Source organism: Protopterus annectens, chromosome 5.part0 (assembly GCF_019279795.1).
Source record: "Protopterus annectens isolate FY-2018-M chromosome 5.part0, PAN1.0, whole genome shotgun sequence".
Classification (NCBI taxonomy): Eukaryota; Metazoa; Chordata; order Ceratodontiformes; family Protopteridae; genus Protopterus; species Protopterus annectens.
The window spans coordinates 1,290,737,119-1,290,798,265 of record NC_056735.1 but is presented as its reverse complement, the minus strand read 5'-3'; the positions used below and the strand labels follow the sequence as shown (position 1 = coordinate 1,290,798,265).

At 38.8% G+C, this 61,147-nt stretch overlaps 1 protein-coding gene and 1 long non-coding RNA gene across 3 annotated transcripts in view; one reads left to right on the top strand and one right to left on the bottom strand.

Moving 5' to 3' along the window:
* Positions 1-410: 410 nt before the first annotated feature.
* Positions 411-20,244, bottom strand: LOC122801625. 2 transcript variants are annotated; one of them, XR_006364768.1, is made up of 3 exons: positions 20,052-20,244; positions 4,651-4,917; positions 411-482 (listed from the first exon to the last, which is right to left on the bottom strand). It is a non-coding gene; the product is annotated as an uncharacterized LOC122801625 (long non-coding RNA). The 2 variants fall into 2 exon arrangements; XR_006364769.1 differs by lacking the exon at positions 411-482 and adding an exon at positions 543-567.
* Positions 20,245-52,036: 31,792 nt separating this feature from the next.
* Positions 52,037-61,147, top strand: part of LOC122802354 (ankyrin and armadillo repeat-containing protein-like) — a 1,115,117-nt gene continuing 1,106,006 nt past the window's right edge. Inside the window, exon 1 of the mRNA XM_044071991.1 lies at positions 52,037-52,167. The gene's annotated coding sequence lies outside the window, so the exon portion shown is untranslated. The remainder of the gene's footprint in view (positions 52,168-61,147) is intronic.

The window sequence follows — 61,147 nt, the reverse complement described above, 5'->3', positions numbered from 1 at the left end:
TCGATTCAATCAACATATTCTTTCTAATCACCTCTACTCATGAAATTATTTTAGAAATCATGAGCAAAACTTCAAATTCTAGTGGTAAACCCATAGCTGGGAGTATACATTATGGACATGAAATGATGCAAGACTGAATTTAATTTTCGAATCGGAGACAAAATTTTGTGCCACAGCAAGCATTGCCTAAAAATAGAAATGTAGTTATTTTACTATCCCATTAAACAAACAAAAAGTAAAAGGTAAGTTCAAAACCAACTAACAAAATCAGAAATGACTAAACCATTCTTTATTCAAATAAAGAATGAGCCATGAAAGGAACTGGAGAGGAAGCACTCCTGTGGTACCCTAGACCCCCATCTCCATGGCCCTTTGTGTTTTCCACTTTTTCCAGACACTGAATCATGCTGTGTGAGTAAATGTAAAATCTTACCTATCTGTGCACCATCAGGCACTCTGTCACAGGCTATGAGGTCTTCTTCCTGTAGTAGAAGGACTCTCAATCATTGATTTGCATTCATCATTATTATTCAGCCTTTCTATATCATACATAAAAAGCAACACAGCCTAGGGCAAAACATACCTGCAAAGTTCAGTATTAAACAGCACACCCAAACAGTTTTGTCAAAATGCAGACCAATAAAAATCATGACAAAAGCTGCACACTAAAATTAGGAATATATTTTTGAGTAGGGAGTACTGGGCTTGACATCTTTCATCATCCCTTATCCTTCTTTATATATCAACATGCATGCAGAGAGATACTAAAGAAGCAGGGAACCATTCAACTCATTGGCCAGTATTCATAGTTTGGGGCTTCATAAATGAGTTACGGTTATCTGTGAATAGCAGTGCTACATGGATATGCAAATAAGGTCAGCAAAAGGCATTTGCAATGAACATGGAAAAGCAAAGTATTTTTTTAAAACACCCAATTTTCTCAAAAGAGAAAGTTGTATAAAAGTTCAGCACCACGAACTTGCATACTTTTCAAAATTGTGAGGATTGGTGTTATTTTTGTTTCTGCATATTGTGGTTGAATGTAGTCACACTTAAAATGTTTAAGCTGCAGACTGCACAGCACTTAAAAAAGGAATAGTTTTAAGAAAAGAGGTTAACAATTTTTATATAGGAGTATCATTTTGTGGGCACCCAGATGGTTTTATTTAACAGAAAGGTGGTGATTAGGAAGGTTGAAAAAGAGGAGAGAAAACAAAGAGGGGAACACACAAGGGAAATAATCAAAATGATTTGTGCTGGAGGAGGTAGGAGAGGATGGGCACTATGTTTTTGTTGAGGGATAGACCCCTCCCTTTTTTTTTAATTAAAGGGGAAGAGGATAAAGTCAAAAGCTTAAGGGAATAAGGGCTGAAAAAGTGCCAGCTAGAATCCCAGTCCACAGAGCTTCAAACATGTCCATTGCCAGATGGTGTTCCAGTGGAGGACCCCAATGTTGAAGGGGTAGGGGATTCTGTTGGTTAAGTAGTCGGCACCAGCTGGGACAGTATGTCTTTATACACACTAAAGAGAGGTTTCAACAGGCTTGACATCTGTCCACTACCTCTACCAGTGCATCCTCAACCAAGCTCTGAAGCCCATTCTGTGAGGCTTTCTAGGCTGTCATGGGCAGAACTGCTGCAAGACCAGTGCCTCCATTTCAAACCTGCAAGAATGTGGCTGGACAGGCAGAGAGTGATATGTCCCTAGCCTTGGAGTTGTGCCTGGTCTGCTCCTGTGAGATATGAACCTGTAATAAAAGAAAAGAAATGGAAGAGAAACAAAACAAAAAGGAGTAAGAAACGCATAAAACAAATTAAGAAAACAGAGGAGACACAAAACAGGAAAAGCACAGTAAATCCATACAGCAATTTTTACACGCCTGCACTATTTGAAATGCTGCATTAAAATCTTTATTGAAGTAAAAACTGTATACGGGAAGTGCTTATGCATACAATGGGAGTAGTGAATTGGGATGTGTTTTTGTACTTGAGGAAGAATGAATTGAGTAGTACTTTTGCATGCTTGTAATGAATTCAAAGGGCAAGGACTTTTGACTTTTTGAAGGGATGTGTGCATCTCTCAAGTTATGTACTTACAATACACTGAATACAGTACTAACAATAACCTTTACTCAAAGGAATCAGGCTAAAAAACATCAGCTTGAACTGTAACATCTTCAGTTGCATTTCTTTTATCTGCAAAGCCATAACAATATTTTCCTTACAAGTAATACAAAAACTTTTGTAAAAAAGTGCTTCTCTCTTTTATTTCTACATTAGTACAAGGATTTCAGTCCTTTATTGTATGCTTCTTATATATATTATGAACTAGTAAGAGAAAAATATTCTCTTGGGACGCTTGGTTCATTTACCAAAAGATTCCACCAATCTTTCTATTTTTATCTGGTGCTGCTGGTGATTACAGCAGATTTCTCCCTTGGCATTGCTTATTTTCATTATAATGTGAAAGTTTTCGGTGGTAGTTATTGTTTTTTGCACTTCTTTGAAGTTTAAACTAGCATTTTCAAATTGCTGTAAGGTCTGCTGTTCTGTACTGGAATACATTGTATCTAGTGTTTCTTAATCAGTATTAGGCATCTGTTTGAGGTTCCTTAATATTTGGACTCTAAATCAGTCATTTTACATAAAGAAGGGTCAGAGTCTGTACTCTTGTGGCAAGACATAGCTGGTTTCACCTATCTATGATGGGAAATGCTGGTTGACAGCTCATTGTGTGCTTACCTGATTTGCCTTGGGGCATAGTTAATGTAAAACTTGCTTTTTTCTAATCATATATAAGCCTCGCGTTTGTGAGAAGCTGTTCTTCATGCAGCAATGATTACTGGTGCCTTGTATATATACACACACAAAAATCACCAAAAGATGAGATTTCCCTATAAAACCCACCTTGGAACTCTACATCAGTCCCGCATTACTCACTGGGCAACTAGTTTGCTTGTTGAGCAGTTTTTATGCATTTAGTTAGGACTATTTGATCTATCATGCCTTATTATAGTACCCAGGACTATTCCTGCTGATAGAACATCTGGTTTAGTGCTGGGCAGCATCCCTGGTTAGGTTAGCTGCAGATTACACCAAGTAAAGCTCCCTTTCCTCATCAAGTTACAAACACCCTCCACTCCTATCCTTTCAAGTTCACATTAGGACCTGCAACCATGAATGGGTACTTTCCTACTATCTCTGCATCCAGCTTGATAGGCATGGACATCCTGAGGCAACATACCAATTGACTTATGTATACTGGCAACAACTTAATTCTCCAACAGACAAATACAGTATGTGAGAAATGTAGTTACACATTGACACTGGAGGCTAGACTTTCACATACAGACACAAAAAACAGTCAACAGGTTGTCAGCAACTCACACACATTACACTGATCCTAAGAACCTATGATTAGAAAGCAATTCTTGTTTACCTGTATCTGCATTTCTTATACATGCAAATATAAATATGTCTTTACTCCATGCAAATATAAATATGTATTTACTCCTGTCTAAGCAATAACTCATTTTTGTTTTATTTTTTTATTTTCCCTAGCAAAGGCATAGCTGTATGAATTAGAATACTGTGCCAATGTTCTCCATCACTCAAGAGGGATAAAAGTATGAAAAGTGAGTGCAATGTTTTATGAATACACATAACAGTGTTCTGGTATAACTAATTTACAAATGCGGAAATGAAGCAATTCATGGAAGTTTGCCATTTCCTTTTCTGCACAAATATTAATGAATTAATAGATAATATTGAAGTAAAACAGCATTTTCTCATTAAAGTTTATGCTGATTTCTCCCCAGCATGCAGTTTCACTAATGTGTGGTATATGAGATTTCAACCATGTTGTATGTGCTATTAGAGACACTTTTTTAACACCTTTATTGAATCATCACTTGTGACAGTCAAATTTACATTTATACAAAAATAATCAAATTGTATTAAACTAACATTAACGAACATTATACTTCACATATATTGCTATGTATCATATAACCTAAGCAACATTACATAAAATATTCAATTCCTGCTCCTTTTTAAACCAGAAACATCTTTATTAAACCATCACTTACAACATAAGCAATTATACATTTATATAAATGAAAACAAACCACACCAACACAATCCCTTTTGAACAAACAACTATGTTATACCACACCAACACAATCCCTTTTGAACAAACAACTATGTTATGCAACTGTTTTCTATGGCCTACACAAAACCACCTTCATCTAATGTAACTATTACAACTCTTTTACTGCAATAGTAATAAATTATAAATGTGTAATTGCAATTTTTATTTCATAAATTCAGTTAGCACTACAAGTACCTGTAAACTACTACATGACTTGCAGGTACATATACAGATTTTAATACACGTATATGACATTTGTATATATTATTAAAATCTGTTACCACATTACTAATATTCCTCTTTATTCAAAAAATGCTTATATAATTACAAACGTTCAAGATTTTCTACGCATTTCATAACAGCACTGCAAGTAATACTTTCAGACACACAGATCTGTCTTTGCAAATACTTGTATTTATACAAACTTTTTTTTTAAAATATGAATCCGTTAAATGACTCAGTTAAGAAAACAAATATTTTAGTTAACTATAAAACTCTTACCTTTTCTCTGCAACCTGGTCTACCCACTCAGCCAGCTGATCAGTCCTAATCTTCTGGTACCTGTGATGGTACTGCTAGCTGTAGCAGGTTATAACAGTCAAGTTTGACAGGCTGTCACCCAACTCCCACCAGATATCGATTTTTTTCCAGGTACTATTTCTTGTGCATGCCTCAGTCTTCTCCAAGTAAGAATAATGCAAAAAGTATGATCGATGTCTCCTTAACGACCAACTAGGAGTGCATCCTTAACTTCACAGGATTTGCCATCTTTTAAAACAGCCAGAACAAAAATAAAATATAATCAGGGATGCATTAATCAGGGTTAGAACCACTACCTGTAGGTGTGACATTACCTTCACCAAACTCTTTTTGCTAGCATGGTCACTACAACAGCTAATAATACTATTGGTAAGTTTGGAGTAACCAAAACTGCTTCATCACATACTGATTTTTTTCTTAAAGGAAAACATCTACCTTTCCCTTCCATATGTCATAAAAATTGTGATATATGATTAATAAGTTGCATTGATAATGTTTACTGGTAAAAGTTACTTGCTTTCTACCCTTGCAGCAGTATGCATCATGTAGTGCATCAAACATTTTATTCATTTATTTTTCTCTTTTTTTGTTTTGGAGGGGAGAATGAATGTCAATTTTATGTATTTATGATTTGTTTGAGTTGGCTGTTGCAAACCTGCCATTCACATGACTTTTTTTCTTAACTACGTTTTTATTTTGGTTAGTTTAGGGCCATTCATGCATTTCCACAAAGCTTGGGATAGCTGCAGAATGCTGCAGACTTTGGAGCTACCTGCATATCCATGTCATTTTAAAATAAATTAATGTAACATTGAATGCATGTCCACAATTGTCAAAATGCCAAATTTTCCCAATATACCTAGGGACACATTTGTGTATTACTACAACTCACAGAGATGCATACAAATTAGACTAATTTACGTATAATGTGTAAATAGCCCTAAATTTTTACTAACAAGTTAAGCATCACCATGTTAATTCACAGTCAGTTGTATTAGGATACCACAAACCTACTAAAATAAAGAAATATTTTTTAAATTACTATTTTATAAGACATACTTAAATTATTTCAATACTGATTTAAGATTAATTTGCAATGAACTTAGATGTATGTTGTACATGTTATGATAACACTGACTGACTGGTAAATATCTGTCATTTTGAAGTTACATTTCATGACAGCAGCTCTGGAACTGATTAGTGATTACAGAAAATGGTAATTACAGAAGTTAAATTTATTGATTGTGCGTATATGGATATAAATGTAGTAACTTACCACAAAGCTTTTACTGTGCAAAGGACATGAAGAGGCACATGTGATGAATCTGATATGCTAGTGACAGTGAGGAATAAAAAAATGGCAGCACTGGCAATTCATGAAATGACAGAGCATAGGGCAAGGATGCCATTTTATGACAAGTGATTGAATAAACTGTAGCCAAGATATACTACATTTTGGCATACATATTGAGATTTTTATTAAACAGTCATACTGTGGCTGGCAGAAACAGCTATCCATTGTTTTGTACTTTAAAAGGCGATTACATCCAAACATTACTGTCACACTTTTCATTTTTTGTAGTACTAATGGAAAATAAGGGATCAAAGCACATAAAGGATAACTTCAGCCATGAGGAAAATCATGCCCTCATGGCAGCACTTAGGACAGATGGGATACTTCTTTTTGGTAAATGGGGGAGCAGACAAGCTGAGAGGAACAAGACCTAGAGTAAAGTAGTTGTTGAAATCAGTGCAGTTGAAGAAATAATCCAAGCACTGGCACAGTGTAAGAAAAGGAAAAAGGATATGGTAGCACATACTAGAAGCAAGGCCAGGCAGAATGAAATTTGTCGTACCACTATGGGGGGTGCTCTTGAATCTTTATTCAGTCAACACCAGATGATGAATACCTTCTGTGGGGGGTGACTATGACATAAGAGATGGTGCAACAGGAATAATTAGAGGTATTTTGGACACTGCTCCATCTAACAAATGTCTGCAGAAGCAGCAACACTTATCTGCTCTGTTATGGTAAGTTCAGCTTACACAACTCCACTATGTTCTTCATAGTACCCTTAGCTATGATAATCTACCCATATAGCTAACTATATTTAGGTGAAGGAAGGAGAAGGGTCCAGGAGCCACTGGAGAATTGTACTAGCAAAACCTGATCTAGAGAAGGAATCAAGCTTATAGTACTTTGTAAAAGTATGTACAGAGGACCATGTAGCAGCCTATACAATACTGCTAGAATCCAACCCTTTCCAAAAAGCCATAGATGAAGCCAAGGCCTGGTAAAGTGGCCCTTGACCCTGCCTGGAATAGATTTGTCATGGTGAGTATAACAAAGTAATAAGCTTAGACAGCAATTTGGAAATGGTCTGTTTTAACAGTCTGTCCCTTCTTTTTATCCTGACAAGATATTAACAATTGATCTGAGGATCTGAAAGATTTAACTTTGTCAAGGTAGTACCTGAGTGGTCTGTGTGCATCCAAGTTATGAACTATCCTTTCTCCCTCATTTTTAGATTAATGAAAGAAAACATGGATATGGACAGTTTGGCTTAAACTAAGCTTGTATACCACTTAGGTCTGGAGCATTTCTCCCCGGGCCTCTGCTGAAGACTGGCTTGCTCCAAGTCGGACTTTCCCGGTTAACAAATGTAAAATAAAATCATAGATAAAAAATAGTTCTCAAAGAAACTCCATCTCTATTGAAAGATGATATAGGGTTGACTAGCCATAACAGCTTTCAACTCCGGTACCTTTCTGTCTTGCAGAGTAATCAGTAAAACTATTATCCATGTTAAGGATGTCAAGTCAGCCAGATTAACTCATTCAAATGGAGAAAAATTTAGCTTCTCTAATACAAAATTAAGATCCTAAGGAGGGACCACCAGTTTACTTGGAGGCCTCTTATGCAAAGTCCTTTTCAAAGAACATTTTGACAAGAGACTGCCTTGAAAGAGGAGCCGCCATAAGCAGACATGCTGAAATGGCCAATAAATGAACCTTGATAAGAGAACAGCTAGCCCTAAATGGGTGTTGGTTATGTTGCTGGCACCAACTACAAAATGTTTTCCATTTGCTAATATAAGATTTTCTAGCAGTAGGTTTTCTTGCTTCCATTAGTACCTGCTGTATCTCCTTAGAAAACAGGTGTTTAAAAGGAATTAAAACCTTAATATCCAGGCAGTCAATTGAAGATGACTGATGTTGTTGTATGAGTAGATCCATTTTGTGAGGAAGCTTGTGTTAATTGCCCCTGGCCATTTCCAAATGAAGACAGAACCATGCTTGTCTGGGCCAGAAGGGTAGTCACCACAATGATCTTGGGAGAATCCTTATGAATCTTCAAAAGTACCCTGAATATTAGTGGAAAGCCATGCAGGAAAATTCCCATACAAAGAAAAGAAAAGGCATCTGTCTTCCAAGCCTTCTTGCATGAAGTCCTGGAATAGAATTTTTGCCAGATGATTTTTCAGAGAGGAGGCAAAGAGGAACTCCCCACAGATGGAGCAAATCTTGGAAGACCCCCCTGATCTAGCTTCTATTTGTGAGGGTCTGCCCCGGTCCTGCTAAGCTTGTCTGTGACAATTTTGCTTTGATGGAATGTGGGATGCCTGTAGAGTGAGACTATATTATGAAGCTATATCTCAGGCTAACAACGCTAGTCTGCAAACAAGGGACAAACTTGCACTTAAGGTATGTAAGGCTCTACCACTGCAGAGGTTGGCAGTCAAAATACAACCAATACCCCCACAGAAACTGACCAATCAAAATCAAGCTTGCTAATCCCTCACTGGAACCCAGGCTCAGTTAGCTGCCACATGAAAGCCTCTGCTTTCACCACAGGCTGGAATACTGCAGACCCAATCCAAAGTAGCTGATGAGGTCCTTGCAGTGCAATAAATCTTCATTGAATCAGCAGTAAGCCAGATGAAAAAATTTTTATAGTGTCCTTCTTAGTCGTTGTCTTGTCTTCAGAGTAGTCCACCACAAAACCTTCTTAGTCGTTGTCTTGTCTTCAGAGTAGTCCACCACAAGACAGCCTCAATGGTCACTAGCTCCTACGTATTTCAATTAAGTTTGCCAAGTCTATTTTAACCGAGGCATATCCATATTTTTCAGATTTGTTCTGTAAGCACCCAATATGTTGTCAATTCATATGTATGCATGAAATATCTTTCAATTAAAAGTCAACAATTAATTGTCAATGACTTCCTTCCCCTCTGGAGTACCCCAAGACTCAATTGATTCAGTTCTTTTTTTCACTATTTATAATTCCATGTTCCTTGACCTTCCCTGTATTAACATAATAGTCTACATACATGACCTCCTCCAACTCAACTCCTATGGCAATCAAACATCTCTTAAGCAGTTTCTGCAAGACTATCTTGAGTCTAACATTGGTTCTAAGAACACTGTATCTCTGTAAACAAAAACCCAAACACCGTCACTTGGTACTACACAGAAATTACTTTCCAGCCCTCCTTTATCGATCTTTGACTCTTTAGGATGCCAAGTACAAGTCAATACCTACAAGTACTTAACTGTACTGCTTAGCCCATGCATGACCTTTTGCCCTCATGAAATTCATAACCAACAAAGTGCTAGAACTCAAAATGCCCTATAAATCTCCCACCTTCTTTCTCCAGATACTAGACAGGACATCAGAATAACAGAGTAAGAGTAACACTTGAATACAGTCTTCCCTAACTGTCCTATGTAACTCAAACATGAAACTGCTTCAGAAAACAAAAAATGTGATTTACTGAGTCAAACTTATTTCACAGCTCAAAATCCCATAGTACTTTACTGTGCTCCATCAGTACACTTAAACTCAGGGCTACCCTATCACTTATTTATTTACATTTGTTTACTGGAATGTTTCAACTAGGCAGAGACCCTTTTTGGTGAAGGCCTGGGGAGAAAAGCTCCACATGAATTTTCACAAAACAATAAATAGGTTTTACAATACAATTTTCAAGCAGTTGTACATCAGAAAATAGGCAGAAAATTTAACAGTTTATAAATACACATGAGCAGCATACATTTAGCAAAATTTAACATTAAGTGCATCTTACATGTTTAATTGAGAAAGATTATAGACCACAAGCAGAGCAAGATAGACAGGACCCTGGATATAAAGTAGCCAAAAGAGTTGATGTAGAAATGAGAGGTTTGAGCATGGATATAAATTAAAGATGTAGTAATGAGACAGAAGGCATCAGTTTGGGCTAAAAGAACATCCTATAGTAACTGCCCCAAGTTTTGTGAGAAGAAATAGTATTTTAGCCAGAGATGGAGCAAGAGCAAGTCCAGTTAACCATGAGATGAGATTATTCTGTAACATTATCTAAAAGCTTCTGTTTCATAACATCTGCCCTCCACTTACTCAAACCGCCCAATTAATCCTACTATTCCATTAAGAAAAAAAATGCCAAAGCCCTCATGCTGCAGTGGCCACTTTTCTACTTAAACTGCACTAAAAGTACAGTTAATAAGCTTGCACAAACGGTTTGAAACCCACTTCCCACAAACATATGAAACAACCACACCTCTCCAAATTCAAATGCACCCAAAATGCAAACTACTCAATTAATACAATGCCACTGCTTCACCAAACCACTCTAGTCCCAGCCTTCCTCACCCAGTCTTTGTAAGATCAAACTTTATTGTTATTACTGGAAACTATGAAAATCCTACACTGCACATATATGAATATACTTTGGTTGCTCTAAACAATACTGTTACAACTAAAATGTTTCTTTATTGCATGTGTAGTTATGTCTATAAAGATTTATTGCTAATCGTTGAACCTAATCTCATCTAATCAACCCCTTTGCAAAAAAAAGCAATCAAAATACAACTTACGGAAAAAAATAAATAAATAGAATTTTGCAAGGAGACAATCTCCATACACCTTTCATGTAGAAAGCTATACCCTCCATATACCCGGCTAATATGGAGATATATATATCTATATATCTACATCTACATCTCTATATCTATATATATATATCTATCTATATCTATATCTATATATATATATATATATATATATATATATATCTATCTATATCTATCACTATATATATATATATATATACATACATACATACATATATACATACATACACACACACACACACACACACACACAAAGGCTGAGTCACACAACAGTAGGGAAACAGCAAAGTTCTCAAAATCACTATAAAACTATCTCATACAACTGACTGAATACTGGCATGTTTTGATAAAAAAATATTTGTTGAGTAGTACCGCTGTTCAATCCATTTGTACTGAGCTGAAATGAAGTGGCTACCAGCCACAACTCTGAGCTGAGATTCCAGATTACTAGAAGCTTCCGAGCTTCCAAAAAAACACAAGTTGTCTGTTTTTTGCTTATTTATACTATTTACTACCCTTTTTTATTGCCTGCCACTTACTTTAATACTATATTTATATACTGTGTATTAATCTACACTGTTGTACTGCAATTGCCTACCTTACTCTGTCCGTTAAATCGAATTGTATTGCTGTTTTCATTGTTTATCAAGCTCTTTTTGCTATTTTCACTGCTTGTTAAGTATTTGCTAGTGTTTTTCACTGTTGCAAAGCAACCTGTTCTGCTTCTTCTGGTTTTCACACCAAACAGTGTTCTAATAACTGATTTGTTAGCCATCTGAAATATTCTTTAGAGTCTCCCTGCTGATTTTCTGGTGTTTTAAATATTTTTTAGTGTCTTGCTGCTACTTTTCTGCAATGATTCTCTAGTGGTTCCTGCAGAAACTAGGGTAGTTAGTAGCTGTAACATAGTCCATTTACAGGTTTGAAGTTTGCTTGCAGTGGCCATTTATTCTGGCCACATTTTCCAAGCCATCTTGGACTCTAGTGAGAGGATTCTGCTGATTGGAACCTGTCTGGTGAAGGGTAGTTGGTCTAGGGCTTAGAATAAGCAACTTTATTTTTGAACCTTTTTAAATTTTATTTTCAAGTTTTTAGCTTCTGGTATTTAAGCCCTGCATTTGATCAGGTTTCTGTTTGCACATTGTGCCACACAACTCACTGCTGGGCAACTATGCCATAGCCTGACAAATTAATTCCGTTTTTCCCTTAGTTACAGGTGTAGCATATTAGTGTAGCCCTCATCCTTAGTACTTTCCCAGTCAAAGAAATACTGCTAGTAAGCTGAAACCTACTAAATTACCTTCAAAGTGTAACATTCAAAAACTTTTCTACTCATTGAAGACTCAATAGTAAGATACATGGTAAGACACATGGATGTCCCACTCACCAGGTTGGACAAGGAGAAACTCACAGTCAGCTTGCCTGTCCGGTGGCAGGAGTCATCAGATCACGCATGCACTCAGGACTCTCAGCAACATAGGTTCATAGGTGTTTACTAGGCTAACAACCACAAGGGCCTTTTTAAGCCTAGCCATGTATCCCAAATCTCTAACAAGTTCTGATACCCTTTATAAATGTAAGCATGGGCCTGGGAGATGAACCATTTACAGGTTACCTGTGTCCATTAGAGACATAAATGCCAAAGCAGAGATGAATTTCCTGTTTCCCATTCAATTGTCCAAGATGCACTTGAATTGGGTTAGGAAGGAACTCTGCTTCACATGGATGGAGACCCTGTTCCATAGACGGGGTAGTCTCTAAGATGCAAACCTAGCTCTCCAGCAGGTCCTATTTATAGCAGAATGGATAATTCTGGTGCTGTTTGTTTTGTGGATATGCAGAAGGTCTATCAGATTGGGGTCTGACAATGCCCTGCATGCCAAAAACCTGTAGGAGACAGAATAAAGGGATAGGGCCTTGAGGCAAGTACCATTATGACTCTGCCATAGTTAATGTTGGAGTGAATGACTGGAGATGTACCTCGACTATATAAAAAGAAACATGACTGAGCTCTCTAAGTACATGTCCCAGGTAGGTATGTCTCTAGCCTTGAGCAGCATATTACCCACACCCTAGAATGATGCCATGATATAAACAAAAAATGATTAATTTCAATAACTGGCTTAGTTTTTGGTGTCATTCAAAGGAGATCTAGTTCCTGTCAGCCTGGGAAGCCATGGTCAAACCACCTCACTGCTTTGCCAGAGATGGTTTGCACCTGGTGCCTCTAGGCTTTCAGCTGCTGGCAAAGGCTCTTACTTCCCCCATACTGCCTTTTTTAGGTATGGTCTCGAAAACAAATTTACCAATCATAACAAAATAAGGGTCATGATGCTAAATGCTAGGAGCTTAAACCAAAAACTGTGCACAGTGGAAGCACTTCTATCACTGGAAGATGTAGATGTCTATGCAGTCACAGAACAAGGCCACAAAGTACCCTGGCCATGCAAAACTACAATGCCTTCCACACTTTCAGACCACAATATGAATGTGTGAGAACCAAAGGAGACCATGTTTCTCTCTATATTAGAGATAAATTCAAGTCCCATCTAGTTAGACTGGACAACTCCATGGAGTTACTCCAAGCTCAGGTTATGGTGGGTAAGACCCCCATTCAAGTCACAGCCAGTTATAGATCCCCTTCCATGGGTTATGACGCACGTGAAGCTTACTTGATCAAACTGGAGAAAACCCAAATATTACCAAACACTTTGGTTATGAGGGATTTCAATTATCCCATCATTAACTGGGAAACCTGCCTTAGCCCTAACCCATTAGCGCAAAAATTCCTTGACTTTAACTGAAATACCCTGGAACAAACTGTTAATACCCCAACAAGAGGAACAAGCATACCAGATCTGATCCTCACGAACATATCAAATGGATGGATCTCTTAAAAGTTCGAACTTCATATGGTCGACACCATATGATTGAACTTTTAAAAGTTCAAACGTTTCAGTGGAGATCTCCATACAGTGCAGAATGGGAAGATTTCCCTTTTCTGCACTGTAGTGAAATCTCGGAGTTGGTATATTTAAAGAGCGGGGGGTGTGCAGGGGGAATTGCTACCCTACTTAAACCGTTCAGGTAGGTTTTTTTCTTTTGCTTATTATTTTTTTTATTACATTTTTTGAACTTTTAAAAGTTCGACCATATGGTGTCAACCACACGATATTCGAACTTTTAAAAGTTCGATTATGTAACATAGATGCAAATGGATGCACTACCACAACTGCACACTGAAATAAGAGAAAAAACTTCACCAAGGCAAACTATCCCCCTCCTAGGTGAAGGTATAAATGTATTCTGAGTGCCACCCCCAGCTGGAAGCAGTAACTTCACCTAAGCTTACACTAAAGCATTGTACAATCACTTACATAAGTGTATAAACTTGGCTGTACCAGAAAGAGCCAAAGTCAGAGCCCCAAGTAAAAACAAACCACTGTGGTGGACATCCAGCATCAACAAACTTCACAATAAATGCAAAAAGTTGCTGTCCATGAAAACAAAGGTGAGACCCCAACAATGGAAAAGCACCTCCTCAGCTTTAACAGACAAATAAGACAACTTGCCTCTTTGAGAAAAACGTATCTAGCATAGCCAAGGATAACTATAAGGCCTTTTACAGCTATGTACAGAGCCTAAAAGGTAGGACCCAAGCATGTGCAGAACTAGTGACCAATGGTATCACACACACACTAACCTCAGAGATAGCAAACCTGCTTGTGGACAGGTTTGGTGAAAATTTCACCCCCTACCCCCTCCAACTCTTTCACAAACCTTGGCCCAAACTTCCCCTCCACCCTACATATCTGAAGAACAGGTCATCAAAGCCTTGTCCAGGGCAAAAAAATACAGCCTCTATGGGAACAGACAGCATTCCAGGTTGTCTTCTAAACAGGCTAAGACATGAACTAGCATCACCATTATGTACCCTTTTCGATCATAGTCTAACCACAGGCATTGTTCCTGCAGAATGGAGAACAGCAACAGTTATTCCCCTCCACAAAGGTGGCCTAGCAACAGACCCATAAGCCTGACCAGCCTCATCTGCAAGGCCATGGAACGTATCATTATGGACCTCATAAATAAAGACATAGGCAACCTCCAAACCCTGGATCCTAGAGGTTTCTAACAAAGATCAACAGTGGCCATATACAGACTGACTAAAGTCCCCCTCACTTTACTCTGTATCATACAGATTTCTTAGGGGAGACTTATGCCTGGCTTACAGATCAATCTCAGACCCAAACCTAATGAACTTGCTACATATCCATAAATCAAACAGGACTAGGGACACCCATTCCTGGGACCTAAATATGGCCTACGACTTAAACAGGGCATGCTGGAGGGACAGATTTATCTCCCAACGTCTGCAACATCCTTGGAATAGGCCACCTATTCATGTGAAACAGAGCACCTCTATGACACTGTTCAAAAGGAACCTGGATGAGTGAATGGGGCACCATTTTACCGTGAATACCACCCACAACATTCCTGGACATGAGCAGTCATTGCTAAATGCAATCTTGGGAATTAACTAACATTTCTACGGTATTACTTTGGGAAGAACCAACTAGGCCTGAAATAACCTCCTGGGCAACAGCCTAGTAATCTCCTATGATCCTAAAACATCAATTGATAAAACTATGTTCCCATATATGGTGTGTGTGTGTGGGGGGCATGCCCAAAGGCAGGTAAAGGCTAGCACTGTGGTAGTGAGGGTCGGAACTTTGAATGTTGGCAGAATGACTGGTATAGGTAGAGAGCTAGCTGATATGATGGACAGAAGGAAGGTTGGTATATTGTGTGTGCAAGAGACCAGATGGAAGAGGAGCAAGGCTAGGTGTATCGGAGGTGGGTTCAAATTGTTTTATCATGTGCGGATGGGAGGAGAAATGACGTAGGGATTATCCTATGGAACAGTTTGCTAAGAGTGCTTTGGAGGTGAAAAGAGTGTCAGATAGAGTGATGTTTATAAAGCTGGAAATTGATGGTGTAATGATGAATGTTGTTCGTGCATATGCTCCACAAGTTGGGTGTGCAATGGATGAGAAAGAAATATTTTGGAGTGAATTGGATGAAGTGGTGAAGATTGTACCCAAGGGTGAGAGAGTGGTGATTGGAAGAGATTTCAATGGGCATGTTGGTGAAGGGAACAGAGGGGATGAGGAAGTGATGCGTAGGTATGGTGTTAAGCAAAGGAATGCAGAAGGTCAGATGGTAGTGGATTTTGCGAAAAGGATGGACATGGCTGTGGTGAATATGCATTTTAACAAGAGGGAGGAGCACTGGGTGACATACAAGAGTGGAGGAAGTTGCACACAGGTGGATTATATCTTATGTAGAAGGGCCAGTCCGAAAGAGACTGGAGACTGTAAAGTGGTGGCAGGGGAAAGTGTAGTTCAGCAACATAGGATGGTGGTTTGTAGGATGACATTGGTGATCAAGTAGAGGAGGAGGAGTGTGAGGTCAGCACCAAGGATCAAATGGTGGAAATTGAAAAAGGGTAATTGTGAGGTGGAGTTCAGGGAAGAGTTAAGACAGGCACTGGGTGGCAGTGAAGAGTTACCGACAACTATAGCAGAGCTAGTAAGGGAGATGGATAGAAAGGTGCTTGGGTGTGACATCTGGAAAGAGGAAGGAGGACAAGGAGACCTGGTGGTTGAATGAGGAAGTACAGGAGAGTATACAGAGAAAGAGGTTGGCAAAGAAGTGGGATTGTCAGAGAGATGAAGAAAGTAGACAGGAGTATAAGGAGATGAGGTGCATGGCAAAGAGAGAGGTGGTGAAGGCTAAGGATAAGGCGTATGAATAGTTGTATGAAAGGTTGGACTCTAAGGAGGGAGAAAAGGACCTGCACCGATTGGCTAGACAGATGGGCCGAGCTAGTAAAGGTGTGCAGCAGGTAAGGGTGATAAAGGATAATGAGGGAAACGTACTCACAAGCAAGGAGAGTGTGTTGAGCAGATGGAAAGAGTACTTTGAGGGGCTGATGAATGAAGAGAATGAGGGAGAGAAGGTTGGATAATGTGCGGATAGTGAATCATTGAAGTGCAGTGGATTAGCAAGGAGGAAGTAAGGATAGCTATGAAGAGGACGAAGAATGGAAAGGCTGTTGGTCTAGATGACATACCTGTGGAAGCATGGAGGTGTTTAGGTGAAATGGCAGTGGAGTTTTTAACTAGATTGTTTAATGAAATCTTGGAAAGTGAGAGGATGCCTGAGGAATGGAGAAAAAGTGTTTTGGTACCAATGTTTAAGAATAAGGGTGACGTGCAGAGCTGTACTAACTACAGAGGGATTAAACTGATCAGTCACAGCATGAAGTTATGGGAAAGAGTAGTGGAGCCTAGGTTAAAAAGGGAAGTGATGATTAATGATCAGCAGTATGGTTTTATGCCAGGAGCACTACAGATGCAATGTTTGCTCTGAGAGTGTTGATGGAGAAGTACAGGGAAGGTCAGAAGGAGTTGCATTGTGTCTTTGTGGACTTAAGAGAAAGCATATGACAGGGTGCCTATTGAGGAGTTGTGGTATTGTATGAGGAAGTCGGGAGTGTCAGAGAAGTATGTAAGAGTGGTGCAGGATATATACGCGGGTAGTGTGACAGCGGTGAGGTGTGCGGTGGGAGTGACGGATACGTTTAAGGTGGAGGTGGGATTACATCAGAGATCAGCTCTGAGCCCTTTCTTATTTGCAATGGTGATGGAAAGGTTGACAAACGAGATCAGACAGGAGTCCCCGTGGACTATGATGTTTGCAAATGACATTGTGATCTGTAGTGAGAGTAGGGAACAGGTGGAGGAGACCCTGGAGAGGTGGAGATATGCTCTAGAGAGAAAAGGATTGAAGGTCAGCAGGACTAAGGAGGAATATATGTGTGTGAATGAGAGGGAGGATAGAGGAATGGTGAGGATGCAGGGAGTAGAGGTGGTGAAGATGGATGAGTTTAAATACTTGGGATCAACAGTTCAGAGTAATGGTGAGTGTGGAAGAGAGGTGAAGAAGAGAGTACAGGCAGGATGGAGTGGGTGGAGAGTCTCAGGAGTGATTTGTGACAGACGAGTACCTGTAAGAGTGAAAGGGAAGGTCTACAAGAGGGTAGTGAGACCAGCTATGTTATATGGGTTGGAGACAGTGGCACTGACAAAAAGGCAGGAGTCAGAGCTGGACGTGGCAGACTTAAAAATGTTACGATTTGCACTGGGTGTGACAAGGGTGGACAGGATTAGGAATAAGTATATTAGAGGGTCAGCCCAGGTTGGAAGGTTTGGAGACAAAGCCAGAGAGGCAAGATTACGTTGGTTTGGACATGTCCTGAGGAGGGATGCAGAGTATAGGAAAAAGATGCTAAGGATGAAGCTGCCAGGTAACAGGAAAAGAGGAAGGCCAAAAATAAGGTTTATGGATGTGGTGAGAGAAGACATGCAGTTGGTTGGTGTGACAGAGCAAGATGCAGAGGACAGGAAGAAATGGAAACAGATGATCCGCTATGGTAACCCCTAATGGGAGCATCCGAAAGAAGAAGAATATATATATCACTCACACACACACATACACACACCACAAATATGTATCTCACTATATATAAATATCTATCTAGTTTGATAACTATACATGTACACACAAAAAAAAAAATCATCATGGTACTGTTAGGGAAAGGGTGTTCAGTATTCTAATGCACAGGGTAGGGGTTAGAGGGAGCATACATGAGTATAGTGGTGCACAGGGTTGGGGTTAGGGGGAGCATACATGAGTATAGTGGTGCAAGGAAGTGATTTTTGTTAACCTTAACCTTTCCCCTACTCCCATCCCTACACATTAGGATACTAAACACCTCTCCCTAACAGTACCACTGTCAGATATGGAGATAGGGTAGTTTTCAAACTAGTAGTCATTGACAGACTGACAGACATTTTTATTACTGAAGCTGCCAAACTAGTAATAAAGTTAAAATATCACACACTAATAGCTACCTTCTGTGCCAGATCAATACTGGATCCACAGTAACTTTTCTACTTCACACACATCTTGTTTTCATATGTAATTATTTCTATAAATGTTTAGGCAATGCCGCTGTGATAAACACTGGATGAAAAGCATTATGGGTTCTGCTGAAAGGCTCTGCATGCTGTCAATGCAGAGCAAAGAAAGAAACACAGACATCTGAAGGTTTAACTCTCAGTTCCCTAGAGCTGGCCAAAATACTTCCTTTCAAAAACTGGCTGTTCATCATGGAATGCATGATGTATACCAAGTCACACTCATAATTTTAACACAGCTATAGACGTCATCCTACCCGCAGCAGCTTCTTTACTGGCTACATTTCCATAATTTAACCAGAACTTGGTTGTCTTTGTTTGCTTGAGACTTGAGGAGAAAGGGCTCCTTGGCTCAGATGGCACATGAACAATGTTGACAGCTCTCAGGCATCATGGTCTTGTCTATTGTTTGCGTCAATCCCTCAGCCAGTTAGGCACATCTCAGTTTTAGCCCTTTAACGTGCCCCTCCCAAAACACAATGTCACTAACCTAACAATAAAGGGTAGAAGCAACAACGGATGTGAAGTGTTATGCCTGGCAGCTTGGTGTGAAAAGTAAAGGTAATAAAATACTAACTGTGGTTCAAGTCCAAGTGCCTCAGCTTACATACTATGTGACTTGAAGCTTATTTAAATTTTCAGTGTGCCTAGGTCAAACTGGTGCCTACAGGGCCTTACTTCATTAAGTAAAATATAAGAATTATTCAAAGCTGTAAACCTGTACTTTGAAAAATGCATTTTCCAGTAATGACTTTGCCCTACCTGCTTCCAATATGACTAGTCAAGATGTTGAAGCTTTACCCACAACAATGGCTGTTTACCTCTAATTCTTCTTAAAAGACAGTAAGACAGAAAGAGGGTAAGTGGACATGGTTTCATCTTTGTTGGCTTTTCTGACTCAGAATAAAGGAGATAATTTGTTTTGACATCCCCAAGGAAGTGAGCATGCACACTAATAAAAATAATAATTTTAGACTTTAATTCTAACTTTCACAATAGGGCTGTGCTACACTTGTATAATTGCAATGATACTTAATTTTGCTTTGAAGACTACATTAATTCCATCTGTAATAGTATTACAATACTGAAATTTCACTAACTACAATTGTTGCACTGTACAAATGTTATTGCTTGTGAGGCTTAGAGATAGCGTGTCAAACTAAACAACAAGTACGTTTTCAGCTGGGAACAGGGGCCATTTAGCCTGCTCTTCAAAGAACGTTTACATTTACAAGATAATATAACAAACCTGAGGTCTGCAGTAATCATTTAGTCAGACTGTATTAAGTGTAAAATAATGCAATTTATCTTTAAAGGAAAATATTCAAAACGGTCATCTTGGACTCTAAGCACTCTGCCATTAACACAAATAAGTTTGACATTGAGTAAAAAGCATATCCTTACATAAAAGGGTAGCTATGGGGGAGGGAGTTCAGTAACGATATGTTCAAGTTTCACAAAGTATCAACACCTCAAATAAAACCTCTGCCAGTCCAAAAGGTATGCTGCTTACGATCAATCCAAAAGCATTACGTCTGCAGCCAGGGTTCCGTTACCCAGCAAGAGAGAGAAAAGAAACAGGAAGGAAGTAAAGGAGTGAAAGACTTCCTCTGGGTCCTAAACAGCGGCTTCTATACTAGTGGAGAAAGAAAGTTAAACTTAAAGGAACAGTCCCAGGATTTTTTTGTTTCATTTTCAGTCTGACTTTCTGAGCATCCCATACCTCTCAACTGTCCAGATTTTCACAAATGTCTGAATTTTTGCCTCATATTTTTGGTCTATTCCTCATAAAAGTAGGTATTCTGGCAAAGCTCTATCAAATCAAATGAGGTTAGGCAGAAAATGTTATTTATTGACATTTGATTACCAGGAAAGTCCAAGTGAGTAGAAGCCCATTTTCAGCTGAGGCCCAAGGGGAAAAGCTCCAAATTATTACAAAACATTTTCAGAATAATAATTTTACAATCTTCAAAAATAAAACAAACAATTTCCCATTACTGACAATGAAGTATAGCACAAGGGGGTGCTACACTCCTGAGTGTGCCACCCTTCAGAGGTGATGTTAAACTGAGGTCCCGTCTGCCAAACTCAGGTGGATAACAAGGATCTCATAGCATGTGTTGAAAATAGTGGAATTTCTCAGTTGCCTGAACAATTTTCCCTACTCACCAGCATCTTTATAAACTCATTGTTGTAGTAAGTCACGTTAACAGAAAATTGAATTTTGTTAGCTTAAAATATAGGAAGTCTTTGTATACAAGCATGTCACAGTTACCTGGTTTCACTGTTCAGCTGCAATAACTAAACTGTTATAGTCTGTTGAGTAATGCAGGCAAATCACTTCTAGTGAGACCAAAAGTGCCAAAACCAATTCACCAACAAACTAATACCAGATATTTGTTTCATACCATACATGGGTACTAGGAAATTTTGATACATGAAAAATATTCCACATAGTTTCTATCAGAAATCAAATGATGGATGACTAAAAAGCAGTATATATATATATATATATATATATATATATATATATATATATATATATATATATATATAAAGTGTTGAGGAAAGATGTTGAGGTTTGTAGGACTTTTTTTATACTGAAAGGAAATACAAATAATGGAAATAAGCAACAAATAAAATTAAATGATTTATCTTCAGACTGTCCTGTTATTTAAATACACGTCATGCAAATTGTGGCATAGGAGTGACAAGGAAGCATTAATTTAGTGAGAGGGTGGTTAATGTATGATTCACAGATTTTGGACTAGTCACAAAGCTCATTATTTTTCTGAAAATAATCTAGGAACAAAACAATGTCAGAACTCAAGAACACATGGGACCTGAATAAGAATCTTGTTAACTGTAACCCTCAACATTATATACAATGAATAGACTTCTGTGTTTTTATAACACAAAAGGTTATGTCTTTCAGTGAGCCATTCAACTGAGCAAGTTATCAGCAACAATTCTTAAAATGACATAGGCCTGTGCATCCTTGCAGTTATTCCTACTGGTTTAGATTCACTGGGTGCAAGGTAGTGGAGGGGTGGGCTTGTTTCCTCATATAAAAGTAAATGACTCGAATTAAATAAAGGTTATATGGTACTTACGTATTATCGCAACCACATTTTTCACGGCAATAGTGGTTGGTTCTCGAGCCTGAAATATGTTCCTTAATGTTTTTAAAATGTTACATGGTGTGTTTTTGGCTGTTTTCTGAACTGTTGTCAATAAAATGTAAAAAAATATACTGTTGCTGTTGGTTTATGTACTGTACTGTACTGCCAGCATGACTTTATTCCAACTCCGCCTGCTGAATGTTCCTTTTTTCCTGAGAGCAAATGCAGTCAAATAACGGTTATAATGAAATTTGCCCATCACAGCTGTGTCATTATTTTTAAGTGTGACTCGTACAAGACAGTATGTTGCTTAGTTTAAGAAACATGTAGCTTGACACTCAGCTTTCCTAGAAAAAAAGACTGTTTTGAAGCAGTGCTAACTGTACTTGCTGAGAAATGCGCACCACATAGAAAGACAAACACATACAAATAGCAATCAACATTGTTACAGCACTAGTGAAATGAATAATCACTTAAGTACTACCTGGTTGTCTGAACATGCCAGCATTACACAAACAAACAAAATCAGTACTGCCAACTTATTCCTTGAAAAACAAAATCACAATCCTCTGTTAACCTCATCCATGCTCACTTTTTAAAAGCATTACTTAGGGCAACTTATGCATTGCACTGGCTGTTTGCAAATATGTGTACACATTTCTACAAAAGTAGTAGTTCACCCAAACCATATTTCCTGTTTCTGTGTTTTCCTTCGCTAAAGGATTCGTTCCTCATGGTCCAAATATCGCATTCATCACTCACACAGCATCTGTGACACTTCAAGCATGTGTCTGTAATGCACGCAAAAAGGGGAAGATGCCTTTATCAAGATTTTGCATTCCTGAAGGTAATCCCCACTTCTTAGCCACCAGTAAGGAGGTGGAATAACACCTTACAGTGTTTTATGCGGTCCTTTGTAGTCAACGAAGTGATTTTGCAACTGCAAAAATATGGTTGCGATAATACTTAAGTACCAGTTATATCTTACAGAAGCACCACACTAGATGCACAGTAGCAAAACCCCACCCCTGCCCATCTCATGCATACGTTTCAAGACTGACAGTCCAGCACTTTGATTGTCATCAGCATCAAGAGAATAGTTCAATACTAATAAATGAGGTTGTTAAAATGCAGACCTTTACTATGAACTAAAGGGGTGGGAGTTAAGCTGTAGTCAGCCCCTTTACAGGCACTTTGAATGTACACACACATAAGGGACAGTGGAGACTCAATAGTAAATACACATTTTTTCTTTCAGTATTACGATTATATTCTAACATTAAGGGTAAGTGGAAATTAGTCCATGGCAAAATGTTCCAGTTTAGTATTTCAACATTCTCCATTCACTAGTGAATGCACTTACCATGTACTTCATATTTGCGTATTTACATAACTAACACAAAACTGCCACCACAGCTTTAGAACTAATTTGTTCTGCACAATACAGATCCAGAATAAAAAGCAAAACCAGGACTTGGAGATGGCTGTAAAATCCAGTATAAAAATATTTATTCAACACAAGCACTTTCATAAGTCACCCCACTTCTTCAGATGTCTAATCCATTTTAAAAACAGCTCTTGGTTTAAATATACACCCTCTCGGGGCACATAATTAAAACCAACCAATACATTATTCTAGTGCGAACAAGCACTTTCAATTTAAAGCAACATTCCACAAGGTACATGCCATTAACTGGACTAGAAGTCTGAAACATATAATATATATATATATATATATATATATATATATATATATATATATATACACACACACACATACTTCTGAAAACCTATTTATAAAATATCTAAATTATAATTCAAAACTGCATAACATATCAGTGTACAATCAAAAGCACAGAATATATCTGCACATATTTACATTTTCCACTTGTGTTCTCCAAAACACATACAAGCCTGTAACAAGAAGCCAGGGCTTGTGTCGAATAAAGATTTTTATACTGGATTTTGCAGCCATCTCCAAGTCCTGGTGTCTTGGTTTTTATTTACATAACTAAATGAATAGTCACTCGGTAAGGTTACTGGTACTTTTTATTTTTAAGATAGCACATCTGCAGTATAGAAATCATTCAAAAGCACTACTGCACTAAACTTTTGCATGGCGGAAGTGGAGTGCCTGTAAGCGGACTTGCCCCCCTTAACCCCTAATTGTTATTTTAGTAAAGGTCTGAAATTTTTATGGCTAATGTTCCAAACATTCTATTTTTAAGGCTGTATCATACTTCATCTCTTTATCATGAAAGTATGAGCAGGGTACTGAACATTAGTGTACACTGGAGTACAGATATAATTCAAAAGAACTACAACATGAAGCATTTCTTAGCACTGCCAATCATTAATACCACACCCAGACCTGTAAGGAAAGCTAATGTGGTGCTTATTTGAGATATTGCCTAAATAAACAAATAATGTATTGCTTACTTGACTAAATAGTTGTGATTGCTTGGGATTTACCCAAAAGCAATTTGTAGACATAAACTATAGCTGGGAAACACCACATTGTGAGACAATGATGTATTCAAAGTTCTTATAGAGAAGAGGAACCATAAGATTTCTGTTGAAATTAGTTTAACAGAAGTCTTGGGTCAAACATGAGCAAAAGCATCTCAAACCAGTGCCCTCCAAGTTTACACAGGTGCATACTTCTCTATCATTGTCCAATTGACATTGCACATATATGTTATGCATGCCCATAGTCACACACACACACACACACACACACACACACACACACACACACACAAAATGGTGAGGACAAAGTTTTGCTGCTTAAAGTTCAGCTGTATATGTAAACCATATAGGTCTACAATAATATTGTTTAGCTTAGCAAAGGTGGGGTCCCAGGGTAGTACACAACACATTTGCTGGAAGTTAAGCAAAGTAGGTGTCTGAGCAGAGGGGTTTCAAGGAAAGGGGGTGACCCTTGGAAAGTAGTTTGAGCAAAAACAGCACTTCTGGCTCCATAACCTGCTGTCACCTCTCAGTACCTCCTTACTGTCCAAATGTCTCACATCTTTTCCCTAACAATGCACATTATCATCACCTCCCCTTACACCCGTTTTTTTTTTACATGGGTTCAGGGTGTCACATGAACCATTGACACCTGTCTCAATTTGGTGCCATTGTCCAACCTTCTTAGAGAGTCATTCCTGACTGTTGCAGGTCTTCCCTCGCACAATCCATCCTTCTCTTTGCAGGATTTCCTCTTCTCCTCTTGCCTTCTTCCTGGGTTCTCCGAAATCCTCTTCACCATATCATCATCTCTTTCCTGCACATGTTCCCAACTACTCTGCTCTCTTTGACCTTCTCTGAATTTGGAGCTACTTTGGCTTCTGTTCTGATGCCATACTTTTATTCATCTATCCTGCAGTGTACATCCAAACACCTGTTTCAGGCACTTCATCTTCACAACCTCTAGCTTCCTCATTTACTCCTCCTTCACTGCCCATGTGTCTCTAACATACAGAAGTACTGGTCAGACCACCATTTTTACTCCTTACTTTTCAGGTTCTTTGGCATTCTTCTGCCACACACTAACCCTGATACATTTGTGCTATTTGGCTGCAACCCCTCTGATTCTAACTTTGACCACCTCATTCCGACATCTCCTCTCCTTAACCACTCCTCCTAGATACTGGCAGCTGTTAATCTGTTCAACTATTTTCTCTTCTTAGTTTTCAACTTCTTCTGGTTCCCCCCATTGTGTCCATGGCAACTGTCTTTTCTGTACTCAGTTTCACCTTGTGTGACTTCAGTTACTCCATCTCTGCACATTTACTCCCTTTGCAGATAGACTTCATGAAAACGTCTCGTACAACCTGAGATACTATTCACAAACCACACCAGCTCTCATTACACCTAAAAACAAACTCTACAGCATTGTACATGCTTTCTCCTCTCAGGCATCTGTTCTTTGGCAAGCTCTCCCCATCAACATAAAGAAAATAAACTCTTATTCCAAATTCAGAATGTAACTCAAAAAGCACTTTCTTATCCAAGCCAAATGATCTGGCTTCAACACAGGACATATCACTTATCTTCTCTCTGAAGACTGACTCACTTAGGTTCATAGACATAGATTTATAGTTTCATGGATTAGTACTAGGCTAACTACCCTCACAGGTCATTTTAAGCCTAGCCAGTTACTCCATGTGAGAATCAAACCCTGTACTATGTGTTTGTAAGGTAAATATCCTAACCATTATGCAAAACTCCCACAAGTAGCTTCAGAAACAAATGTATATATTGTACATTGCACACTGCTTGATTGTATATTGCACAGTGCTTGTTCACTAAATGTATATACACATTTTTTCTATGTAATTAGTCTGAACTACTTCATTATTGATTGCATTTCTGTATTTTTTGTTTTGTATTTCACCCAAGCTGAGCCTAAAATTGGTCAGTATTGATCACTGCACTACCCTGGTAAAAAAATATAACTAACTAAATAAATAAATAAATAAATTCCCCAATAATTTGTCAAAGTTCATGTTAAGAGTTTGCTTATAATGCCATATTGTCTGAATAATTTAATCAGCTTTGCTGACCTGTCCCCTTCAACCTGTTTGCTAATGTCATCCATCACCAGTAGTAACACCAAATGGGCTCAGCGTTGAACCTTGTTGCATACCAGTCCAACTAGGATCCCCTATGTAAGTCTGAACACTGTTCACACATTTGTCATTGGATCCTTATATATACCCTACACTACTTTTACCTATGTTTCTGGGACTTTGAACCATCACAGGACTGCACAAATCAGCTCTGTTGAAACCTTGACATACACTTTCTCGAAGTCTGAGAATGCACAGTTGGTGTTTTTCGTATCTCTAGCTTCTTTTCCACTATCTCTTTCATTGCAAACATCAGGAAAGTAGTGCTGCATCCTGATCTAAATCTGAGCTGTTCATCTTCTATTATAATTTCTGATTATTCATTTATCAGTCACCCTATCTGGCACTTTCATGTAGAGTGACAGGAGCTTGATACCTCTATAGTGCCTAAAGTTGTGAATCTGTACGGGGAAAAAAAACAACATCGGTGAAATGGATGGAAAATGATATGGCAGAGGGCAGGGTAACAAAATTACAACCTCGCCACATCTCCATACAGGCTCAGACTATAGTTATATCCATGCCAAAGTATGAATAATAGCATAATGGTCAACTTGTGCATGCAAATTACAAGAAATCAGTCCACATCTCATTCTTCTGCTGCTTAAGCTGACAGTAGATGCAAGTTGCTACGTATCATACAAACCAATTATTTTAAAAACATTATGACACTAGGTGTTCTCACTGTGGACCGTAGTGACAGTTCCACTTAACTAGGTTATGGGGATTGATGTATAGTGGTCATTTCAGATTATGTCACCAGGAACCTGAACATGTCCCAATGTAAAGCATGTATACAGAGATCCTCATCAGAAGGCCACAGCTAAACACTCACATTCCTGGAACAATAACCTTAAACAAGATAGGACTAGTCTGAAAGTGCACAAAATACAGATGCATACACACACACACACACACACACACACACACACACACACACACACACACACACACACGCACATACTATTCTCACCTATTAGTAAACAAACTGAACTACTTTATTGTATTTGGTTTAGACAAACAACTGAAAAATAAAAAGTGGAAGAACCCATGCAAGACTAAATAACTGACCACTTACATCAATCGCAGTTAAAGTAAGAAACTTATAAAATACAGAAATAAAACCAATACTACAAAGCATTATTGTATTTTCAAAAAAAAAATTGCAGCAAAAGTACACTTAAATACACAATTTGCACATATTTCTTCCTCAACATGTACCCACATTATAGAGGTGTAGTCACTGACTTATCACAGCTTGACAATCTCTCAAAAATAAAAATATTGCACTTACCTGTAATAACCAGCAGCTATCGGATGAATGTCTGGTTCATAGAGTATTCTAGTGGTAGTATAGCTCTACAAGCATGTCATTTTCTAAATAATTCCCTCAAAAATGTAGTAGCCATGTAACCAATATCCATGTAACAAAGCATGGCTTGGCAGGACTCCTCTTTATACAAGAGCAGTAATATAAAAAGATTGCAGTAAGCCCTCCTCCAACTTTCAATGTACATTCAAATCTGAGCCAGAGATCCTGCAGGAAGTTCAAAACATGCCTCATCTTCTAGACTTAAAAAGGCCCTTGTAGTCGTTTGCCTAGTAAACACCTATGAACTTATGAATAACACCATACCCCACCAGGAATGGCTTCTACACAACTTTTCATAAAGTGAAATTACAACCACTTTATTGTCAACAGATGACACAACTCGAATCTATCAGATGTGAAGAATGAAATCTTTGTCTCCACTGCCTTGTCAATGTGAATGGGGGCAGTTTCACCTCTTTAAACTATCTCACCAAGATGAATGGAGAAGTTTTCACCCCCTTTCACACCTACTGTAGAATTGTCTTTGTCACTGAAGAGTTCTGTTTCAACTATTCCGTGATTCATTCAAGTGATTAATGAGCTCCAACACATAACTAAGGTTGATGAGACAGACTTTATAGTAAATCACTTGAAAATACATACATTTATGACTTTTCTTACCATATAGTACATTTTGTGGAAATTAAGGCATTATTCTTATAGCACATATAAAATGTTACTCAAAATGTTAGTAATAAAATAATTTGCAAAAATTGTGAAACGTGTAAAGACTGAAATGAAAACTGACAACAACATTTTGAAGTGGCCTGTATATGAGCAATGGTTGCACAGACTGCCTGTCTACATCAGTAGCAATTTGCAAATGAGTAACATTTCAGTGGGATCCATGAAGGTGACTCTGTGGTTACTGTCCCTCAGAAGCAAATGGCAAGTAATATAAACAAGAGTAAAACCAGTATTCTTTAGTAACTTAGGAATTCTGAACTAAATTATATGACTACTATAATAATTAGTTGGTCAATACCAGTCTGCATTTCAGAGTCATCTAAATTTGGAAGATTTGTACCACAAAATGTAATAGTTTACTGTCAGCAAGAATTACGTGGCTTCAGCAAACTACTGCACAACATATTAACACCCAAAGAGTGGAAACTTTTCATGCTCACAGTGTAATTTATTAGTGTGCCAGTGAGTGGTAGATCCAGGTTCCATTTCCTGCCAGGGCACTGCAAGTGGCTGGTGGGTTACACCACGCCTCCCAACTCAGAAGCTGATAATATATGGAAATGAGGAAGACAATGGTTAACTGAATCAGTGTCTGACTGCTTAGCAGAATGGCAGTCATGGCTGTGTCACATCAGTGGGACTGAAAATTACACAGGACTAAACTGTTTGCTTATGTACATGCACCAGATAGCTATTTGGAGTGCATTGCCTTCTTACTGACAGTGACAACAGTGCATTATATGATACTACCCACTGACTCTATAGTTCTAGTGAGGAAAAATTCAAGGATCACATGAGCACTGTGACATATCTGAAGAGTTCATTATAGGTTCATAGGTTCATAGGTAGGTACTAGGCTATCTGCCCAAAGGCATTTATAAGCCTTGCCAGAATGTATTGGCTTTCGCCGCCCCCTTAGATTAGTTCCCTGTGCCTCTGTCCAGCAGAGCCACTGAAGTGATCCCCGAGGTAAAATTTCTGTTTCCCATCCACTCGTCAAGATTTCTTTTGAAGAGTGTTAGCGAGGAGCTCTGCCTAATGTAGATTGGGATCTTATTCCAAAGAATGGGAAGTCTCTGGGACAGGAATCTATCCCTCCAGCACGTCCTGTTTATTGTTGTGGTGAGGTTTAGATCCCTAGAGCGTGTGGCTCGCGGAGATAAAGTGTTCTTTAGGTGGAGCATGTCCATCAATTTTGGGTAGGACATGGCCTTGTATGTCAGGCAGAGATCACCTCTGAGTAGGCGGTATGCAACCGAGTACAGCTGTAATTTCTTCAGTCGAGCTGCATAGGGCATCTGTTTGAGGCCAGTGATCCTCTTGGTGAGGTACTTCTGTGGTCTTTCCAGCTGTTGCAGGTGTCTTGTAAGGTACATCCCAAATGGGGCGTTGTACTCTATGATGGGTCTGATGAGTGATGAGTAGAGGGGCACAATGACCTCTTTTGATCTGGATGCGAACCCTTTTGTGATTAGGTGGGCCATGTAGAAGGATTTTCTAACCACTTTGGCAATGTGATTATCAAAGGTGAGATTACTATCTATGTGGGTCCCCAGATCCCTTATTACATCTTCTGTATGTAGGAAACTACCACCTATGTGGTAGTTTGTGGGTACTTTGTTTTTCCAAAGGGGATGACTATGCACTTTTTGGCATTTAGCTTGAGGCCATGATTTTGACACCAGGTATACATCTCAGTGAGACCCTTTTGGAGGATGTCTGTGTCAGCCGGAGAGTCAATTATAGCACCAAGTTTGCAGTCGTCTGCGAACTTGGTCAGCCATAGTCCTCCTATGCTTGCCTGTACCTCTGAGAAGTATATGCTGAACAGGAGGGGTCCTAGGACTGAGCCCTGGGGGAACACCACTTGTAACCAGTTTAGAGTCGGACCTAGAGCCTGCAACTCTCACCGTGTGAGTTCTATCCGTGAGCCAATTGGCAACCCATCTCGTGATGTAGGGGTTTATGTTCAGGCTGGTGAGCTTGTCTATAATATCAGAATGGGGAATGGAGTTGAAAGCCTTTGTGAGGTCTAGGTAGGCTGTGTGGACCTTCTTTCCCTCGTCTAAAGCTTTGGTAACTGTCTCAAAGAAGTCCACCAGGTTTAGAAGGCATGATCTGCCCTTAACAAAGCAAAACTGGGTAGGATCCAATGTTTAAATGTTCCCAATGTCTCTGTTAATGAGTTCCATGATGATGCGCTCCATAGCCTTGCAGACCAAGCTAGTCAGACTTATAGGGCAATAGTTCCTGGGGTCCGTTGTGGCTCCACATTTGTGGAGCAGGATAACTGTTTCTGTACGCCACTCTATTGGTATGTAGCCTGTAGAGAGGCTGAGTTTGAACAGTGTGTTTAGGTGAGGGGTTAGTTCATTTTGGAATTTGTGCAAGACACAGCCTGGGACACTGTCCGGTCCCATTGAAGCTGTGTTTTTGGCTTTGGACCTGTGTGTCAGTGATTGCCGGGGCTCTATATTCTTCTGGCATGGTTATGGGCCCTTTAGGGGGTGAGAGGGGGTGAAGTTTGCATTAAACCTGTCTTCCAGAATGTTGGCAATATCAGTCGGTTCAGTATATTTTGTGCCATTCTGCACTAACAGAGTAGATCTGAGAGTTTCCACTTAGGTTCATGACATAGCTAAAGAACGCTTTGTGGTTATCTTTGGAGTCCTTGGCAATTTTTCTTTCAAAGCTAGCCTTGGATGATTTTATGAGGGATCGCAGTTTTTGCTGATACTGATCACATTTGCTACTGATACTGGAAGTATCTAAATCACTTAATTTACGGACTACCATATTAAGGTTAACTATGCAGAATCTGAGTTTGCCTTGTTTTGTTTACTTTATCTGTTTTTGCCTTGTTTTGTTTACTTTATCTGTTTTCATGAATCTGTCTTATTATCTAGTATAGCTATCTGAAACAAAAACACCCACACATTCATTTTTAAACTTCTTGCCCTTTTGAGGGTGACAGTGATGGCAAACTGAACAGGATCGGTTATATTTCTTGATGCAGCAATAAACACACACACATGAATCTCTCACAAACTGTGATAAAAATGCAACTGGTAATCAAACCAGGGTCACAAAATTTAATACAAGGCTAAGTATTTTTATCCTCAAAATACGCTGCCATTATCAAAAGCAAACAACTCACATGCTTTAAATACTATAAAATCATGTGACTAAATAGCTATGAGACCACCCCTTCATATTTATATTGTATTATAGAGTTAATACAAACTTCCTAATTGTGTTTACCGAAGATGGAAACTTAAAAAAACATGTACACAATGCATCTTAAATATTAATAAAATATAATGAAGACAAAATAAAGCAGAATTGCTTAAATGAACTTATTTACACACGCATAGCTCTCTGTTTTAGAATGAGGTAGATACATACATTTTAATTTAATCCAGTCAGCTTAGTTGCATTTAAATTAAAGTTGCCATTTAAGATCACAACATTCCAACACATGTTCCCAAAAGTCACCTCATTCATCAATGCATACATTTTTCTAAAACAAAAAATAAAACAGTTTGAAATTGGGACAACAGCTAGAATGCTTAAACATAAATAACTGACTTAAAAAGCACAATATTACACTATAACAAGGAAAAATAGTAACAGTACATTTCATTTGACTCCAGACTATAACCATTTGATTAATATTCAACATGTGCATGAGTGCACAATGTATTGCAAGGTTATTCTTGTTTATGAATTTGTAGTAAGCTAACTGCCCTTGAGGGTCATTTTAACCCTAGCCAATTACCCCATGGTTGAATCAAGCCTTGCACCTTGTGTTTGTAAGGTAAGCACTTTAGCCATTATGCCAACCTTCCACCCCAAATGATAATCAAACCCTATAGCTTGTGTTTGTGAAGTAAACACCTCTACCATCATGCCAACTCCCAACCATACAACGCAAAACAGAGAAAAATTAAAACAGATTTATTCTACAATGATATTCAAAAAAAGCTATGAAATGCATTTTTGTAATCACTCCCCCCCAAAAAAAAAAAAGCTGTTAACCTTCCTATGAATAGACCAGCCCACTTATTCTGTTTTGAGTAAGAACTGGCTACAGAATGCCAACTAGGCAGCCAGAGACTTTTATGCCGGCTAACTGATACTGGCCATTTGGATATCAGTCAGGGATTTAAGCCTCTGATCCACAAAGCTGGCAAAAGTTTCCTCTTCTAGTACTGTTGCTGTATAATAAAAATAAACCATGTCTGAGTTTAGGGAAATGCAAGTTTATCCAGGACTGACTTTGTTTGGTCACCCGGGGAACACCCAAGTGACCACATCATACCAGTTGTGCAAAAATCTTCCACTGACCACACCCAGGCACAGCTTTTTACTGTAATTACACATTTCTGAAGCTACTGTGCATAGGAAAGCCTAGGATCACCCACTATTTGTTATAAGTGTATGACTCTTTGTAAAACCATAATGAAAAAGTTATTAAAAAAAATAGTTGTCAGCATGGCAAAGAATATGTTCTTAGATTCATAAAAAGTACTAGCAATCAGTCTGCAAACTATTTCAAAACTAGCCAAAAAACCTATTCAAAATTTCCCTCTAGACTCTAGGAGGGCAAGACAAGACAGACTGGGGGAGAATTTGAGGGTTCCCATCCAATTATCCAGGTTTACCTTGAAGGTGGCAGAGTTGCTACTCTGCTTGATATGTAGTGGAAGTTTGTTCCAAAGATGAGGGATGCATTGGGACATGAATCTGTTATGCCAGTTTGCCTCATTTATCTGCTTATGAAGGTTTATTTCTTTTAACTGAGTATTTGAAGTAGTGTTAGTTCTGCAAAGGAATATGAGAACAAGTAGGGTTAGATCTTTCATGGCATGAAAAAGACACAGATCTCCATGGAGGAGTCTGTATGAGACTGAGTGCATAGAAAGGACTGACAGTCTCTTCTGAGAGCTGAGATTTTTGAGGCCACTGATTTTTTTTTAGTTATGAATCTCTGAGGTCTCTCAAGTTGTGTGATATGTTTAAATAAACACATGCCAAAAGGTGTGTTATATTCAGTAATGGATCTGATACGATATGAGTAAAGGGGAATTAAGATGTCTTTGGATCTAGTGGAGATGGAAATTAGATGGTCCAGATAAAAGCTTTTTGAACAACTGTAGAGACATGATAATCAAATAATAAAGAATTACCAACAAGAATAGCCAGATCCTTTGCAACAGTGTCTGATTGGAGGAGTGCATCTCCTACATTTTAAGTTAACCTGTTTTGTTTACCAAAATAAGCTATGCTACATTTTTTTACATTTAATTGGAGATCAATGTCCTTGCGCCAATTGTTAAAATGGTCTAAGCCATGCTGGAGCATTTGTGAGTCAATTAAAGATAGAATAACACTCAATTTACAGCCATCTGCAAACTTAGTTAACAATAGACCCGATGTGCTTGCCTGATGGTCTGATAAATATATGCCAAATAGAAAAGGAACCAAAACTGAGCCCTGTGGTACACCATTGGTAATTGCTTTACTTTCAGAAGTAGAACCTGCTACGCTAAACACATGGTTTCTGTCAGACAACCAATTAGCTATCCATCTCACAATATATGTATTTATATTCACATTTACAAGCCTGTCAATAGTGCTTGCATGGGGAATAGTGTCAAAGGCCTTGACCAGGTCAACATATACTGCTTACACTGCATAACCAGTATCTACTGCTTCAGTTACTTTTTCAAATAAATTAATGAGGTCAAAGAGGTAGGACATTCCTTTGATAAAACCAAATTGATGAGGGTCCAGGTTTGAGAGATTTTCAATGTCCTGATTAATGAAATATGAGATAATGCACTCCATAGTTTTACATGTGAGGCTAGTGACACTAATGGGTCTACAGTTACCAGGGTCTGTGGTTGCACCATCATTGTTTAATGGCATTACAATAGTTATCTTCCAGGCTTCAGGAATGTAACCAATGGAGAAGCTTAGATTAAAGAGTTTAAGTAGGGGTTCAGAAAGGCCATATTAGGCACTGATAATCAGGCAACCTGGTATGTTGTCAGGGCCCATGGAAGAAGTATTAGTTTTTGAAAGGGCTGAGAGAACTTGTTCCATAGTAATTAAAGGGGTGGCTGGGACTGTGGAACCTGTGGGATAGAGATAACTGTGGGTGGAGTAAAATTTGCACTAAACTTCTTAGCTAGGACATTAGTTATTTCCTTTGGATCAGAGAGTGTAGTATTATTATTTATTTTACATTTGTTGACCGGTATAGCCCGACTGGATTCATGTCCTTTTTCAGCGGAGGCCCAGGGAGAAAAGCTCCATACATGCATACAAAACTATTTATATATATATGTATATCATGTTGTACAGTTTCCAATGCAGTTTTACATACATTAAAAGGTTAAAAACATTGTTCAGTCACATAAAGTTAATACAGAGCTGTTAAAATCATAACTTATCATTAAGATACACTGTCATTGTGGCAAAAAGTCCTCGTTTGGCAAGCAGTTGTGGGGGAAGAAGTTAGTCGGGAGTAGAGCAAGGACATAGCTATCATGTTCTAAGGTATAAGACTTTTCTTGAACTGAGACAATGAGAGTTGTGAAGTTAGGTCAGCTGGAAGTGAATTCCATGATTTGCCAACAGAGTTGGCAAACAGGGATTCCCAAGCAGAGTTGTTAGTTTTGAAATTGTGAACTAAGGTTTTGTTAGCTGATCTAAGCTTCCTGAGGTTATGATAGGGGGTGATGAGGTTATTAAGTACAGGCGTTTTTTCAGATTGATAGAGAATCTTATGGGTGACTACTAGTTGGTTGACCTGAAGTAGGTTAGGTAACTCAAGCCACCCTAGAAGATTAAGGTTAAGACAGTGGTGTGTTCTGTAGGTTGTGTCAGTGGCAAATCTAGCAATGTGATTATAGCAGTTTGAGAGTTTGTTCAGGTTGGTTTTACTTAAGTTTGTGAATAAGGGGGAGGCATAGAGGAGGGTGAAGCGTAGGTGTGTACAGGCAATAACAGTCCTAGCTAGGGGAGTTAGTTAGGGTTTAATCTTGTATAGGAAGCCAAATTTTTTATTGACTGCTTTAATTGTATGGTTAATATGCAAATCAAACTGAAGGTTATTATCAACTATTACACCTAGTAGCTTGGTAGAGGGATCTGGAGAAATATTGGTACCGTTGTTAGATTTTATGGTAAAGGTTGGTATGGTGGACTTATGAGTTGGGAAGAACAGTAGCAGTTTTGTTTTGTTTGGATTTAATAAGAGACATTGATTAAGGAGCCAACTTTCAACTCTATTAAAAGCATTTTGGGATAAAGTCTGCAGCTCTGTTGGGGAGGTGGCCAAGCATATAAGAGTCGAGTCATCCGCATATTGAATACAGGTTGTGTTAGGGATGATCTTGTGCAGGTCATTAATAAATATAGAAAATAGGAGGGGTTCATAGGTTGGCCCTAGGGCCTATAGAAGCCTAATCATAACAATTCCCTGGCTATTTCTTCCCACACTATTTACTTCCCTGGACCCCTGCCTAGCAGGGCAACTGACATGATCCCTGGGGTGAATTTCCTTTCTCCCATCCAGTCATCAAGGTTCTTTTTGAAGAGGGCCAAAGAGGTGCTCTGCTTGACATGTATGGGCAGTCTATTCCAGAGTCTGGGGAGTCTCTGGGTCAGGAACCTATCCCTCCAGCATGTTTTGTTTATTGTGATGACAAGGTTTAGATCCCTGGAGCATGTGGCTCTGAGGGATTGGGATTTCTTTAAGTGTAGCATGTCCAACAGCTCTGGGTTTGACATGGCCTTGTATGTTAAGCAGAGATCGCCTCAGAGTAGACGATATGTGACAGAGTATAGCTGGAGTTTTTTAAGGCGGTCTGCATAGGGCATCTGCTTTAGGCCTGTGATTCTTTTAGTGAGGTATTTCTGCGGCCTTTTCAGTTGTTGCAGATGTCTTGAGAGGTATATACCAAATGGGGCATTGTATTCTATAATGGATCTAGTGAGGGATGAGTAAAGTAGAACAATTACCTCCTTTTTTCTGAATGAAAAGCCCTTAGTGATGAGGTGTGCCACATAGAAGGATTTCCTGACTGTTGTGGCGATGTGGTTATTGAAGGTGAGCCCACTGTCCACCTGTGTCCCTAAGTCTCTTATCACACTTTCATTGTTTAGTGTACTGCCAGCTATGTGGTAATTTACGGGTACATGTTTTTTCCCAAAGGGAATAACTATACATTTATTGGCCTAAAATGGAGCCCTGGGGGACTCTGAGGGTTATAGGTAGAAGGGTGGATAAGTAGTCCTTGCATAGGACTGCCTGTTATCTACCACTCAGGTAAGATTGGAACCATTTGATAGCCTGGGTGTCTAGGGAAATGGATTCTAGTGTTTGTCTAAGTAGGTGATGGTTTACCATGTCAAAGGCCTTAGAAAGATCTAGAAAGTGGGCTGAGGAAAGTTTATTATTGTTTTGGTTTTGATTTATGATGTTAGAGAAGGAAAGGAGGGCAGTGATGGTACTATGGTGTGGTCTAAAACCATGTTGAGAGTTTGTTAGAAGATTGTTCATGATAAGATATTTCAGGAGATGTTTATGGATACATTTCTCCAGAATTCTGGCTAGTGGTGATAGAATAGCTATGGGGCCTGTAATTAGAGAGTTCAGTGGAGGTGCCCCTTTATGGAGAGGGATTACATGGGATATACTCCAGATGGAGGGAATGAAGGATTTGGATATAGTTCGATTGATCAGGATAGAGATTGGATAAACTAGTGCATCGGCTTCTTTTCGTAAATACTGGACTAACGCCAAACACTGTTGAGTGTTAGTTAACTTCCTGACATAGTTAAATATAGATTTGCAGTTATTTTTGGTTTTAGTGGCTATTTTAAATTGATACTTAAATCTTTGTTAGCTTGCTTAAGTGTGCTTTTAAGGTAGATAGAATGAGATCTCTTAAAATCCTTAAGCAGTTTCTTTCTGTTATATAATTTATTTATCTCAGTATTCCACCACAGGGGTTTGTTTTTAAACTTCCCATTATATTTGTTGCAGATAGGCACTGCCTTACAATACAGCTGTTTATGTAGGAGTAGACATCAGAGGCATAGGTAGCAGCTTGAGCAATAGGATTCTTCAGAGGATTACAGCAGAATTTATTTACATCATCAAGTAACTGAAGAAGGTTTGCTTTTGAGAAGTCCCTAAACACAGAGCTGTTTGCAGGGGAAGTACCACTAGTTTTAAAGGAAAAGGTCACTAAATTATAGTCTGATTTAACAAGACATGATGATATATACAGAGCTCTGCAATAAGTGGCCATATTTGTGAGGACTAGATCCAGGATACTGGGGCCCCTAGTATGATGGTTAACTATTTGTAAAAGAGAGTTAGCATTTATAATGTCAAGGAAGAGCTGTGCATTCTGACCATTGGTGGTGTAGGTCAGCCAATTTATTGATGGATAGTTGAAGTCTCCCAGTAGAAAGGTCTTGGGTTTAATGGGAATTTTAGCTTATGTGTTAAGATAGCTATCATTCTCAGAGGGGGACATAGAAGATGTTCTTTAGCTATCTATGAAGTGGGAATGGTTTTATTTGGGGTGATTTGGACTTCTAGGTGTTCACATGTGGTGTCCCAAGGAATCTGTCATGAGGTAATGATATCCTTAACAAATACTAATACTCCTCACAATGCCAGCGGGTTTGAAGATGTCATAGGCATTATACACAGGAAGAGAGGGGGTGCTTTCATTGCTTTGAAACCGTGTTTCTGTAACTATACACATATGAATATGTCCAAGTTGCAGGAAAGCCTCAAGTTACAGTGTTATTTTGTTAAGACTCCTGACATTGAGTAGAGACACATTAATGTGTTCCAAATTAGAATTTACTACGTTGGAATCTCCATCAGATGGATTCTGCCTATAAAGGGGTCTATGGCGACTGTAAAGGCTTTAGCCAGAATGTAAAAGCATTGGTAAGAGAGATTTAGGCCATACCTAGCAAAGCATGAAGACTTGTAGCCATCTCATCCCAAGATGACACACACTGGATCCCCTAGTGTGACACCAACTACATAGCTAATTATTAAAGCCAATTATCTTGTTTTTGCATCTTGGCATCATAGGTTCATAGGTAAGTACTAGGGCAGCTGCACTTGTGGGCCATTTTAAGCCTAGCCGGTTTCCCTTTTTGTGCTTGAAATAACCTACCCCATTTGGCTATAGATTAGCTTTATCCATCTCATGGCCAATAATTATATATTACCCCAAATGAGAACAACTGAGATCATACCATAGATAAACTGAGGGGACCCATGTATGGGAATGGGATAAATCAGTTAGGAGTTGCCTCTGTCCATTAGTAGTACAGTGGGAGTCCTGGGTAAAATTTCTGTTCCCTATCCATAGATCTAAGCTGCATTTAATATGGACAGGAATGAACTTTGTTTTATATGGATAGGGGCTTTGTTCCAGAGCAGCATATCCTCTGTGAGATATATCCGTTCCTCCAAACTGCTCTGTTGATGATGCAGAAGATGTTTAGATCCCTAGACCAAGTATTTCTGATGCCATTTGACTTGCTGATGTGCAGTAAATCCATTAGTATTGGGTCGGAAGATGCCTTGTATGTTAGACACAGGTCACCTCTTAGCGGTCGGTAGGATACTGAATATAGTGACAGGTCTTTGAGTCAGTCCATGTAGGACATGTTCTTTAGGCCTTGTAAACTTTTAGTGAGGTATCTCTGTGGGTGTTTCAGTTGTTGCATTTATCTGGACAAATACATAAGAAAGGGGGCATTATATTCAATGACCGGCCTAATAAGGGCTGAGTAAAGGGAGACAATGACATCCCTTTGTTTATAAGCTGTGCATTATAGGACTTTCTTACAACAATGGACACATGTTTGTCACTTTCTTACAACAATGGACACATGCTGGTCAGGTCACTGTCCATATAAGTTCCCAAATCCCAAACAACTGGGTCAATGCTCAGGGGTGTATTGTCAAGGTGGTAGTTTCCTGGGTTAGATGACTTCCCAAAGGATACAATAACTAAATTTTTTGGTATTTAGTTTCCGTCCTTGATTTTGGCACCAGTTATTTACTTTGGACAATCCTTCATGTAGTATGGCTAAGTCATTTGTGGATTCAATAATTGTTCCTAGCTTGCATCATCTGGTAACTTAGTCATCCAGAGCCTTTGGTATTGGCTTTTACTTCAGAAAAGTATATGCCATACAGGAGAGGTCCCAGCACAGAACCCTGGGGAACAACACTAGTGGCTGGTCTCTTTGTGGAGGTAATTTACACTAGTTTGATTTCATGCATCCTATCTGTGAGCCAGTTGGCAATCCAGCAGGTAACATAGAGCCTATTCACAATGTATTTAGCTGTTCTATTATGCCTGAGTGGGGAACTGTGTCAAAAGCTATGGATAGGATGAGATATGCACTGTGTCCCATTTTGCCTTAATCCATTTTGCCTTCATCCATTGCTTTGGTGACCTTTTCAAAACTCTGCCAGGTTGAATGAGTAAGCATGACCTTCCTTTGATGAATACAAACTGAGACAGGTCCAGTGTTTGGAACTTTCTTATGTCCTGATTGATTAGTTCCATGATAAGTCTTTCCACGATTTTGCATATGATGCTGGTCAGACTTATGGATATGTAAATTCCTATGCCTAGGCAGCTCCTCCCTTATGCAAGGGAAGGGCTCTAACATTATTGGAGTTACCTTTCTTATTTTTGGTCAAAATTATTTTCCTTTTATTATAAAGCTTTTTGATATTATGGTTCCATGGGGACGTGTTTCTGGGGTTTGCCCTGCACTTGTTCTTGCAGGGTACTGCAGCATTTATGCAGCTGTTGGTGTACATTTCTGCATATTCAGTGGAGTTAACTTTCTTTGGCTGGGATTTGAAGCTTACCAATGCATCACTTAAGAGTAGGTAATTTGCATTAAAGAAATTTCTAAAGGTATCTTGGGAGGAGGGGATCTCTGGTTTCAGTTTTATTTCTTAAGTGACTACTTTATGGTTGGACCTAACAAATAATAAAGATACACAAAGGATTCTGCAAGATGCTTCCGTATTATTAAGGACAAGATCCAGGATGTTATTCCCCATAGTGGATACTTTGGCTAATTGTTCCAAGGCATTTGTATTGCTAAAGCCCAAGAATCTATGCGATTGTATACTAGTGATGGTGTAGACTTTCAGTCCATAGTTGGATAGATTAGATCAGCTAGAAAAATGGTACTGAGATTAATAGTGAGTGATTCTAGTTCCTGTGGATGAGTTGCGGCTTTCGTTTGCCATAGAAGGAGTTCTATAGCTGGCTAATATATGGTATGGGGCCTTTCTGATGGTAATTTGGACATGAAGAAGCTCTAGTGCATCATGCTGCTTTACCAGGCTTGATACGATCTCTTCTGGATACAGGCTGAGAGATCTCCACCTTTTCTCCCATCCTGTGCAGTACCTAATCTAAATATGTGGAAGGTGTTATTGCCCTGCACATCTGGAGTGCTCTCTACTATTTTAAACCATGTTTCAGTCACTAAACAGCTGTCAGTGTCTTCCAGGGTGAGAAGGACTTGTAGACAGAGGAGTATCTTGTTTAAGTTCCTTGCATTCATCAGCAACACCTTCACATTTTCCTTTGCTTATTTCATTATGTTTTGTAGGTTTACCAGGTTAGCATTGCCTAGAAGAGCACTATGGACTTGGACAATGTCTTTGCCATCTACAGGGAACAGATGCAGGCCATCCCTGGCAAAGCAGCATGGTTTGATCATAACCTCCAGGCTGACAAATATTGGATCACCTTTGAATAACACCAAAAACTATGCCAATCATTGAAGTCAATTACCTTTTGCTCATATCATGGCTTCATCCTTAGAGAAGGAAGAATGCTTTTAATGCTAAGCTTATAGCTGCCTTGGTCACATAGTCTGAGAGCTCCAAGGGAGGCACACCTCAAATCATTGACACAGTCATGAACTGTGACAGAGTCATACTGGTACTCATTATTCAAGGACTTGAGTGCATGTGTGATCTGATGGATCCTGGCACCAGACAAGCAACCAATCATCACTCTTTCTTTGCTCAGACTGGTAAGAGGTACACTTGTATGTTATTCTGGCTAATGGCAAAATACCACTCAAGACAAGCGTTTTCTTGCCTTAGACTCATGCATAGGAAGCTCAAACTTATCCTACTGCATGTCCCTCTTGGTAGAGTGTCTAAGGTTGTTCACCCCCCAATGTGGTCCACTATGAGGTCATAATCTTATTTGTCAGGATGGAGAGCTCTAGGAGCCCTTGTTACATTCTGGATCCTGTCTCTAGAAAAGCAGCTAACTGTCACTCTTTTCTTATCCAGCCTGGTGAATATAGTCTCTGTATGCCTTACAATAGAGTAATCTATTACTAAAACATTACCATGGTTTGATGCAGTCTCAGTGGGCAATAAGGGCTTAGAGTCTGCACATTTCTCACTCTTAGAGATATGCATCTTAGGGTTTCTTACTTTTTAGTCTAGGAGACTTAGGAAGTGTCCTCTTAACAACCTCAGCATAAGATGGTTTAGTGGAAGTGTTCTTTGTTTTATGTGTATATGTGTTGTATTTACAGAATGTGTTTTGAGGTGAGAATGCAGCCTCCAAGTTAAGTAAAGACTCACACCTCTCACATACTAAATAACCTTGAGGTAATGGTTTAGTGGAAGTGCTCTTTGTTGTATGTGCATATGTGTTGTATTCACAGAATGTGTTCACCTCACATACTGAATCACTGTGAGGTAAAAAAGAATTTTGGTAAGCATGAGGCAGTTACTACACTGCCTCAAAATACCTAGTGCTATCAGGCTGGCTGCAGAAGGGGAAACAACTGACTGAGGTACAGATGAAGGGGTATAGGTTAGATTAAGAAGAGGAAAACTGAGTGAGCTAGAAAATGATGATAAACTAGGATATGGGGATATGGCTAAAGAATAAAATAATTAGTTGTGACTACAGTAGCAGATTATCTAGGGACAACAACAAATTCAACAACTAGTCTAACTCAATGGATCTGGATGCAGTAAACAATAATAGCTACAGATTATGTAAATGAGCAGTTTCAAGTGCATTAACAGTATAGCAGTCAGTCAAATAATAAAGATAGCAGTAGTAAAACTATCATCAAATTAAAACGAGCAGAACTTCAAAGCATAGGCAGTATTATCTTGCAGTGTTATTTAAACTTAATACCACCACAGTCAGCAAATCAAACGAGCAAAAGTGCAATGCTGTTTAAGCCCAGCAACCACAACTGCAGAACAAAAGTGCTAATTTCAGCAATATATGCAAGAGAATCTTACTATTTGGATCTGCAGTGCTGTTTCTGAAAATGCTTCTCTCTCTCTCTGTATATATATATATATATATATATATATATATATATATATATATATATATATATATATCTATATATATATATATATGAAGATCACAAAACTAAGTCTTTTTTCCATAGTTTCATGTGCTAGTCTGGTAATGATATGAAAATGGGAAACAGCCAACATCTCTGCTAGATGGCTAAAGGTTCACAAAACATTGCTGTCAACACTACTACATATTTAGGCATGTCCATCTGTGCCACGGCTGTGAATCAAATTTGACCTTTCATGTACGTTCAGTGAGTCTGTGTTCCTATTACAGTTGATGTATCTAGAAGTCACCGACTATTGAAAAGGTAAAGAGAGCAAATCATCACTGTTAAGTTTCCACAGATCATGTCAGAAGGGTAAGACATTGGTGAAGCAAAATGGTATTAAACTTTTTATTGTAACTCCATCTCCACGGCACAATAAAAAAAAAACAGATTACCCATGTTCAACAAGTGGCATATAACAGTGAGGGTGGGAGTAAATAGCCAATGCCAGCCAATGCCAGCTTGCCTATCTTGGGGGTGGGGGCAGTCTAGTCCACTGCAATGCTGACATCTACTAGAAGCTGTTGGACTAGGCATATCTGGAAACATGTATGCATCTCCTAGAAATAGACAGTGAGCATCACAGCTGTGGGGGAGGGATGAGTTAGAGCATCCCATAATAAACAATGGCTGACACTCAGCACCTGGCTGCCACCTCTAAACAATATGAATGGGCTCTTGAACACCTCCCCTGAGCAGAGAAAAAAATGGACCAAAGGACTCTTACCCCATTTGGGAATGAATTAAAGTCTATAGGGTGCTGGGAGAATGGCATCATAGTTACATTGGGGGAACTTTATGGTATATCTAACCATTCACCACAGATGAACTGTATTAACAATTTGTGAAAATGTTGAAAGAAAATGTTAAAAGTGGGAATACCATGTGGTAAGCCCCTGCAACACGATAGGTCATTTTTTGCCTTTAAAAGTATCATGTACACAGCATTCTGTCCCACACCAGTAATATTATTCCTGAATAGGATAATGACATCCAGATGCAACTAAATGATGCAAAACTGAACACGTAAACCCTAGTCTTAGCTTACAAACACAACAGCCCAAAGATATTGAAATGGGAATTAGGTTATATTGTTTCAAGGACTATGCTCCATATAGGTACTGCTGAAACTGGGTACAGTAGATGAAATCATGCAAGTCATGAAGTATTTCAGCAGCAATATGATCCATGCCCTTATGCTAGACAATAGAGTTTCAGAAGAGCCACCTGTTGTACAATATTATACTAGAGAAATGACCAGTGTCACCCACCCTGTGAACACATCTGTAAATGAAGAAGAATGGATGAATGGTGTCATTCTTAGAAGGGCATGCCCCAAAAGTTTAGCAGCCCAAAAGAGATGACAGATTGTTAATTACAGAAGAAAGGATGATGGAATGAATTCTCAGTTGTCTAACAACTAGTATACTGATACCACAGTATCTCACAAAGAGTCTACCCAGGTCAGTGTTCAAAGCCCAGGGGTGCTCTAGAAATGCTGCAATGAAGACCTGAGAAGGCACTCCCAAAAGACAGAAATCTATGGCCACAAATATTTTAAGTAAAGAAAGGCTAGACATTTTATAAACATGAGTATAAAATAATCGGTTCTATGACAATGGATCGAATACACTAAATATCAAACAGCCGGAAAATCAAGGATCCCATTAAATATATATACTAACTCCAAGATCGCACTACAGTGAGGAAAGGGCAAATTTCCCAATTTTCACTGTACCGTGATTTCATAAAACGAGTTTCTATCACCAGCGTTTTTGATTTTTCTGGGCATTCGATATTTACTGTATTCGATCTGTTTTCATAGACCCAAATAATCACTGGCAGTTAATACACTATTGTTCAGTATATAAGATCCCATGGCACTTATCAAAAGCAATAGGCCAAATTCCCCTTTATGCATTCTAATTTAACCCTAGCCAGTATAAATGCTAAATTAGATCATATGAAGACAGGCCATAGGCTAAGCAGGACTAACTTGTTAACAATAGATAGATGGATAGATGGATAGATAGATAGATAGATAGATAGATAGATAGATAGATAGATAGATGAACATTAAGTACTGGTCTAATGCTTATGTTCATATTGTTCTCTCTCTCACTCCTGGAAAAGTAGAAGGAGAAGAAATGTAATATATGCACCAGTACCACATACATATAGGTATATACACACTGATTGGGCATATTGATCACTGATGCAGAAGCTGTATCTACATGGGTTATGACCTGCCCAGTCTGTTTGGCAGCTGGAGCTGAGCTAGCTAAAAGACAACTTTGGGCACCAAAAGCCATTCAAAGCTTTACTGTTGCTGAAGAGTATGTTCCTCTGAGGCATTTGAGGATCAAGTATACTTTCCTCTTCAGCAAAGTTATTTTAAAACTAGGAGTTTGTGTTTTAATGGACTGTTATGAGACTGTGCTATACTTTTAAAAGGGAACACTCTTTTTTCCATTTGTCTAAAAATTATTCAAAGTAAATGAAAAATATTTTTTTTTCCTGAGGAGAAATTGTGTTTATTTTATTTTGTGTGATTCACAAAGTGTTTAAATTGCTTTTTACTGTGTTTATCTGGGGAAAAAAGTGCTTTTAAAAACTTAGTTTTTACTGGCATTTGCTGCTTGTTTTCCCTGGGAAAGAGGCACGATTTTTGTCAGTCCCATGGTCGGACCTTTTTTCAGCCCCAAAAAGAAAGTTAAGCAAACAGCTTTTGCCATTAGAGCATGCTAGCAATTTGACTCAGCCATAGCTGGGAAGACACTGCTGTGGCCATTAGTTGTACCGCAGACCACTCATCTTTTACCCCACATCCCTCTGCTGTAGCATCTATAGGCAGTATGGACTGGGGACATTCTCTGATGCTGTTGGGGTCCCCTCAGTGGGCAAGGGAGAGCCACTCTTGTTGGTATTGGGAGAGGGAACAGGGAAGGTATCCCTATTTTGTCAGAATGTTGTGTCCATCCCTGGGGAAGCTGTTGCTGCCATTAATAATATTGTTGGTTCCATTTTTTCCAGTCAAAAAGAAACAGAAAACAAATGTATCTTCTCCTCCTCACATATCCTTAGACGGGAGTAGTTCACTAGGTCTGGCTTAGGGTTTAAGTCAGCCTACTGATCCTTCTTATAAAGTAGTATCTGGTAAAAGAAAGAGGGGTATCTCCTTTCCTGAAGAGATTCAAGATTCTGAATCTGGCAGGAGGATGAAGGGGAAGATGCAGGGTTTTCTCCTCAGGTTTCTGATTCATTCTTAGAGTAGAGTTCATTTCTGATTTTCCCTGTGGAGGAATTCTCTTTCTAGAATGTGCTAGTGTTTTCAGTGGGTGACACTAAGGTTTCTTAGCCCCTAGGAAAATACTGAGTTGTTACAGAAAGAATTTCCAGAACCTGCACCCATTCTTTCAGATATGTGTTATTGCCTGCAGTTTTTGTGACAGTCAGCCAGCTACCCCTGTATAAAGTTCCTCACTCTTAAGTTTTTATACTCTCTTCTAAACTTGATCCAGTGGTTATAGCTTTAGTTAATCCTTCTGCTGCTAAACACTTAGTTGACTCCAATCCTCCTCTTTCAGAAAAGGATGGGAATATTATTGATAAGTATGGGGGAAAAGTCATTTGCTTTTGCAACTTTAATTTTAATAAATTTGAATTGCCAGGCTCATATGTTAAAGTTTGTTTTGACTAACTGTGAAAGTATGATGAATGTTATATCTGCAGTCTCTTCTTGTGAGGAAAAAATCTGCTTTCAATAGTTTAATTTCTTCTACTGTTCAAGTCACTACTCAATGTTTACAGTATGTGTATGATTCAGTTGATACTTCTTCAAGGGCTATGGTCACTGGAACTGTTTTTAGGATGTTTGCATGACTATTTTCTTAAAACATCCTAGATGATAAAAATGAGATTTTAAATTCTCATGGGTTACAGTTTCAGGGTTTTGGTCCCTCTGCTGCAGAGGTGATCAGAATGTGTAATGAAATGGGATAAACGATTACAGGGAATCTCTAAGCTTTTTCAGTCCCCCTTTTTCAAATTTACCAAAATATTCTAACTCAGCGTCCAGTTTTGGTAAGAAACATAATAAACAGTCTCAACAAAATACAGATAAACAGATGTTTAAAAAGAAATGGCAAGGGGGGGGGGGTTAGAAAAATTCTGGAAACTCTCAAAATCAAGGACAGTTCAGTAAATCAGAATGACTGTCTAAGAGATTTTATTCCCCCTTCCCACTCTAGCAGTCCCTTTTTTCTTCCAGAATGTCTGAATCTCCCTTTGGCAAAAGATAGTTTCAGACAAATGGGTTCTGAAGATCATTCATCAAGGTTACTGGTGGCAATGGGAAGAAATGTCTCCTTTACAGGGGTAATTTCTCATACTCCAGGCCAGACTATTTTGTTTCCATATGTCTTTCATCACATGAAGTCCCAGTCAGTGATAAAAATAGTTCCCTCTTCCCAGGTTGGAAAGGGGTTTTATTCAAGTATGTTTTTAGTGCCAAAGAAAGAAAATTTTTATAGACCAGTTCTGGATCTTTCTTTGCCAAACCTATTTGTGATAATGCCCAAATTCAAAATGATGTAACTTCACAACCTGTTACCTCTTCTACCTCATTCAAGTTTTCTTGTAACATTAGAATTAAAAGATGCTTATCATTGCATTTCATTTCATCCAAACTTCAGGTATTTCTTAAGGATTTAAATGTCTGAATCACATTATTAGTTCTCTGCCTTACACTTTGGACTATCCACTGCACCAAGAGTGTTCACAAAGGGTCTAGTTCCAGTTATATCTCATTGCAGGCTACAGGGTATCCACATTTTCCATACATAGATAACTTGCTTATCTTTGCTGAGTATTTTTCAAAGTGACAGAAATCCCCCCCCCTCCCCCTTTCTTGGGTTAAAGATCTCGTACACAAACTGGGATTCCAAGATATTATTCAAAAATCTTTCTTCACATCTTCTCACAGGATTGTGTTTCTTTCTCACCTAGACACTAGAGATGAAAGAGCTTTTCTTCCACAGGAAAAAAATAGATCTATATCTAAATCTATTTCTAGGATTTTCTATTCATACTTTGTTACTGTGAGGGAACACCTCAGGATTTTGGATTTCATGGCCATGATTCTCATAATACTCTTGCCAAGACTCCACATGAGAAAGATAGCAATATCTGAAGATTCTTTGGCCCCAGTACCAACACCTTTTGCCTTTTTAGATTCCAGTGCTCTGGTTTGTCAGAAGGAAAATCACTTGGTGGAAACAAAAAAAATCCCTAAATCCTGACCAGTCACCACAGACATCTCAGACTTCACATGGGAAGCAGTTTCAGGACAGATATACCAAGAACAGATGCAAGCACGTAAACATAAAAGAAATGCTTGACCTGATCAAGGCACTCAACTCTGAGTCATCTTTGGTCCCTAGGACCTCTTCAAGTTGTGACAGACAATAACACAATAATGTAGTACATCAACAAGCAAGGAGGAATCAGGTTGTAGCAGCTCTCAGACTAGCCATGTTAGCTTGGGATATAGCTTCACAGCACAGTCTCACTCTACAGGCATCCTACATTCCATCAGAGCAAAATTGTGCAGCAGATAAGCTGAGTAGAACAAAGGAAAACCTTTGTGAACAGAAACTAGAGCAAGAGTTCTTCCAAGATTTGATCCATCTATGGGGAGTTCCTCAAATAGACCTCTTTGCCTCCTCTCTGAACAATCAGCTGGCAAAATTATGCTCCAGGACTCCATGCAAGAAGGCCTGGAAGACAGATGCCTTTTCTTTTCTTTGGACAGAAATGTTCCTGTATGCTCTTCCTCCTTTTCCACTAATATCCAGGGTACTTGTGAAGATTTAGAAGGAATTCTGAAGATCATTGTAGTGACTCCCTTCTGACCCAGGCAACCATGGATCTTACTGCTTCTGGAAATGGCCAGGGACAATTACCACAAGCTTCCTCATAGACTGGATCAACTCACACAAGAGCAGGGGTATGTGATACATTCTGACATCAATCAGCTTCAATTGACTGCCTGGATGATAGGATCTTAATTCCTTTTATGCACTTTTTTTACTGAGCAGATATTATTGGAGGCAAAAAAAATCTGCCGCGAGAAAATCATATATTAGCAAATGGTAAAAGTTTTCTAGCTGGTGCCAACAACATAACCAACACCCATTCAGGGTTAGTTGTTCTCCATGTTATGTAATATTTGTGTGAGTTACTGTCCTATGGCCTTTCATACTCCTTTATCAAGGTTCATTTATTGGCCATTTCAGTATGTCTGTCAATGAATCCTCCTCATTCAATGCATTCTCATGTCAAAATGTTTTTGAAAGGGGTTTTGCATAACAGAACTCCATAAAAACTGGTGACTCTCCATGGGATCTTAATTTTGTGTTAAAAAAAAACAGAACTTTCCATTTAAACCAACTAACCTTGCTGACTTGAGGTTGTTAACATGGAAAACAGTTTTACTGATTGCTCTGACCTCTGCAAGAAGGGTATATTAAGTGGCAAGCTCTTATGATGAGTCAACCCTGTCTCATTTTCCACAGAAACATGGTTTCTTTGAGAACAAGTCTTTTATGACTGAAGTAGTATCTGAGCTTACTTTAAGCCAAACTATCCTTCTTCCTATTTTCTTTCCTGAAACAAATGACAGAGAAAGGATACTCCATTCCTTGTTGTCCACAGACAACTCAGGTTCCATCATGACAGAATGAAATCTTTCAGATCTTCGTATCAATTGTGATGGTAAAATGAAGGGACAACCTGTGTCAAAACAGACTATTTCCATTTGGTTGTCTAAGGCTATTACCTTTTGTTAAACTCACCACAGCAAAACTATTTCAGGCAGGTCAAGACCCACTCTACCAGGTCCTCAGGTTCATCTATGGCTTTTGGAAAGGGTTAGATTTTAGAAGCATTCTAGAAGGTGCAGCTTAGTTCTCTGTACATACTTTTACAAAGCACTTTAAGCTTAATTCCTTCTCTAGGTCTAGACAAAGCTTTGAAAGGACCACTGTCCAGGGACTCCTGAACTCTTCCCCTTCCACCTCCCAATTGTAGTTAGCTAGGCTACTGCAGCGGTGATCAGTATGATGAACATAGTACAGTTTTGTAAGTAAGCATGCCATAACAGTATTTGTTTGAATGATATGATGACAGCTACAGTAGCTGCTCCCTCCCTCCATCCTCCTGGTCTTTTTTTTTTTTTTTTTGCAAAGTTTGATTCCCTCAGCCTGCATTGCCTAACTGTGTGACTCTGAGCAAGTCACTTAACCAGACACTGCCCCCTGGAAAAGCTGAAATGTCAATGATGATCAGTATTCTATCCTGGAAAACAAATATAATTGTGTGTGTGTGTGTGTGTGTGTGTGTGTGTGTGTGTGTGTGTGTGTGTGTGTGTGTGTGTGTGTGTGTGTGTGTGTGTATGTGTGTTTGTGCATGTGTATCTGTGTGTGTATGTGTGTGTGCATATGTTTCTGTGTGTGTGTGTGTGTGTGTGTGTGTGTGTGTGTGTGTGTGTGTGTGTGTGTGTGTGTGTGTGTGTGTGTGTGTTGTTTATGCTGGGGTGTGGTTATTTATTTTTTTTTTTGTTCTTCCTATCATTGTCCTTTCAGGGCTCAGCCCCTGTCTCTCTGCTAATAGGAAAGCTCTGAAGTGCATGGTGCCCAAACTTGTCTTTTAGACATCTCAGCTTGAGCTGCAAACAGTTTGGGCACGTGGAAGGTGCCCTGAAGCTTTGGAAGCTGGACAGTTGTTATACCATTGACAGGATACAACCCATATAACTAAGGTTACTGCAGCAGTGATAATTAAAGCACTGCTGAAGTAGTTTTAGCTATGTGATGCACTTTATGCAATGTAGATTTGGAAATATGTAAACATCATTTCATGATCCTACAATTCACTTATAATGATATATGCAGACTCATCCACACAGATATCTGTTGCCTTTAAAAAGTACACCTTGCTTCACAGTATAATAAAGGATAACTAACAGCAGATTTTTTTTCATGATATTTAACTGAGCTTGAATGACAGAACTATGACTGTCTGACCATGAACAGTTCAAATTACTACTCTATGGCCCTTTGTAGAGTATCTTTAGCAACCCATTGGGTGACATAGGGATTAATGCCATCCAAGGTGTACCTGTGTGGCCATTATTACTGGAATTAGCATTGAGTAGCATTACCTTCAGATTTTGCATGCTTGTACCTGTTATGATTTCAGGACTTTGCCTTTGAGCATGTTTGGAGCTCAGCAACAATAAAGGGTAAATCAACAAATAAATGGCTAAATGCATGCTATCTGTAACTGAATATATGGTAACCATCCACTCCACATAAGCTATTCCCTCTTAATCCACTCCACATAAGCTATTCCCTCTTAACACTTCTGTTCACAGTCTGCTACTACCTTCTGATTCATTTTATTCTGCTGCACTGTCCTGAAAGGGAAAAATGAAGTACGTCAGGTTTGATTTGTGTTATCTGCATTTACTTAGTTAAAAAATGCATAGCTGTTTAGAAGTGGAAAAGCCAAACATGACTGAAAAACAACAAACTAGCACATGAGGTACACACTGCAAAAAGAAAACCAATCCATTATATTCAACAGTAGAAAACAAATGTAGATTGAAAGGAGTTGCATTTAACTTTGTTTAAAATGTATTTAATAAATGAATGGGTTTCATAGTTAAAAGGCTGGGATAAATAAGGTAGTTAACTGATAAGAAGCTGATTGTATTGTGTGTATCACCATTCCAAACAGAATGCAATTTGTGACATACAGCATTAAGCTCAATATAAACATTTTTCTACATTAAATGTTCATTTTTTCAGTAACCCATGCATCTCTTTATGTAGCAATTCTTGACGATGACCTCAAAAATAATAAAGAAATAAACATGCATTGACTAAACTGGCTTAATGAATGAATTTACTTTTCTTTATATACCTGAAAAGACTCTGCTTCTAGCATTGTTTGTTTTTACTTTGCTGCAAGGACTTCTGCTATCTAGGCTGTTTATGGCTGCTTAGCAACCAGCATTGGAACTGCCCTAAAATAACGATTACTTTGGAGTCACTGATGTTTGATTTGTTTTATTACATGAATGCTGAAGATTTCCAGTTTGTTGCTCATGTCAAAATGCTTCAACAACAGATTAGATAAGAATGGTAAATCCAATGGGGGTGAGTATAATTTTTAATTCAAGAGATGGCATGGAAGGAACACTTCTTGTTTATGACTGTTCACACCACTACGGAGTTGCTCAGTGGTTCACATATTATTTTGGACCTACAGACGGAAAAAAAATCTGTATTACTTGAGTTGAATGCAACTGACTTGCTTTACAGTACAGTGGTATTAGAAACAGAACTCACATTTGAACTTTCAAAAAAAAATCTAATTGTTGCAACTCCATTATAGTTTAAACATTTTATTTCTCTTAAAAACAGTCATTCTGTGTTGTGTGTTACAAGCAGGTGGTGCATTTGACAGAGAAAAGAAAAGTTTGATAAGATGTGAAACCAGGCCTCTTATTTAGTATGTCTAGTGCTATTTCTAAAAATACAGGTAAGGTTATATTAAAAGCATGGCCAAATGGAAGGCAGGCATAGAGATACCACTGCTTGTTCTCTGTGCTGCTACTTTTAACGGTTTATAGAAATTGCAATAGACTGTTGGTAAATACTTCATGGAAGTATATTTTAGTATTGTGCAGACAATACTTAACAACCTTCCTCTTCTAAGTCTCCTTTAGTGACCCTCACAAACAATATAATAAATACAAAGTGATATGCTCTGCATTCTGTTATCTGATCTGGCAGTGTAAAATATGCATTTCACACTGCTAAAAGTTTCTGTCTGTCTTTTGTTGTATAGTATTTAAATACACCCAACCAAAAAAAAAAAAAAACATAAGCACTAGAAAAGTCAACAGCAGTCAATTTCACTTCCTGCATGAACAAATACAATAATCATACCCACTCTAAGTTCATCTTCTAAAGTAAACAGAAACTTTATTCTTGCAAAAAATGTGGAACAGCCTGTGGGGAAGATACTGAAGTGTACATTTGCAATCCATGCTTTTCTGTGAAAGTATGTGTGTGTGTGTGTGTGTGTGTGTGTGTGTGTGTGTGTGTGTGTGTGTGTGTGTGTGTGTGTGTGTGTGTGTGTGTGTGTGTGTGTGTGACATCTATCTCTCTCTCTCTCTATATATATATATATATATATATATATATATATATATATATATATATATATATATACACACACACACACACACATATATATATATATATATATATTATATATATATACATATAGAGAGACATATAGATATATTAACATATCATTGTATCTGTAAATATGTTTTATTCATTTTTTATGTGATCCTGTTCACCTGGGCTGTACCTACATGTAGTCCATTGACATCAGAGCACTACCCCGCTTATTATAAAAATAAATAAATAATAATAATAAAGAATTATTTAGCTTTGCAAGAAGAATAGCGGGTACTGTTTTTATGGTAACTGAAGACAGAAATGATTGGTAACTGAAGTCAGAAATGATCACAGCCAATCCACAAGCAGGAAGCTAATTCTTTTTGACACTTCAGATGTTATGAATGCTGAAAGCATCCCCCAACAATCAGTATGCAGCCAGCTATGTAGACAATGGAACTATGCTTCATAGCCAAGGTGGGATGATTAAATGGGAAATGGGTACACTTGCAGAAGTAGATAACAAGGGGGAAGTTATGCTAAGAAAGTCACTAACCAGAATAGAAGCATAAATTGAAATGGTTGGTAAGGATTGCTTGGCCAACTTGGAATGTCAATTTCCCATCACAGGCATGTTTTCCACTAATATTAAGAAATGTGTTTAAGCCTATACATTTTGTATGAAGTCTGTCATGTTTTTAAAAGTTAGTACCTCTTTAGGAAGAGAACTGAAGGCATATATGCCCCCCTTTTCTGGAACAATGGCACTCACTTATAGGGTGTGTCTTTTTTTTTTCTGAAATGGATTACAGCAAATCCAGCCTGAGTATGTACAAATAACAGCATGAGTGGAAATGTTGGTCTAATACTAGAACCATAAAACCTGACCCCCTTCAACATTTGATAGGAATGTGAGGATTATGGAAAAAATGAAAAGTGAAAAAGAGGACTAAGAAAGTGGCACTTAAGGATAAAGCAGTCAAGATGCAGTAAAAGTACTGTGGAAAGGTGTGCCACAAAGAACCATCTGGAAGGGATGTGGAACCAAAGCCACATTACTTGCAGTCTTAAAGCAGAATGGGTTCACTAAATGTTATCAAGTAATAGGAGCCCAACTGCTTCAATACACTGACAAATACGACTGTGAGTGTGTAAATTTGTGTGTGCCCAGCCCAGAACAGCAGTGTGTTGTAATCCTGCTATGTGTCTGGGGCTATAATTTTCTTTCACAAGCATGTATTGTTTGACCTTTGGTTTTAGTTTTTAATAAGACAGCAGCAGGTCATAATATTTGCCCTGATTAATAACTTCAGATCCAAGTTTAAAACAGACTGGTACTACTCTTTATCCATTATTTTAAGACAATAGGTCTATTTACAGTTCTCTGTCTATAAACCCTGTTTTGTCAGTGTAAACAAGCTTCTATTTATCTTTCCACTTTTCAGTTCTACATCACCTGAACTATGTTGATTGTGGGTTTAGCACTGACCCTAGACAATGTCCTGCATGTACATACTGACTCCCACTAGCACCAGAGTTGTGACTAGATTCTCTCCCGTTCCACCCCAGTTCTCCCACCTCCCCCACATCTTCGAATGTATATCATCTTCTCCCCTTCTCATGTTCATGTCATACTCTACTCCTCCTAACGTCAAATCTTTTAACAAGTTTATTTCTGCCATTATCATATCTGCCCCACTGCTCTGTCATCATTACCCCCCTGCACCTTACTAACTGAATATATTCTTGCCCAATTAAACTTGTACAAATTAAAACTGAGTCTGTTCAACTTCCAGTTACCTTTATCAGTCCTTGCAGACACATATCTCACACAAAACCTTTATCTTTCATGATTTCCCTATGAAAAAAATCTACTCAACTGACCTGTCCGTCTAAACCTAATTTCTTCCACATGAACTCATACATTTTAGCTACAGACTCCAACAAAGACCCTACTTATTCCACACAAAAGTTTCCCAAAGACACACCTATTAAGACCAGACTTTAACCATTACTCATTGGTTTCAACTAATACCTCTTAGTACCGTTATTGCACGTCATCTCTCACACATTCACCACTCCCTAATGTTTTCTTAAATATATATTACACTACACTGCTAATAATTATCTAGCTATTCATCATGTTATCCATCCCTTCCTTACTGCTTTTCTCCGTAATAATTCCCATCTAACCCCCACACCCTCATCAGCCACACTCTCTTTCACAAACATATCAGCATATCCCATCATATCATCCTATCCACTTATCAATAGTCTTTTATTACACCCACACTATGCACTATTTCTATACTGATTCTCTAGCAGGTTTACAGGGCTTCTTCATTTCTAATGCCACTAAACCCAAACTCATTCTAGCAAACATTCCCAAATATCTCTTCAAGTTTACAGCAATAGTCTTTATACACCTAAATAGGGGTGATATCAAAGCAAACCCTGGCTCATTTAGCAACATATTTGGCCCAAACTGGAATAACACATCCTCCAGGACATGGACTTTACTAAATGCTCAAAGTATTAGAAATAAACTTGATCTAATTAGTGTCTTCCTTTCCTTCCACTCTCCTGACATTGCTTCTTAATCACAGCTCAGAGCAATTCTCCTAATTTTCAGCAACTTCTTCCCTCTATGATTTCATACCAGGCAACAGTGCAGAGAATTGGATATAAATCTAGGATTGAGGTGGGATTTATAGAGTAGTAATTTCTCAAGCTAATGCCTCAGACCGCAGCCCCAAATTACTTTCAGTTCCGCTAAAACAAATTCCTCCTAGCCGTCACTTTTATTTTACCCCTTCTTCCCTTAATAACTTAAAATCTTTCATTTTTAACATCAGTTCTGCCTCTCCCAAGAATAACAGTGTTATCAGTTGCAGAGATTCTAATCTTAATTTCCTTCACCATCTAATGACATATCTGAATTCCTTGTTGATCTTGACCACATCCAACTTATTAATGAGCCAACATGACCAAACTTGCAAAACAATCATCAATCCATTTATGGTATTCTAATTATTAACAGCCTATAAATCACTTATTCTGTAGCCAACCATCCATCTAATTTTAGTGACCACTGCCCAGTTACCTTCAACATCAATAGCCAGTCTCTCAAATTCCTTTCTCAATTTCTTTCATTCAGTCCAAAATCTACCAATAATAATAAAAAACTAAAAGTTCACCGCTCCTCTATAGACTGTCCTAGTGTACTTTCCTCTGAAGATCACAACATTGCATCCAAAACCCTCACCTAAAACCTTCTTTAATTTCAAGCATAAATTTTTTCCCTTGATTAAAAGACTACTCAACCATAACAGAATTGACTGGATGACAAAGGAATGTAAGGAATTTCTCAAAAGGATATGAATCTTGGCATACATGGAAATAGAACTGCATCCCAGAGGTACAGAAAAAAAAATTAAGCAATCTTCCATGAAAGTCATATGCAGAACCAAAGCCAACCATCTTAAATCCAAACAGCTCTGCTCACTAGGAAAATCTAAATATTTTTGAAATAAGATAAACCTACTAACTGACCTCAAACCCCATCATAACAATACTCTTCATGTTACCCTTTAATGTACAAGTTACCCTTCTCTCTGGTGAATACAGCTGTCTTAAGTCTCTTAAAAGCCAAATGACTACCATTCAAGCAAAAAACATATCTGTTTACAGAAAAACTCTTTACAAAATAAAATTCACAATCTTTTTTAATTCAGTAGGGTCTACTCTACCAATTCCTCACATCCACCTTCCACACCCCCATTCATACCACCCTTCCACTTTAAACAAATTAAATCTAAAGCCCCACTGGTCCAGTTTATCACAGAGGCTAATAACCCTCATCCCTGGTTCATAACCTTCTGCAAAGATTACCTTACCATTCCTCTATTTCAACTCTGCAGCCAACCTCTGCTGTCTGAAAATACCATGCTTCATATCTGGAAAATGGCATTGGCTAAAGCCTCTGCTAAAACAAGCAAAACTTGAAAATTCCTTACACTTTCATCCCATCTACATTCTGCCTATCCTTGGCAAAATTCTTGCAGAAATCCTCTGCGTCCAACTCATTAAATATATCCAACAGTTTCACCTTTTCTCCATAAAATAACATAGCTTTTGGGCAGGCCAGAGCACCATAACTATAGCTCCCTAAGGACTCTCACATATAATATTTTACTAAACATGGACAAACACAGCTTTACAGGTGCTCTCTCACAATTGCCTTCAGTTTCATCAACCACACTGTTCTTCTTTACAGCATGACAAAAATGGGGGTAAACAAAGAAGCATCCCCTTGGTTCAAAGACATTTTATCCAGCAATTTTTTCAGAGTCAAAACAGGCTCTAGGACTAGGTGGCCCAGGCAGTTATGAACCTAGCCCTGAGCAGCATCCTACCATCATCCAGAATAAGCTGCAGTACAAGCAGAAAATGATTGACTTCAACAATTGGCTAAGTTTCTGGTATCATTCTAGGGGATCCAGTATCTGTCTGCTTGGGATGACATGATTGACAGACCTCGATGCTTTGCCAGAGATGGCCTGCATCTGTCAACCCCCTAGGTTTCCGGATACTGGCTAAGGCTCTTGCCACCCCTATAGTACTTTTTTTAGGCGGTGTTCCAAAGACCAAATTACCACCATAACAGCTATGAATAAATGCAATCTGAGGGTCATGCTGCTCAATGCTAGAATTCTAAATCTCAAGATGCACTCACTCGAATCACTCCTCAAAATGGTGAACATCGACATTTGTGCTGTAACGGAGACCTGGTTTAAAGCAGCAGAAAGCACCCCTGTGCCACCAGGCTATAACTCATTCCACATCTTTTGGCTCTAGAAAATGGACTGAAGCTCCAAAGGCAGTGGCGTCTCCATATTCATAAAGGATATGCACACCTCCAGACTAGTAACCCAGTATAATGCATCAGAGATACTTCAGGTACAACTAACAGTGGGTAAGACGGTTATTCAGGTCATAGCCTGCTATAAGTCTCCAGCCACGTCCCAAGACTCTCATTCCATGTTCCTAAACACCCTGGAAACTATTAGGGTCCAACCCAACACTCTCATACTAAGTGACTTCAACTACCCTTCCATCAACTAGGAAAACTACTGATACACTAATACACTTGCCCAACGCTTCCTGGAATTCATTAATTCCAATGAGTTGGACCAGCTCATTCTTACCCCCCACTAGAGGAAGCAACATCCTTGACTTGGTTATTACTGACATGGGCAACCATTGCTCAACACCAATAGTCAATTCCTCCCGGGTTAGATCCGACCACAACCTAATTACCATGGAAATTCACATCTCAACCACACCACCAGCAAAGGTAACCACCATGAAAAACTTCTCCAAAGCTGACTTTGGGCTCCTAAAAACAGAGTTTTCTAACTTCACGGCACTCATGCAAATGGAAAATAGGTGCATGACCGCCGAATCATACATCAATGCACTGTACAAACACGTACATAAATGCATGGAACTAGCCATACCCAACAAAACCAAGACACTCTCCTCCAAATAAAGGAAGCCAATCTGGTGGTCCCCTGCTATTAGCAAACTCTACAACAGAAGGAAGAAACTGTTGCAGAAAAACAGTGAAGTCCCAAGACTGGAAAAACTCCCTTATTAGCCTCAACAAAAAGTTGAGATCCCTCATCAAAACCTCTAAAGCTAGTTATGAAGGCAGAATTGCAGCAGACACTACAAACAACCACAAAGCCTTCCACAGTTATATCAGGAATCTCCACAGCAATACCCAGATTTGCCCTGAGTTACTACACAATGGTACCTCCTATACTGAGCCAACAGATATTGCCAACATACTGGCCGACAGATTCAGTGCTAACGTTACCCCCCCCCCCAAAGGACCAATTACAATACTGGAAGAATGCCAGGTGCCCAGCATTACTGCAGCACAGGTTAAAGCTAATGCAGCTCCAAGGCCAAGAATACAGCTTCCATGGGACCCAACAATTTCTCTGTCTGTGTTCTACATGAACTACAAAGTGCACTGCCACCACACCTGTGTGCCCTGTTCAATCACAGCCTCACCTCAGGCTTTGTCCCTACAGAATGGCGCACTCCTACAGTCATCTCTCTCCATAAAGAGGGAGCAACTACAGACCCTGGGAATTATCGCCCCATTAGCCTAATGAGTCTGATATGTAAAGCTATGGAGCGCATCATCATGGACCTAATTAACAAGGATGTAGGGAACCTCCAAACTCTGGATCTCATGCAATTTGGTTTTATGAAGGGTAGATCATGCCTGCTCAACTTGCTTGACTTCTTTGTTAGTCACCAGAGCTGTGGATGAGGGCAAGGCAGTTCATACAGCCTACCTCAATCTGGTCAAGGCCTTTGATACCATTCCCCACTCAGGAATTATTGATAGACTCTCCAAACTAGGCATCAACCGCTATATCACTAGGTGGGTTGCAAACTGGCTTACAGATAGAACCCACAGTTTGAAATTAACAGACTCCAAGTCAGACTGCTGACCAGTCACGAGTGAAGTCCCACAGGGATCAGTCCAGGGTCCTCTCCTGTTTGGCATCTACTTCTCAGAAGTCCAGGCCAACACGGATGGACTCTGGCTGACCAATTTCATCAACTATTGCAAGCTGGGAGCCATTATTAACTCCCCAAGTAATGTAGACATCCTACAGAAATGCCTCACTGAGACCAACAACTGGTGTCGAAACCATGACCTTAAGCTTAATGCCAAAAATTTTGTCATTCCCTTTGGGAAAAACTCAGTTCCCACTAATTACCACATTGATGGTAGCCCACTGAACACTGAAGGTGTTATAAGAGATCTGGGGACACAAGTTGACAGCAACCAATTCTTCGAACACCACATTGCCACTGTGGTCAGAATGTCCTTCTATGTGGCACATCTCATTACCAAGGCTTTTGCATCCAGGAAGAAAGAGGTCATTATCTCTCTCTACTCTTCCTTCAGTAGACCATTTGGCATGTACCTCACTAAACAACTGCAACAGCTGGAAAGGCCACAAAAGTACCTCACGAAGAGGATCGTAGGCCTTAAAAACATGCCCTACATGGACAGACTCAAAAAACTTGTATTTTCTTACCTAATATGGTTGTTTGCTTTTTGTTATATTCTTTGTTATTGCTTTATGTTTTGATTCCTTCATGTACATTTGCACTTGATTTTCTTAATAACTATGGATTAATCTACTTGATAGAAGCACCGAGAACTAACGGTGGCATGATGCCAAGGCACTTCTATGGGCTAGGCTTGTAAAGGCTCCAGGGCCGTTGGCCTACTACACACCTATGAACCTATGTGTGTGTGTGTGTGTGTGTGTGTGTGTGTGTGTGTGTGTGTGTGTGTGTGTGTGTATGTACATACATGCATGCATACATAAAGAGGCTCTTCAATGCAAAGGAGTATCTTACAGATCCCTACTTGCCCCTTTGTTTTTCCTGATGTTTACTAACAAACTTTCCCTTGACCTCATACATTTATATCTGATATTATATGTAGATGATAGGGTAATATTTAGGGGCAAACTCTACTGCTCTGACATTGAAATCCAACCTAAAAATGACCTACACTCCCTTATCAAATGATTAAATAAACATAAACAAGTGTTCAACCCCCACTAAAACTAAAAGCATGCATTTTGGAGCTCACTAAAACTGATCAAATTTCCAAAATCTCTAGATATCAATTACATTAACAACACTCCAAATGAAACATCAACATTTTTCAAATATCTTAGTATTTAACTGGAACAAACTCTTTACTTCCAAACTCAAGCATAAAGAAATAGAAACAAAGTTAATTACATACTGGGTTAGGAAAATCTGTCCTTACCTAAATGAACAGACAGCAGCTGCTATAGACAAAGAGTCCTTTTAGTGCAGCTTGAATATAGTCTGCCCA